Below are 56,709 nucleotides of genomic sequence, written 5' to 3' on the forward strand. Positions count from 1 at the left end.
ACCTCACCACAGAACACCAGCAGCTCGCTGGCCCAAGCGAAAGCATGAAAAAAACGTCACCCTCACACGTAGGCCACTGACCTCTGGACAGACACTTTTGACTCCCAAATATAGACTGAAAAGAAATGTAGGCAAGTCTGCAAATATCATCCATTGTGTCTTGTTTAATGACCCTAAACTGCCTTTGAACTCCATCGGTCCTGTTTCATGCTGATATTTGTCCAAAGCAGTCTTTACACAGCGAGAAATATGATATCAGCTCTCCATCAAACCCATCACATTCGAAGAACTGCACAACTTCCACCATAGTTGTCAAAGTAACAGAGCATTATTAAGTGCAGTAAGTGCAATCTCTCTCTCTTTTTAAAAGATGTTACCAGTTAATGCATCGCTGAGAAAATTGGTAAGTAAAGTGAATTATGTGCATGGAAAGGTTAAGATTTATCCCTTTTCCTTTATGCTGCTGCGACTCCAGTGAATCTAGAGGCAGCACCCTTCCTTTTGGCACGATATCAGCTCACGGCTCTGTTGGTGATTGATGTCTAACAGCCACAGATTATTATGCTAAACAACTTATGCTAAAAAAAACAGCTGTTAGTTTTGTTAAAGCGAGCCTTTTCAGTTGTAATTACTGTTGTTTTGCATTAATTTTATGACTTTTGAAAGACACTAGAAAGTTGAGGAACATGTTAGGCAATTAACTCCTTGGCTTTCTTGCACAGTTAGATAGCAGGACTCTCTTAACTGCTTAGCTTAGCGTACAAATGCATGAAATTGCAGAGGACAACGGCACCTTTTAAAGCTCACTATTTAACCCCTAATAATGTGGCTGTCTGCAGCCATGTTTCCAGTATTTATTTCACCTGGTGGTACAATACATATTCAGTGTACAACACGACAGTGGTAATAATCTTGAGAGTGAGACGGCCTCTCTGTATAGCACCCAATTTACTTTGTGTTTAAGACCAACAGGACTACGTAAGACTTCTCATAGCAATCATAACTCTATTTGCTAAAAACCTCCTCCTCCTCCTCCTCCAGCTTAGATTTTCCAGCCTGTGGTCTGAATCTCATCACCGGCTCCTTTTCAAAACAGGCTCACAAACACCATGATTGATTCAGCCACTATCCTCCAGGATCTCTCAATGCTTGCCCGGGCTGCAGATTAATTTCCTTTTCCTCATCTTAATTTTTACTCATCGCCGCTCCATAAAAAGGCTAAATGTCAAGCATGCCTGACTCCTTCTAGTGACACGTCTATTCCAGCAGATAATTACCATAAGGAAATTGATGCTTTAGTGTGCAGAGGGGAATTTAATTTACTCTGACATCCTCGCAGCATAATGCATTCCTAAAGAAAGAGAGTTTTTCACTTTGCAATTGACTTTTTAGATAAATTGGACTATTTAATGTGATTATCGGTCTTGAACGTCTTTGACTTATTAAGGTGTTGAAACCAATTAAGGGTTACATGCTGCTCATGCTTCCAAATGTGAAACAGTGAATACTGCTTAAAGATCCATGAAATAAGAACCGTCCGCAGCCTATTGTATGTTAGTCAGCCGGCTACATTGCCTGATGATGTTTTGAGGCTTGCTAGATAATGATATTAATTACAACAACATGGCTTGCTTCAGATTGTGGATTAACCTGAGAGAGCAAAGGGTTCTGTGCAGTTTGAGTCACACTCCATGCATGTCGCATGTGTCATTTTCGATGCTACAGAGTTATAATAACCTTATAAAACCTTGAAGTTTGAGAGCATTTCCAAACGACCAGTAAGAATTGAACAAGTCAGGCATTAGAGGGAAGATCTGAATATTGATCCCACTTCTGTTGGTACTTCTCTAAAATTTCGGCTGAAGTGAAGCTGCTTTGTCACTGAACGGGACAGCATCTCTTATCACAGGCGATCACAGCCATGAACCAACATCTTCGAGGTCGCCAGTAGCGCTGAGTCACATTTTCTGTCCCAGCCTTCCCTTTGCGCGACTTCTGGAGTTAACCCATCCTGCAGCGTGTTCACACCTTTGCATGTCATGCGTTAAAACGGACCTTACAGAAGAAAAAAAGCAGCACCGACTGTGAGGCTATGAGGAAGTCAGCGAGCATTGCTGCAATCCATATTATGGCCATGAAGACACAGCAGGCCGCATTGCTCCTGCCCAAAGTTCCTCCTTTTGCAACCAACTGAATGCTGTGTTTCTTAGGAGATAAGGGCAGCCTCCCGCAAAAGGTGACTCAGCAATCCAGCCACACGGCCTCTCCTGAGATAAGAGCCCTCTTTGGGGCTTGTGGGACACTGGGAAAAAACAGCCACAAGGAGAAAGAGAAAATAGTGGAGTATAAACTATCACATATTCTGTAAAATGAAGTGCAAACTTGTCCAACCTAATCCGTTAGGTTCATTTATATATGTAAACACAGCTGATCAAGCAGGGGTTCAAACTGAACTACATTACAAGCTCCACCATGAGATACTAGTGACGGGACATATCTCAAATTGAGTTTTAAAGTCGACGGCGGTGTGCAATTCCTGTTTTATTTGGAATTTTCTTCATTTTCAGTCCAAAATGTATATTTATTTGAACAAATTCAGACTCCATTTGTGGGCAGTCCGCTCAGGAGTCACCTATAGGGCTGCTTTAGAAGCTGCCACACAGGTTAGCAATAAAACAAACTGTAGGCCAGAAAGCCTCTTTGAAGTACAGTGTTGTATAATGGTGTGTGCGGCTGTCACCGGGCAGCAGTTGCGTGTGTGTTATCGCCGTACTGTAAGATGTGATAGCTCGACTTTGAGAGCATGTGAGCTGTCGCCGCGTTGGAACTGAGATGATTGACTTTAATGTGAATGCTGGCAGCAGTGGCAGCATCTGAAACTAACACATCTGATACACTTGGAGCCGGTGGCCCAGTGTTGGTTTGTAGATTCCTGCTCATGAAACCAGAGGGAAAACCACATTTCAGTAAATTAATGCATATCTGAATGATGATCTGCTGCAGGACTGAGAGAGGATGCACTTACTGTACACGTATTTTAAAACAGGAAGTAATAAAGGAGGCTAATGTTAAGAGATGCAACTGTTTGCTCAGGCTCAGACGTAATCCTGATTGTGTACGCTTCATTCGTGCTGTGTTAAGGTACAGGACAGGAGGCTATGACGCTAGAGGTAACACAGAGAGGTGGGGGTGGGGGGATGGGGGAAGCAAACTGGATGAAACATTAAATAGAAGAAGAAGAAAAGCTCATTATATGGGAAACACTTGTGTTATTTTCATGGACTGCTTCAGAGTGCCAGAACAGGTGACAGAAGGGGAGCTGTCCAATATGCAAGTGAGGAGTAACCCCCCCTCCCCCTCTCTCCAGCCCACACTACCCCCACCCCCCCCCCCCTCACCTCCCCCAACCCCAATCAGCTTCTTCGGTGTGAATGAAATAAATAAACAATGAATGGTCCACTCTCCTCGCTCGCCTCATCCCATCTCATGCATGGCTGCCAGTGATGGTCTACTGGGTGTCAGCTTTTATTGGCACGGCACAAAGCAAGTGCCAGGGGTTCGGTGGCCCGACTCCCCACTGCAGACTGTGGATAAAAGCAAGCAAAATGCCTCAGCCGAGCTGAGAGACATAGTCATGTTGGGCTGGAACGAGGAAGTGCAGTGGAGAGGGGAGGGACTCAGGGCGCAGCTCCATGGGGCCGCCGCGGCGCTGCGACCTTCTGCACATGGAGCCGGGGAGAGTTGGAAGAACTTCATACTGCAAACTCAAGGAATAGCAGGTAAAGTGACTTCAACCGCACATTTCAGCTCGGTTCTCACCTCAAAGGCTAGGCCAATACCTCTAAAGTGATTTCGATGGCAGTGAAATGGTTTAGGAGACATTTGCGCCTGACTGGAAAAGACTCTCCTTATAGTTTCGGTGCAGGTGCGCCTCAGCATCAAGGTCCCGTTTGATGCGCGTAATTTTCTACTGCCACAGAGTTTATAACGGATTAAATAACAAGACTGTATTTCAGTAATATATCGGGGAAAATATATTGTTTTTAAAGCGTTGTCTGTGTCTGTAAGCTACGTGCAGCAATTTAAGGGAAGTAGAGGGAAATGTTCCCCATTTTCCTTGCGTCTTTTTTTCTCTCTCTCTCTTTTGGGAAATATGGATAAATTATTTTCCAATTAATTCGACTTCTATAAAAATCCGAATCACATTTTCTTTAAGAATTCATACAGATCGGCTCGGGGCTCGTTATCATTTTAACTCGTTTAACTGTTTTTCCCTCTTCGGCTACGGCACCTGTTGCAACAGATGTGCGCACTCTGTAAACTTTAGGGCCCTTTTTTTTAAAAGTGCCTCAAGTTTATTAAGATATTTAAAATGAACTTTTTTTTCAGGAAATAATTTTCTTTAAATTGTTGAAAGCGCAAAATTGACCGGGGCCTAAACTAATGCGAACATGTTTTTGCTTAAACAGGAAATCAGTACGCACCGACTAAACGCGCTCTCAAGCGGCTCGAGTTTACACACAAATCAGTCGCTCTGAGCATTTCTCGTTCCGTTAATCTTTGTGTCGGCCTGTTCAGAATCGAACCGCAGTCTCGGTTAGCCGGTAAGGCGTCTGTGTGGAGGGAAGAAAACAGGCAGGACTGATGAAAGTTTTCACGCTGCTGACGCTCAAAGGTGAAAAAGTTGCTCATCAACGCCCAGGCAGAAAACTGAAAGATTCACCGCCGAAGAGATGGGGGGGGGGGGGGGAATGATCGGGTTTTTTTTTCTTTTTAAACGCGATAAAAAAACAGAAGTCCAAGAAAGCTGAGTTTCCTCAAATATATATATTTAACCCTTCTCTAAATTATTATTCATTAACTATAATTAACCGTGTGTTTAAAAGTGGCGTTTGTGGGACGTAAAATAAGTTGGCATTAATTAAATTTTTTTAAACTTGGAAAGCATCTTTCTCTGATGTGTCCTATTTTTTTTATTAACACATTTCAAGTTTACGGTCAAGCAGAAAAAAATATATTTCTCCGCAAATGTAAAGCAGTTATCTACTTTAACAATAAATGTAAGATAATAAATAAACTACGCGAAAAGTCAAATAAAATAGCAGAAAACTCATTTTTGATTTCTGAACTTGTAAACGGAGCTCAGTACCTGCGCACATAGGGCTTTTTTCATAGCTCAGTTGGAAAGAGAAGTGCTGAAAGTGCTGCAAATCTGTCTGCGGATACATCATCTTTCTTGTCAGTAGAAACAGAAGTAGGAGGGGGTGTGAAAGGGGGAGGGGGGTGGAGGGGTTAGAGGAAGACAGACAGTTATTAAAATGATTGTACTGTCTGAATAGCAGAGTAGTGAAGTGTGTCAGATGCAAATGAAGGAAACTTCTTCTTCAGCGCACCTTTGCTCTCCCACCACCACCACCACCACCCCCCTCCTCCAATGATAGACTCCCAGAACACATCTGCTAACACTATCTGCCCACTTCCACCCATACATTTCATGAATTACTGATGAGCATCTCTGCGTGCACACACGAACAGAGGTGTCCGCGCGCCACGTTGCTTGGCAGTGTGGGATCATCTCTTTTCCTCGTTATTGATAAGAAGGCGCCCACGGCGGTGTTACTTATTGCAAAACTCACAGGACGGATCGTTATTATTTGAGATGTTTTTCGATAATTGTCACTCAGACTGTTCAGTTAAAAGTGGAAAGTCTGAGTGGAGCGTATGAGTAGGAAATCACTCAAAGTGGGGCTCCTGATGTGAGGCGAAGTGTGATGAAGCTGCATTCACATAGCCGTGTCACAGCACTGCTGTTTATCTGCAGATATAGTTTAATTTATTTAAAATATTTAATTGCTGCCAAAACCTATAAGTATAAACTTGTTTTAAAAATACTGGGCCTTCAGTCATATTTATGATGTTTAATCAGTAGAAAGTTCCAAGTGAAACTCTCAAGAAGTTTTACTTTAAAAAAAAATCCTTCATATTTTCAGTTTGTTTTAACTGTGCATTAATCTAAACACACACAGACACGCCACTGTGTCAGCTTTCTCCAGGGTATCCAGACTTTGCTGGTGTGGTCCTCAGTATCTGTTAACGGTTTCGTGTGTTTCTCATCTCCACCCTGCTCCCTGGTGTAGCTTTGCACCTCGCTACCCCCACCCCCAGCGACACACCGCCACAACCATCCACCAAACACACACACACACACACACGCACGCACGCACACGCACGTGCAAACACACAGGAGGAGGACCGAAAATTCTGTCAACCCACAAGCCTCTTCCTGCCTCTCCTCAGTTGACGTACTCCGACCAAAACTGTTCCAGTCCCCCCTTTGCGCTCTGTGTTAGAAGTCTTTTCTCTGACTCCTATTTCACCGCCTGAAAGATTCCACCTGCCCCCAGTTCGTACACTCATACACTTTGACACTCATACGCCAACGCGCGCACACACACACACACACACACACACACACACACACACACACACACACACACACACACACACAATAATTTCACTCTGATTTGAGAAGGAGAATCATTAATAAATCTGGATAGTTAGATGGAAATGTTTTAGTCGTGCTCCGGCTTTTATCAAAAAGTTCTACTTTCAGTCTGAGTCTTAACTTGATGATCACCAAATGCCAAAAGTATGTTAAAGTAGAAGCACTAAAAGTAAAAACAGAGCTGTCGGTAAACACAAGGAAAAAGTGCCATGAGTGTTCTGAACAAAAAAAAAAAGAATTTCCTGAATATTCTACATGCACTTTACTTTCCACATGCCTACGCAAGTGGGTTGTGGCTGAATGTAGGAACTCTCTCTCCTTTTTCTAAACTTCTGTCAAAGCCCCCCCGCCAACACATCCGTGTTTCCCCTCTCACCATCTGCCCAGAAAAAAAGGGCACATGAGAATACACCTCCCTCTGCCCCCGACCTGCAAACTCCAGATGCTGAGGAACGGCGCTGCCGAGTCGTCGCTCGGCGCAGTAACACGCAACACCACCGTGTTATGCTGAACAAATCATCTGCACCAGTGACCTATGCCCCCCCCCGCGCCACCCTTTCTCCCTCCTCTCGCACTTGCATCCTGAGTGTCTTGCAGGCCTTTGAGCTCCTGACTTGACTCCGCAGAATCTTGTGCGTTGCGACAGAGCGGCCCCGTTGCTTCCCACTATTTGTTCCAAATGTGTGGAGCCATCTGTCAGTAAAACAGGAAGGGCTAGGTTCCCCTTCTCCCCTGGGTTTGTTTCGCTATTTTCGGGAGCTTCACTTCTCCCTGTGTGGCTGCTTGGACTGGGCAGCGGCCCCACCAAGGGCTTCTTGAAGTGGCGGAGCTGGGGCTGAGGCTGTCGGGCCCATCTGCTGCAGGCTTGAGGGCCATCCATTATTAATGGGGCCACGAGCATTGGTGACTCCTCAGATATGCAGCCCTGGCCGGAGGAGCGCTTCTGGACTCGATTGCCTCTTCTTGCTAAAAAAAAAGGTGGGGGGGAGTGTAAAAATAAATAAATAAAGAGAAGTTCTCGGTCCTTCTGCCTGCTTTTCTGTCTCTTTTCTTTTTCTGCACCTTCCTCTGACTTTTTGCCCTTTCACAGACATCTACTTCTCTCCATGCACGTCTCGCAGCCTTTCTCTCATCTCCTTCTTCTTCTCTCTCTTTTCCCTCCCTCTCTTTGTTTCTGATTGTGGCTTGCGTGTGTCTGCACTCAGGCCGCGGGCTCAGCGATGCATGCTCAGTAAATTAGAGAGAACACGAACGCCGATCAGCTGGGCACGGCAAACACCCGCATCCCTGGTGACCTGGGGCCAGTTAATTTTCTGCTTAATTTTGCGGCAGTCAGTTTGCATTTTGGGATGATTATGTGGCAGGAAATTAACAATAAATAACAAATGTGGTCTGAAAGCCTATTCCCGGCAACCCCGCGCTACCGTCAGGGCCCCCATCAGCCGGGGCCCGAGCTGCTCTCCGTGCTCCGTCTTTCTGTCAGACTTGTAATGAAAATGTCTGTAATTCTTTGTAATGTAATGTGAGGGAGAGTGGTGTATCTGCGGCTGTGACAAGAGCGATCTCAGTGAGGTTATGGAGTCACGCCGAGAAGTACACCCTTTTACTCCACTCTAGATTTTTATAACGTTGTTTCCTGCGCCTGCACTTGATTAAACTTACACGCACCTACATCTCTATCTTTCTCCCATTAGAGTACTTGCACCGCATGGAGACAGAGGAGGCCCAGGAAATAGCCCAGATGCCAGGTAAAAGCTCGCCTACTGCATGATTGAGCTGTAGAATGCACAAAGTAGATACAATAGGCCCACAAACAGGCTCTTACAGGACGGAGAGGTAATTTTGCTACCCCTGAATGAGTCATGTCGCGGGGGTTGCGTAGTGAGTGATGGGTGTTTGCTGGTGTGTGTCTCTACCCCAGACAGGGACAGTCCCCCTGCCAATGAAGCGTCCGAGGAGGCAGAAGAGCCCATGGCTGTCCCTGAAGACCTGTCAGCCGGCTCCACCCAGCAGCAGAACAACCGAGGGGACAAAGGTAACTCAAGCGCAGCCTGACCGTCACCGCTGCTTCTGTGAATTAAAATGAAAGTAAAAAAATCAGTGTGTGATAGCAAAATTATGTTGATGTATTGAATATATCCCATGAAGCGGCAATCAAAAACAAGCCTAAACGACTGCAGTGCCCTTCCCAGCAGTAGTCAGACGTATCATTCCCAAAGCATCCAAATCAGAGTAAAGCGATAAGTGAAAGTAATGTAAGGATCAAAAGTGTGACATATATGTTAAAAAAAAGCATAAAATTAATCAAATGAACATCCAGTGGGAGATATTTGCTGTTCCAAATCCCTTGGAAAAATTAATTTAAAGCTGCAAAGAGACACATTTAGGTCATTGGCAGGAAAGGTAAAAAAAAATCCCTTTGATCCATGGCACGTCATTAATAAGCTGAATCTTAAGGAATAGCTAATGTGGCCTTGATTTGAGTTTGCAAACAGCAAGCCAGGGAATCTCATGGTGAAAATCAGGATGGAGAATGCAAGGGGGAATCACATCAGTGACATATGTTTATCTCAAGTCTCCTAACATGGGCGGTTTGTGAAACAGGAAATGTTTACTGGTCATTAAAGGCTGATCGGTTTTATATGACAGCAAGATAACCGGACATAGCATTCACCTTTCATAGGACAAACAGCATAGTTGTTTTGTGTGTATTGTGCCTTTTTAATGTCCAAAACATACTTTCACCTATTGAATGAATCACTTGAAATCTTCACATATCACATATAGGAGTTAGAATGCAAAAAAAAAAAAAAGACAAAATGGAATGGCTCAAAATTGACCATCTTATCAGTATTTTTCCACTTACATCCAGATAACGGCAAAGATTAGCAGCGCACAGTCAAAAATAAGATGTGAGAGGAAACTGAAATAGGATGTGTAAGAGTTTCCTAAGAAGAACTTGCCATCAGGCAGTTTCAACACTCCTGGAGATAAAGAGTTCAGGAACGGGGCCAAGCTCGGAGAGCGCATCACCGCACCACATAGGTCGCACACCTGCTTACTCACAAAGGCTCTCTCTTTCCTACTTTTGAGCTGTCAGGTGCTGAACCCGACACAGGCAGGAATCTGTGAGTCTAAACAATCAACACGTGTTCAGCCGAGTAACGGAGGATGTGTGTGGAACCACGTTTTACATCACACATGCACGTCTTAGTCAACCGAAAAAAATGGGAAATGGTCGTCGTGAGCATTATCTAAATGTTTGACTTTCATTGACAGCCTGTAAAGAAGGGAAAGAAGGTGCAGCTGGGTGTATGACTTTATGTTCTGCGTGCGAGTTTCTTTTCAATCCTTTTGCACGAGTGTGTGTCTATATAAGGGACAGAAAGAAAGAAGGGAAGTGCAAGTATCTGGTACATCTATGCATCACTGCCTCAGTGATAAGAGCCCAAATGAGTTATAATTATCGCCCAGGATCATGTGCTGCTCAGTTCTCTTTAGTGAAAAAAGAGGGGACTATATGTGGGACATGGGACCTCAAAGTATCGAAAGCTTAAAACCTCGAAACCCAGGTTATTTCCTGTTGCAAGTGAGTCTTTATAGCCTGGGAACGTCATTGTTGGCGCACATTCGCTGTGGTACAAGCTACACATGTATGACTACACGCACGAGGGAGGTTAATATGTGACGCCTATTTAACCATTTCGTGAAAGAAACGTTTTTACCGCCTTGTGTTTCTTACACCGAACATAAGCCCAGAGACTCTGTTAAAGTCACAAGACTGTAAGATGACCTTCACAACATCCCAGTGAAATGATTTCGCTTTCATTTTCAGTGATTCAGATAGGTCCTCGGCTATGTCAGAGACATGAGACTGAGAAGGAGACTGAGCGGTTTAGTTCCCGAAAGCATGGAGGCGAGTTGAAAAAAACCCCCAAAAAACGAAAAAAAACAAAAAAACGTGTGAGGGCAAAAAGCAGGCTGTTTTTGGTGTTCCTGCAAGTTGTGTTCAGTGTGTTGCTGGCGTGGTTTAACACTTGTGGTTCCACTACTTTGCACACAGGGTTATTTTCAGGCAGTGAGAGCAGCACAACTCAGTAACAGGAACCTCCAGTGGCTCCTTGTGTTTCCACGCTGCAGAGCACAGTGCTGTGTTGCTTCCTACCCGCTATGCATCCTTGTCAATGCAGCTAGTTTATTTTTTCTTTTTATGCCTTTCTAAAGCTCTAGCATTTTACTTGTTAATTATTTTTCCAGTCACTGCTCCAGGGCGTGCTGTTTCTTTACCTGTAGTGTGAGGAGTAGATCCGTATCAGGTTATAACCATTTTATTGAGACCTGTTTTGTTTGTCTACTGTGATCTGACACTTGCTTCCCAAAATGAGTAAATCAGGATGTGTGATGTTCATGACAAACAAGATGTAAAGCAAAAGCTTTCTTCCTATTCCCAATTTAGTCACAACTTCCCCATATCCATGAGAAGTGGGTGTCAGCCCAGTGTTCATGGTTCCCTTCTGCTCCAGCTAGTTGATAATCTCAAAGCTTCACTGGTGTATTAGATGATAATAGATAAACACATTTTTTTCCACCCGCTCTGTATCAACCATTTCCTGAAATTGTACACCTGCCTCACTGTGAAAAGGCGTTATTCTTGGATCAGTTCTGTATTTTTTGGGGGGGTAGAGAATTCTTTCAAAAGCTAATGTGCACGTAATTTATGTACTTTTTACAATGTCTATCGACATTTAAAAACAGTGTAATTATCCTACGCTGTGGCAGTTGAAGGTTTTGCGGCTAAAACCATAAATTAAATTAGCAGGATTGAAGTGGTATAGCCACTTATGGAGTTTTGCTTTCGAGTTCTGTGATATGCAAATGCAAATTCATAACTCAAAAAAATCCCTACAGCTAAGCTACACTAACACATAGTCATGTAAATGTTTTGTTTCAGTGAGAAAAAAACCCTCAGTGGTTAAAGTGAGAACCTCATAGATGTACACTTTGCAATAAATGAAACGTAAAATCTTCAAAAAAGATGACTATGGCTTCATAGCTTGTGATTTCTGTTTGTATCTGTAAAGACAGTTAGCAACAACATTCCATAAATCGGTGACGAGTTAACTTTACCAGGGGAACTGCTGGATTGCTGCATTTGCATTCATGAAATTCAAACATTTTTCCAGTAGCAGAAGCAGATTATTTTTATTTTTATCTCACTGATTTTTTAAATTTAATTAATTGTATCACATTGTATAACCTAAACATGACTTGCTGAGAGTGTACATAAATTGGAACTGCTACACAGTTAGCTGTCACAGAAAGGTTAGCTTAAAAAGTAACAGAATCATTATTAGGAACGCCATAACCAACAGATAAACCAAAATTTGTGGTAGTGGTTAATTGTTCAATTAGTTACCTAAATGTAATAGATAAATTATAGAACTACATAGTGTTATCCAAAAGTAACAGATAAATGATCAAAAGTGCTAGCTAAAATTAAGGGACAAATGATTATAGTTAAAAGTAGCCAGAAGGAGACCTTAAAGCTAATGCTAAATATAATGGTTAACAGTTTGATGGATAAAAACAAGGGAGAAATGTCTTATATAATTTTGATAAAAACCCACAAATAAATGGTTCTAATAGATCAAGTTTGAGCAGGCTAATGGCTAAATGCCTAGCTAATAGCTAGTGGATAGCAGCAATGTTAAGCTACTTAAACAAGGACAGTTGTTATTTTAACTGATATAATGTGAAACAGCTGATTCTTGAAAACTCAGAAAGATAGCAACAAGTAACAGATAAATGGTTGACATATTTGACTGAAGCTAATTTAAGTCACTGATCAAACTGAGGGTGAAACAGATTTTATAGTTTTTCTTTAATGTCTGTAAATAGTCGTTAAAATAAGTCGTAAACGTCTGTAAAAACAGAGAGCTCCTAACTGAAACTAAACACAATAACAGAACAATCCCCACTTACATGCCATGCTCATCTGTGGTGCATTGTAAGGACATTTTGAATGCTGTGTAGCCCCTAATTCCTACTTGGTTATGTAACATAAATGATGGCCAGTTTAGCATTCTAACCACACTTTTGTTTTTTATAGACAGCAAAACGGTTTCTTTCCTTTCTTTGCATGTTGGTGTGTCTTTTATCTTATCTCCCCAGCAAAATACAAGTCTGTCCAATAAACCCAGCAGTTTAACAGATGAGATTACTTCTCATGTGACATAAAATAAATAAATAAATAAACACATTGTTTTCAAAAGTGTGGGTATGGACTGTCAGATTATGAGAAAAGGGATGATCACCAACATCTCGTGATCCTACTCAGTTCTCATGTTTCACTCTTCCCTCTGTGGAAAATGTACATTAGGGGATTTATGCCCCCTCAGTGACTCTCGGTGAAAACAACACTCCTGCATTAGAAAAAAAAACTGTTTCAGTTACAGGCTGTTTTACAATTCCTTTCCCATGCTTCCCTTTCTGTCACTTCTCCATAATTCTTGGTATTTCAGTTAGACAGGCCCTCTTTGTGAAGCTTCCCCTTTTCCATGGATTCCTATATTTCATGATTTCCACTTCTTCCTCTTCAGTTGTACAAACAGAGGTAGAGGCATGGGGAAATCAGGCTGTCACTGTGACATGCAAACCACAGGTTGGTAGCTGCGGGACTTACATGATCTGTCAGTTCTCTTAAATATTTCTTAAGTCCATTGGTGGGAAAATGAAGCAGCTGAGAGTTAATCGCACAGGGCACTTCTATTTTCCTTGGAACACTGGACATCAAATACACGCTACAGTGTGTATTGGTTTTTTTTAAGCTTTTCTACAGATAAGATAAGAGCAGGCGCTGATCGCTCGGGTATAATTTTCTTTCGGCACTTTAAAAAGCTAGAAATGTACAAAATGACACGAAGACCTTTGCAAATGAATACGAGTGTGAAGAGGCCACATGGCTGTATATCTGTGTTGTTCGCTCGGTTGCTATGATAGATACCGCGCGTGTCCCTAGTTTCGCACTGCTTCCTGTGTCTCTGTTTCCTGTTTATCTTGCTGTCATTTGCTTCACCAAAGTGTGATGGTGTGAGATGATCGGCACGTTTCTTCATCTCCTCACTGACATCCTCAAAGAGTAGACATGCTGTCCACCTGTGTGCCCTTATGAAGAGCTTTGCCTTTTAATGTGAATTCAGAAAAAAAATGTCTGAAATAGGAGGGAAAGTTTCTGAAGGGCTGATGCAGCATCCCTCTTCACAAGAAAACGTGCACTAAAGGAAGTTGCTATTACAAAGCTGTTGGTGCCCTAGTTAGGGCAGTTGCAGTTTCTGTGTTACAGCTTACGGTGCTTATTCCAACAGGAGTAAACACAGAATGTGCAGAGCTCCACTGAAAAAAATATCTCTATATATATGAATAAATTCAAATAAAGCCAGGTATATTTTGTCACAAATTAAAAAATCAGTAAAGTTCAGTTTAATAGCTGGAAATCCCAGTATGAGTTCAGCATCATGGTTTTTTATACAAAAAGCAAAAAAAGTAGGAATATTAAAACACAGTGTTGGGATAAACATCTCTCTAACTTCTCATGCCACAGTATCAATATCACACTGATAAATTGCCCATCTTTAGTATTTAACATCATGCAAGAAACAAAAATGCTCGTATTCTAAACCGTGGCCCCCCCTTGCCCTCTTTTCCAGCCTGTAACATTAAAGTTGAGGCTCGCAGTGATGAGGAGAATGGGCTGGCCTGTGACATGAACGGTGTGGAGGAGGAGGAGTGCGCGGAAGACTTGCGCGTGATCGATGCCTCCGGGGCCAAGGTGAACGGCTCACAGCCGAGCCCCGAAGCCAAGGCCTTCTCCTCGGCCGGCGGTATCCGGCTGCCCAACGGGAAGCTCAAGTGCGATATCTGTGGGATAGTTTGCATTGGCCCCAATGTGTTGATGGTGCACAAGCGAAGCCACACTGGTAAGCCACGCCGTCTGCAACACTTCTTGCCCTTCCTTTGCACCCATGTTCACTGTTAGTATAAAGGAGATGGATATAGGGGTAGAGAGGTGTGCGCTGTGGCTCCTCCGCCTGTTTAGCCAAACATAAATTCTTTTCAGAAACACAAGCAATGTCACCATGCACACATCTGAGAGTAAATTCTTTTGCAGTCCTCCTCACACTCACTTGTAGCATGCTTGCATCTGGCTGTGTGCGTGCAGAGCCTAATATCGTGCATGAAATAGACTTCAAGATGTAGCATTAGCATTCGTGATTGTTTATCTAACAGTCTCTGAATTGCCACGTGACAAGCAACTGATCAGGTTATTGTGTGATAAAGTAGCAGAGACAAACTTGGTCCAAAGAAAACATACCCTCAGTTGAGAAACAGGATATCTGCAGCAATTAAATGGGATCTCTGCAAAGTGACAATTATCTGGCTATTAAAAGTTTTTCAGAATTCAAAATTGATATTCTATTGTAATGGAGCCAAACCAGTGGTGGGGAACATTTGTGAAAAAGGCACTTAACTGTCAGGCTTTAGAAACTAATGAAACTCAAAATGGAAGAAAGGAACAGTAGACTAATGTAAATGCAAAAGAAAGTACAATAAAAGATATAATGAAGTGCCTCCTATTTAAATAGAAAATATTCTGTGGTGAGTCTTTGCTCCTGAAATGCATTTTTAATGAATTTCCTTTTTTATATATTTTTGCTGCTTCACTGGTGACTCTTATTTTACGGGGGGGGGGGGCTTTGAAAAAAAAAGAAAGCCATATTAAAACGTTCTCACAGAATGCCACAACACTCGGAGAGGATGGATATTGGTTTATTCCAGAAGCGCTGATCAGGAAGACTGGCTCTCAACACAAAGTGTTTCCTTCGCTTTATTCAAATGAGGCTGAATTTGCATTGTGATGTGCCGCTCTTATTTTAGAGACGAAGAAGAGGAAAAAATGAGATTTTCAGATCAAATTGACCTAGGCAATGGTGCATTACGGAGCTGGCAGGCTGAGTCTGAAAGGCTCTTGTTCGATCAGAGCGCCAGAAGTCTGTGGGGCAGGGGGAGCATGGAGAGATGGAGTGTCACTCTGCTGTGAAACCCTCCCCACAGGCTGCTGGATCGCTCTCCGCCCCGGAGACGCTGCATCATCCGGCTTGTAGTGCGGCGACCTCCCGCGTCCCCGCAGCTTTTCCATCCGCACAGAAAAGACAAAGACTTTTATTGCTGTCAGTGGAGGGAGGGAACAAACACAGTCAGATTAGTGCACTCAAGGAAAAGCTTAAAAATGAAACAAACTGTCTGATCCGATCCATAAAATCCGAAAATTAGAAGCCAATAAAACATACAAGTTATTCTGTCCCACCCCCCTGCCCTTTCTTTCCTTGTGTTTACATCTTTGCAGTAACGTGTGTCTGCTCTGTCTGTTCTCGTCCTCAGGAGAACGTCCATTCCAGTGCACCCAGTGCGGCGCCTCCTTCACCCAGAAGGGCAACCTGCTGCGTCACATCAAGCTCCACTCAGGGGAGAAGCCCTTCAAGTGTCACCTGTGCAGCTACGCCTGTCGCAGGAGGGACGCCCTCACCGGCCACCTACGCACACACTCGGGTGAGCAAGGTCACCCCCGCTGAAAACTTCTGCACTTTTATGTTGGACGATTTTTACAAAAGGCACAGCAACTTCTGCAGCACATGCAGCATGAGCTCGGGACTATGTAAAGGGAAGTTGACAGGGTGTAGATATGGTGTCACTTTTTTTTTTCAAATGCTTTGCAGAAGTACGTGTTAGTGTAATTTGGGTGTAAACAGAATTCTCCTTCTGAAGGGTTTGTCAGAAAAATGGAGGGATAACAATCACGATTGTGTCATTTTACAACGTAAATGTACCAGCACCTACAAAAAAATAAGTGAGAAAGATTAAAGCATCTGATATATGTTGGTTATTGAGCTGAATTGTAATCATATAAATTCAGCCTGGAGAGCTTTCAAACTGGAGACAACTGGACTTATAATATTAAAGACATAGAATACTGTTATCATAGTAATGTAACTCCTAATATGTAAAAGGAATGTATTTAAATATAAATATATGTTAAAAAAAAAGGCTTATTATTTTCCTTAAAAAACCAAAAACGCTAGTCACTTATTTTTAGCATGCAAAAATAAAAAGTGCATGCATTAAACTAATTTCAGCTGTTTTTATGAGCATTCACAAAACAAGTATGAATGGGTGGATGAGGGTCCTTAGGGACTAGTAAAGCGCTATACAAGTACAGGCCATTTACCATTTACAGGCCATTTGAGTTTGTTTTGTTTGTCTGTCCAGGTATGGGCAGAAAAATCCTCCCCTTCCTCAGATTTTTTCATATTTTGGATTTAATTTTCAGCACTTTTTAATTTAGGTTTATGGCTTTTTTTCTCTGTATTTAAAAATATAGCAAAAATCATCAGTATTTGTCAGCATATATTTTCTTAGTGAAAAATAAAAAATGTTGCTCTCCATCATAAGGTTTCAGTTTGCACTGTGTTCACTCTACACTAAGTTGCTACCTGAGTTACCCATAAATACAGAGGACATGAGCTCAGCACTATCTGCAGCAGCAGAGCTTATGGCATCCTAAGACATAAACTTCTACTTGTGAGTTCTTCCACAGGGCCTCCCAGAAATTGTTTTGGTTTTTGTTTGTCATTTACATTTTTGTAGGTGGTGCTCTTTTCTTCCCCCTTTACCACTGGTTGTGCCAGATCCCTAATCAGCCCTTATCTTGTTCTTAATCTGCTCAAAATGCATTCGTTACATCAATTCCTTCCTGTGTTCTTTCAAGAAGGAACCAAATGGCCATTTAACTTACTTTAGTGTTAATTATTTATAAAAAAAGTTTTGCACTGCTCTGCTTTCACTGATGTAATTTTTTTTTTTGCAGTTGGAAAACCCCACAAGTGTGCTTACTGTGGGCGGAGCTATAAGCAGCGCAGCTCTCTAGAAGAGCACAAAGAGAGGTGTCACAACTACCTCCAGTGTATGGGACTGCAAAACACCATCTACACAGGTTGGTGCCTCACGAGGCGTGCGCTTTAACTTTCACCCAGATCTAATGACCTACTTTATCCTAAGCACGGGATGCAGGAAACTGTGCACAGAACAGCAGCCTATCACAGTCACTGTCTTTGTTGCTAAAAAACAAGACAGGCTACATTTCCATTTTAATATAGGCTCGTGTAGGTATCCGAGCTAATTAAGTCAGTTTCTTTTTCTATATAAATTTAGACACTTCATACTTAGTGTTCTGTACAGCTCTACATTAAAACCTGAAAACAGATCATTATGAGCAAATGTTATATTCGTAAACCAAGTGCTTCACGTGTGTCAGAATAGTCCGCTCTGTGCTCTGTGAGAAAACCACCATCAGGCTTGTGCCAGCAGGACAAACTCCAGTTACTTTGACGCTAAAATCTACTTCTCTGTCTTGCTTTCCAGTAGTAAAGGAAGAAAGCAACCAGAATGAGCAGAGGGAAGACTTGAGCCAGATGGGATCTGACAGAGCCTTGGTGCTAGACAGACTAGCTAATAATGTAGCTAAACGTAAGAGCACTATGCCACAGAAGTTTGTGGGTAAGGGCTGAAATCTGCTTCTTTTGTGTCAATACAATTTCGCTGTTTTTTGCTGAAAGAAAAAAAAAGTGTAACTGTGACTGTTTGTGTTCATTGGGGTTGCATTTTTCTCTGCAAGCCTGGTTCTATGCAGTGCAGCCTAATCACAGACTGCACCTTTTATTTGCTTAATCGTCACTGGAAAAGACTACATTGAAATATTACCTTGATTCTGCATAGACATGTTACATTTAAGCGATTCATATCCACACAAAAAGCAAAAAACAATCAAAAGATTGAGAATAATAGAACATCAAGAGGTAGACTGAAGTGACTCATTTTAAGACTCAGTGGCTCAGTGTCAAGATGGTGAGATGATAGGATGCAGGTGAAAGTGTGTAAGCGTAGTACGAACCTCACCCTGCCCTTCTGTCTCTCCTTCTCTTCAGGTGACAAACGTCTGTCGGACCTCTCTTATGACGGAGGAGCAAGCGAGCTGATCCAGCCCCACGTCATCGACCAGGCCATCAACAGCGCCATCAGCTACCTAGGCGCCGAGTCGCTCCGGCCTCTGGTCCAGACCTCCTCTTCCGATGTGGGCCTCGGCTCCATCTACCCCCTCCACAAGCCGGCGACGGAGGCCCACGCGGGGACGGGCTTGTCAGCCAAAGACAGTGCGGCCGAGAACCTGCTGCTGCTCTCCAACTCCAAGTCTGCCTCCAGCGAGAAGGACGGCTCGCCCAGCCACAGCGGCCAGGATTCCACGGACACCGAGAGCAACAACGAGGATCGCCCGACCGGAGCAGCCCCCGGCCTCATCTACCTGACCAACCACATCACCCAGGGGGTTAGGAACGGCGTGCTTCCCCTGGTGAAGGAGGAACAACAGAGGCAGTTCGACACCATCCGGGCCATGGAGATGGCCTCCGAGGGCTTCAAAGTAGTGACAGCGGACGGGGAGCAGGTGAGGGCGTACAGGTGCGAACACTGCCGCGTCCTCTTCCTGGACCACGTCATGTACACCATTCACATGGGCTGCCACGGCTTCAGAGACCCCTTCGAGTGCAACCTCTGCGGTCACCGGAGTCAAGATCGATACGAGTTCTCCTCTCACATAACACGAGGAGAGCATCGCTACTGAGCCACATCGACCAGAGAACACACATACACACTTTCACAGGATAGAACAGACACACACACAGACAGACAGACACACACACGCACACACACACACACAGGCAAGCACATGCAATAAATTAATATAAATACATCATGTAAAATACATTGTTAATGTCTGTGTGTTTTTTATAAGGTATGCATGTTTGTTGACACACAAATAAATATACAACTATTAAAAACATTGATCTTCATCTCTGATACGAACTATTCTGTTTTTTTAGGGTTTTTTTTTTAAAGAAAACAAAGTAAAGAAGTACTGTTCTTCATTCCTCACAGGAATGAAGAACAGTACTTCATAAATACACATCACCTGTGTATGTAAATATATATATAAAAAAAGGTCTTATTTTTCCTCCTTTTTTTCAAGATTTAAAGTAATAGGATTTACATCCTTTTTGCTTTGACACCTTTCTGTGTTGAATAACAGAAAAAATGTCAATTCCTTCTGCGGCTGTTTCCAGTGCAGGCAAACCCAGTGTAACATAAATACAATCAGTAACGTAACAATCAGTGTAGATAGACCCACAGCTCCCCTGTAAGGTTTTAACCTGCTCTTGTGTTTGTAATAACCTTCACGTTATTTATACATTTACATGCCTGTCTGTTTTTTGTATTTATTACAGTGATCGATGTTTGTTTCTTAGAGTAGTCAAAGCTGCATTTTTTTTTCTTTTTCAGTTCGGCTGTACTAAATGTGTATGATGTTATCTGATCCATGACTGCTGCTGGAAGCTATTTTTAGTGTTATCAGAGGGAAATGTTTTCCTGGACTTTTCTGTTTTATACCTGATGGCTAAGAATTGTTTGACCCGTGAGACGAAAACGAAGTTGACCTCAGTTGAAGGGAGCTTAATGCTTGCAAAAATATCAATAAAGGATATTTTATATATGCAAATAGTGTGGGAAGAGTGTTTCTGTTTTTTTTTCTGTTTTTAAAGATGGCTGTAGAAGTAAGGAGAAAGCAGACCTCCTGGATATCCGTGTGCCAAAGGAAATGTGAAAATCTACAAATTGGGGTCGGGCTCGGCAAAATTAACTCGGGAGTTAACGGAAAGTTTCCCTCAGATTCGTTCCCACATTTCGCTCTCTTCACACGCTCCTCAAAGTCTGTGAAATAATTACGTTTACATGTCATTCATGCTGCCAGCTCTAGCTGTCAAAGAAAAGGGTAGCAAACAGTGAATGACTGGCATTTGTGCAAAGAAACAAACACAAAAAAAGCAGACGGTGAGAAAATTAAGAGGGAGTGAAGAGTAAACAAACACAACCACACTGTAGACTTGTTTTTCAGGGGAAAAAGGCAAATACTAACTCAATTAAAATTTAATTTTGCCACATTAGATAATAAATCACCAAAGGGACAATATGAGACTGAAATATTGGAAGGTACATACTCCACACACACACATACAAAAGCATGTCGACGTGTGCCGTGCGTCCAAGACCTGAAGAGTCTGGATGGTCCTCTGAGCGGCAGAGAGCTGGGACAGGGAGGATCAGCCACCGGAGCAGAAGGCAGGGGCCAGGGCTCTGAGGGCCAGGTCTGTCTGGAGATGCTCATTCGGGCCGGCAGAGGAGCTCAGCAGCGCCGCGCACTGAGACAGCCTTGTCCAGATGGCTGCTGTGTGATTTAGCTGAAACGGGAAGCAGCTGTGGCCAGCGCTGAGCCCCCCTACGCTTGACTAGGACCCAACAGGGGAGGGAGGGCATTTGCATGAGAGGGATAATCTGGCCAACCAACTCTGGCCCTGCCAGAATCCCAGATCTCACTTCCCCTTTCAGCCCTGGACAGAAATACTCCTTCAAGAAGCAGACTAAACCAGAGTGGTGGCTTTAACATGTTCCAACAAGAAGTTTGAAATTACTATTTTTCACACTTTTGCCGGGCTGCGGTTCATTAGTGGAAGACCATAATAGAACATTTACTGCAAACTTCGCAAATGGGAGCGCTGTGTTTACCGGTGTTTCTCAACATGTGCAGATTACATTTGATTGCCTGTCTTGGCATTTCGTCACATGGATTTCACTACTTAGGAATGCAGTTTGATCATGTAAAGATATGTCTCACTAAATGAGCAACGGGGACATTAAGTGCATGTTTGCATGTTCTGCAGAAAGAGAATACTCAGCAGCAGAAATTAACTCATATTATAAAACATATTATGTTCTTTTACTCTCACATGTATCTACCTTTCAGACTGAGAATTTTATATTGAATTGTTACAATGTAAACAGTGCTGCAAGCTGGACAATAAGCAAAAAAAGTGTGGTTAGAGAAATCATCATAATTAAACAGACAGATTCATATATAGCTAATTAGTGCTAACTAACAGACTACTAAAATTCTACCGTTTCACTCAGCACAAACTTGTTAGATAGTCTGTCTCACACAGCACGCCATAGTATTACTCAGATAACCTATTAAAATACTGTAAAAGGCCCAGCAGACCCAGATCATCTCTGGTTGCTTGCATCAATACACCTGTCAATGAATATGACCTCAACCGAAGTCAGACAATCCAGGTGAATTAATTATTTTTTTAAAAGTTCACCCAGCTCACTGTTACGAGCAGTAAAACTACCCATAGAGGCCAGACTGCTTTATTAGCAGGCTGTAAATATGTTATTTAACATTGTAAAGTTGGACATTATAACACGGGAGTCTTTGTGAACTGATGCTTTTGGAGCCAGCCTCAAGTGGCCATTAGTGGAACTGCAGTTTTTGCGGGACTCGATTTTTCCACTCTGGAGACTGCACTGTGGTAAAACAGAGTAAAGAAACCCCCTTTTTCAGTAATAGCCAGCAAACACAGTCTAATTTCATGGTTGGTGGCACAGAATGTTTTTCTTTAAATAAAATATTTGTGACATACAACAGCATGATGTACTCTTTCCTATTAGCCAATCTGAAGGCAGTATGGAATTACCGGACCCTGCATCAAACAATGCAGACGGTAACTGCACAATATGGATACATTGCAGAAAGAAATGTTGACTAAAACCATTGTATGCTTTCACAAGAACTCTAAATAAATATAGTAATAAATTTACCTGTAATGTTTCTATATTACAAATGACATGAGATTTGATTTTAAATACTGGAATTTTATTCCTATAACTTATTACATTTAAACTTCTACTTGAGCACAGCTTGTGTAGTTCTTCCACAACTGCATATACGTGAACACAGGGAAAAAAGCAATCCAAGTGCTTATACTTATTTCTACCTCAGCTTGAATCTGTATTAAGGATAAAATGATTCAGTAAAATGACCTTATTTTCTTCTCTGTAAATGTACTGTGTGATGTGTTTGTTTGTGATCACACTGCCCCAGATGTGACCACTTGCTTCACAGCCACAGTCAAATTGAGCTACAAGCTTACACCATATGGCACAGTTTTCAGTCCATACTCAATGGGCTCTATAGATCCCGTCAGCACCAGAGGAATTCTGCGCATCTGTCCTGGTCCAGCTGTGAGGAGTCCCCGCGATCGGAGAAGCCCACCCGTTGGGGGGGAAGGGTGCGTGTGTGACTACTTTCACTGCTGGCTAATTCAACAAAGTTTCTATACAGTGGCCAACAACAAGTGTGAAATATTTATCAGGGACCTGACAAAAAAGATGAAAAATAAATGAAAGCCCCGTTTTCATGGTCTTCCAGATTCTCAAAGATTTCTTGATGAAATTTACATGAGATTTTGTTTCATGTGTGCACAATCTCTAATGGCCCCCTTCAGTGGTAGTGCATGTGTGACCAGTGAGGCATTCAACTTGAAAAACATAATGTTAAAAATCCTCACACCGCTTGCGTGAGGGATGTCTTCACTGAGAAAGCAGTTGCAAACACTTTGACCGGGCACAAACTCCATGGATCAGAACTAACACAGAGGCCCTGCAAAAGGGATGTATTGCAGTAACACTGCTGTCTTAATCACTAACAGGAAGACAGGCAAAGTTTTTCTTTTTTTTCTCTTTTTAAACACAAGACCCAGGATACTCTCCGTGTTGCCCAACTTCCGCGGATATGATTAATACATCCAGCCTCAGGAACATTTCAGGACAGTGAGACTTCAGGCAAACCGTGGTTGTGGTGCTCAAACGTGATCACACTGCCCTCTGTGGATCGCATGGGATCGGATATGTCACTGCAGCCTAGAGATAAACTTATTGCTTACTGTCACACTCTGAGACAAAAACTTGTGGAGATGTGTGTGTGTGATATATACATTTATTAGGGACAAAAACAATTTCGATGCAGTTAACTGAAAAAGACCAAACAGATGACAAGCATTAAGTCATAATTCGACTGTGAATGTGTATCCTTGATGTGAAATACTAGAATTTAAATGGAAAACAGGGCTTCAACTGGAAAATGGTTTGTGTATAATACACACTACCTAACACTGGATCACAAAGCAACAGAACAAAATCAGCCTGACCGGCACAAACACCTGAAAATGACCAAAAAGCTGAACGCAGATGGCAAATTCTCTCAGTACAAAGTGGGAACGAGGTAAGGTTTTCTTCATTTTTTCTTCATGTTACGACACCCTGACCTTTACAAGTAGTGTTGAAAAACCTCAAAACAACAGACCACTAGCACAGAGACTAACACTTACACCCATAAAAGAGGCACCTGTTCACCTGTGCAATCCAATATGACTGAACTAAGCTGATACAGAGGGTTAAAATAACTATTTAACTGGTAGCCAATAAAAAGGTCCTTTTCTCTTCTTTAATTCTGTTTTCCTTGTCATTTATGGAAGCCCTGTTTTTCGTAGGCAAACAAATACAACTGAATTCAGCTCTTCATCACACAGATAAGGCCAACTTCCCATCATAGGGATATTTGGCAATATATGGGGAAAAAACAGAAAGACTGCATTAAAGAGACCCGTCTTATAGTTTTCAGACTGTCATTCTTTGTTTTTAGTCCTGGGTCCTCCCACTTTGTCGGGTTTGTGCAGAACAAAGAAAGCATTTAACGTCTTTACATTTTCCATTTCTTTCAACACCCAGAACCTGAACGGAGACAAAGAAAAGTTTAACGCCCACATCCAAAGGTTTTATTCCACTCTTCATACAGCTCCAAGTCCTTTGATGACACACTGGGACGTACAGTCTTCAGGGCGTCGTGGAAGTCACTGTAGATGATGGGTCGCACCTGATCCGCGGTGATGGTGGCGATGTCACTGAGCTGGATGCTGCGTATGGGCCCCAGTGCTGCCTCTCGACACAGCTGAGTCATATCGGCTCCGGAGAAGCCCTCCGTGGCTGTCACCACCCTCTCCACCTCGCTTTCTCCCAGCTGGTTTTTCTCCTGAGCCATGAGGTTTGTCACTATCTGGCGTCGGGCAGTCGCTTCGGGCAGGGGGATGTATAACCGCTTTGCCAGGCGTCGTCGTGCTGCCTCGTCGATCTCCTGGGGCCGGTTGGTGGCACCCACCACCAGGATTCGGTCCTCTGCTGCAGTGGCCGCTCCATCTAGCTGGACCAGAAACTCTGTTTTTATCCTGCGCGAGGAGTCGTGCTCACCGTCCGTCCGCTGGGACAGCAGGGAGTCGATTTCATCGATGAAAATAACAGCAGGCTGGTGGCAGCGGGCAATGGCAAACAGAGCTCGCACCATTTTCTCTCCTTCACCCACCCACTTGGATGTGAGTGATGAGGCGCTGATGCTAAAGAAAGTGGCACCTGATTGACAGGCAATACATTTACCTATCAGAGTTTTTCCAGTTCCTGGCGGTCCAAACAGCAGGATGCCTTTGGGTGGGCCACGGAGGCCAGTAAAGATGTCAGGTCGCAGCATGGGCCAAACCACAATTTCCTTTATGGTAGTCTTGGCGAACTCCAGACCTGCTATGTCGTCCCAGCCCACCGGAGGCCCGTGGTCCATGATCTCACTCATGATCAGCTCGATTATCTTTGGCTCAAAGTTTTTCAGACGCTCGTCCAGGATTTGAGGTTCCTGATTGGAATTACGGCTCGCCACACTTCCCTCCTCTTCCTGTCGTGGAATGGGAGACACAAATTTTGAAAATGCACCTCGAGGCCTGTTGGCGCCCAGAGATTTCTTCACAGTTGCCGCCATCCCAGGGGCCTGACCTCTCTGAGGCTGATGGGAGTGCTTTCGCTGCTGGTCAACAACAAACTGCTCACGAGCTGTTTTGAAGGTGGTAACAGCCCGTGGGTCTGATGACACCTGACTGCCATTTTGCTCCCTGCCAACATCACCTCCGTCTGTGTTGTAAAAATTTTTCCGCTTCGATGTGTTGGAGGTGGGAAAGAAGGAGGACTGATAGTGCTGCGTGACCCCTGCGGGGCCAGGGTTTACATGTGGGAGAGCTGGAGAAGGGCAACTAAACACAGACTGTGGCTGAGCTGGAGGTCGGGAGAATGAGGGTGGATTGACTGAAATCCCTTCGTGACTGCTGGGCCTTTCCACAGAAACATTAGCAGGGATACTGGCTGCGATTTTAACCTCTGATTTAAGCTGCGGTGGTTGCACAGTTTTAAAGGGAGGAGTGAGAGAGCTACCTTTACCCTCTTGCCCCACAGTTATGTTAATGTCAGCTGGTGCCACCACAAAGCTCTCACCTCCTGTCTTTGCCTGAATTGTTTTCTGAACACTGGGCAACTCCAGCACGCTCTCTGCAGTGAGGGATGACTCCCATTTGTCGCTGTAGTTCTTCTGACTGCGGGCCAGATGGAGCGCGCTTTCTGCATAGTTGTTGAGCCCTGTGCGCGGGTCGTCCGAGTCCAACACTGCAGCGTAGCGCTCCGAGTAGGTCCTGAGCAGGCTGGCCATGCCGGCCTGAGAGAGCTGGGAGCTTGCCCATGCATACTGAATGGAGAGGATGTGGGCCCGGTAGGCATCGGCCGTCTGTTCAGGTGTACAGCTGCCAGATGAAATGTCAAAGGACCTCTTCTGCCATTCGTCCAGGTGTGCGCCACTCATGCCTGGCCTGCTCCAGCCTGGTGAAGACGAAGGGACAAGAGTTATTAAAAATACATGACCCCAGTAAATGCCAAGGCACAAATCTCCCCAAAACCCATACAGAGAAAAAGCTGCCACTTAATTACGTTACATAAATAACCATGTATGCAGTAACACTGAGTTATAGTGATTTTGATATAAATGAAAGGAATTAAAAAACAAATAAACACGTGATTTGAATCCAGCTTTAAAAATGGTAGGCCACACTCATTAGCATTGAAACTGAACAGCCTTCATCCTTCGCCCATGTCTTTAATACTCCACATGTCCCAGCTGAGATAAACTCTAAATACAACATTTCGTTTTCTCAGACTTAAATAAAACTCCTTCATCCCCACATAAAGCAACATACAACTGCCTCCCTGAGCATTATCTCCAACGATGAATAGTCAGTGACAAGGCTAAAAGTAATCTGAATCTCTGTATATGTAGCTGAACCACGGAGAGCTGCAGTAAAAACAGGTTATCAGTCTCGATGCACCCAACTTGTCTGAACTGTTATCTGAAAATGCGCCACAACAAACAACAGTATTCATAATGGACGTCACTTACTATTACTGATATCTTGTCAAAAAATTATAAAAAATATATGAATACACTCGTAACAACTTTTGTAATGCACTTTAACTCGATGTTTACAGTAGCGGTAATTCCCGCCTCTAGTTTGTTCTCCCTCCCGAAACTAGGACTTCCTGTCTCGTTCCAATTCGCTCTCAAAAAATCTACAACTGTGGCCGTCGCATAACTTTTCACCTAATACAGGGAACCAGCACAAAGAAGCAACGATCTTAGTTTTTGAATACATAAAACATCGAATAATGATGACGAGACTGGGACATTAAAGTAAACGAAATGAAGCAACTAAGTTTTTTACATGTTGGAACGAGACCCATAAGTTGTCACAAGTAGGGAGTGCTCCATTTATCCTCCAGTTCCGCCCAGTCCAGGCTACAAAAGCTAATACACCTCGTTATCAAATTTCACGAAAAGTTTCGTGATTGATGTTAGTTATTTTAAGAATTAAGAGGAACTTAATATAAAACGTGGAGCGATTTTTCTTCAGTTTCAAGACTTTTTTCTGCGGACTATGTTGCCAACAGTACACAGGTCTGCTAATTTTAGTGAGGTCTACGACGCCATCTCCTGGCTACAATACGCATATGGCATTGCCGCTTTAGAGTCTTTCATTCTGGGAAATGTAGTTCTCTTGTCATTGAACTTCATCCAGACCTTGAATTAAATCAAAATCGAGTTAAAGTGAAGTAGATTTTTTTTATACATATCGAATTCATTTTGTGTTAAATTGCTTTAAAAATATAAAATAAACATTTAAACAGATATTATCCTGGACATCACTCAGTTAATAAACTACACTAACCACAACGGTTGCGCGGTGGTGTTTATGCTGTCGACGGTGGATGACAGGGTTTGCTGCTGATTTTCAGAGAATAAAGCGCACGCCGGCGGTGGGAGAATAGCCCGTGTTTGTGATATTGTGCAGCAAACTATCCACTTAGTTAATGTTTCCGCTCCTTGTGACTTTTTCCTTTGCATTTGAGGACAAATACCGGAAGTGTCTCGTAGATAACTGTTAGCAATTGTCGCAGACCGTTAGCTATAACGTTAGCTAATCCGGAGACGGGATGTAAATTTATCCAGACGGGACCAGCCCCAGTAGCCGGTACCAGCAGTCAGTCACTCCCTTGTGTGGGGCTTCTGAAATAACCCTGTGCCGACTTATGTGAAATTGCTTTACGTGGCATGGTGTTTTATATATAATACATATTAGCCACGGAGTGCTGAAATTAATCTTCCGAGCACCAGTTTGAGTTAACTGGGAAGTGTGGAGGGGATATGACTGACTCATCATCATGGCACGGACAGAGGAGATAACCCCAACCGTTCTGTCTGCTGCAGTGCCAACCCGGCAGCCGCACAACTAGCCAGACAGCTAAGTTACTCACACACTAAACCGTTTTGATTAAACCTCTGACCCCCTATCGCAGCGGCATTATGAACGCCCCTATGTACACCTTTGTTTCCCGTGACGACAACAGTACTGTTTATGCTGAAGTTTCCAAAATCCTCCTCTCAACCGGGCAATGGAAGAGGCTGAAAAGAGACAATCCCAGATTCAACTTGATGCTGGGTGAGCGGAACAGATTACCCTTTGGGCGTTTAGGTAAGTCAGACTTTCTTTCTTGTTTCTTAAGAATTGTTTTCGGGCTATTTTTGGTGTCCACCCTTTCTGGATGAGAAAGCAGCTGTGACTGTGCAGGGCTGCATCCTGTGGAAAGATTGTCTCTCTTATTGAGAGTTTTTGTGCACTGTGCATGCGGATTTATGAACAAGACGGTAAAGCATCTTCACTGTGACCTTACAGGCCATGAACCCGGACTGATGCAGCTGGTGAATTACTACAGGGGGGCAGACAAGCTTTGCAGAAAGGCATCCTTGGTCAAGTGTGTGCAAATCTGTCATTCCTGCCATCATTCATGTTACTGACACTGCAGTTTATTACATGACCACTTTCCTTCTGACCCCTTTCTTAAACACTAGGCTAATAAAGACCAGCCCAGAGCTGTCTGACTCCAGTAACTGGTTTCCAGAGTCCTACATCATCTATCCCACTAACCTCAACACACCTGTTGCTCCTGCTATGAATGGCATCAGCCATCTGAAGAGCAATCCGAAGACAGATGAGCGGGAAGTTTTCTTGGCCTCCTATAACGCTAAGAAAGAAAGAGCAGAGGGTACAGTGTGGATAGCCAAGTCCTCTGCTGGAGCTAAAGGTGATATCTATATTTAGTATTTAATTGGTTAAAAACAAGACACTAGTTGGAAGCTTCATATATATATATATATATCTGTAAATGTGTGTGTGTGTTTCTTCTTGTTTTCTATTACTACAGGTGCTGGTATTTTGATATCCCACGATGCTAATGAGTTGCTGGACTATATTGACAATCAGGGACAGGTTCATGTTATTCAGAAGTACTTGGAGAAGCCTCTGCTTCTTGAGCCGGGACATCGGAAATTTGACATCAGGCAGGTTTTTTTTTTTCTTTTTCTTTTTTTTGCCAAACTTAAAGCCACAGAGAAAGCACTGCTATGTCCCAACTTAACAGCTTAGCTTTATGTTTATGCTATTGCTAGGAGCTGGGTGCTAGTGGACCATCAGTATAACATCTACTTATACCGCGAGGGCGTGCTGCGGACCTCCTCGGAGCCCTACAACAGCTCAGACCTGCAGGACATGACCAGCCACCTGACTAACCACTGCATCCAGAAAGAGCACTCCCAGAACTACGGCCGATACGAGGAGGGGAACGAGATGTTCTTCGACGAGTTCAGGCTGTACCTGCTGAACACTCACAACGTCACGCTGGAGACCACCATATTACCTCAGATAAAGCAGACCATAAAGTAGGCAACTATTTTGCTATTGTTTTTATTATTAGTTCTTAGATAAAAAGCTGAGCTTAGCTTTTTTTATGCCACACTAAAAGGCAAAATATTATTATTTTTTTTAAAATTAGAAATCAGACATAATGCCTCTCCGTGAATCGCTACCTTATCGTGGTGAAGGGGTTTGTGTGTCCCAGGGATCCCAGGGGCTATGTTGTCTGGGGGCTTTTGCCCCCTGGTAGGGTCTCCCATGGCAAATTGGTCCTGGGTGAGGGACCAGACAAAGAGCGATTCAGAAGACCCTTATGAAGAAAACATCGAGGGAACAGTTTACACTGCCCGGGATAGGGTTACCGGGGCCCCGCCCTGGAGCCAGGCCCGGGGAGGGTGCCCGAGGGAAATTGGGTTAAGGCTGCCAGCCGTGCCAGCGCCATCTTACCCTTCCGACCATACATACATATTCCCGTTTTCCTCCTGAATCCTGCTGGTTTTTACCTCTTTAACACATAAAACTTCCAAAACATCACCTGACCAAGCTACAATTTAAGTTAAAGCACACTCTATCAGCTCGGTAATATGATGATTGAGTCCATGTGAGAGTAATTGTCCAGAGAATTCATAGAGAGGGTGGGTATCATGTGTCCTACCTCTTTAGTGCTCCAGTCTGAGAGCTCTCTTGTCCAAACTGCACAGAGTATTCCTAGCTGAGAACATGTCTGATGTGGACTTTCGCTTGTTGTGCTACAACATGCAAAATAGGAACTTTGAACAATTCCTGGACCTGATCCTCCCAACATTATAATAGGGGTTCATGTTTTCACTCTCGCTTATCTACTCCTTGCTTGTTTGTAGTTACCCTTCTTGCGTCCTGTGTGAATAAAAACACAGCTTTAAACCTATGCTGTGGTTTTGTACAGGAAAAGGAAGATTGTGGTTTTTAGCAGAACCTCTTTTTGTAACTGTTTTTTAACAGATATATGAGTGGTTTTACACCACTTTGCATATAATTATTGGTGATTATTAATTTGTGAATCTCTTCCAAAGCATGTCTTTGTTCTTTCTTCATCCACTCGCCCCCAACCGGTTGCAGCAGATGGCCGCCCCTCCCCGAGCCTGGTTCTGCTGGAGGTTTCTTCCTGTTAAAAGGGAGTTTTTCCTTCCCACTTTTGCCACGTGCTTGCTCATAGGGGGTCATCTGATTGGTCGGGTTTTCTTTGTATTATTGAAAGGCCATATAGCGCCCAATCACAACTCCTAAAAACTGTCGGTGTGCGATTAAACCTCATATACTGGTGTTAATAACAGCAGTATACAACCATTACTGTTGTGAAAACGTGACTGATGTTTGGCAAATGCTGGTTGCTCTCATCACTCAAAGAGACTTTGTTATAAAAGGATGATCGGTGAAGATTTTGGATGTCTGGTTTCACAGGAGCTGTCTGACATGCATCGAGTCCGCAATCAGCACCAAGCACCTGTCCTACCAGAGCTTCCAGCTTTTTGGATTTGATTTCATGGTGGACGAGAACTTCAAAGTGTGGCTCATTGAAATCAACGGCGCTCCAGCCTGTGCACAGTCAGTACCTTCCATGTTACGTGTCCTTTAGCAATGTTTTTCCATCTAAAATATAACAAATTTCACATCTGTTTAAAATTTGAAATGTTTATTATTATTTTTATTATTGTTATTATTTATCCTTTCCTAATGCAGGAAACTATATCCAGAGTTATGTCAAGGCATTGTGGACGTGGCCATTTCCAGTGTCTTCACCCTAAATAGCGGCGACTCCTCATCTGCGTCCTCTTCTCCTTACTCGTCCTCCCCATCTTCCTCCTCCCTGTTCACCACCAACTCCTGTTCCTCTCCCAAACTGAGAGCACCTCTCCACGTGGGTCCTTTCACTCGCCTGTAAGCACAAATATGCCCCCTCCCTTTTTCTTCTGTGCTAGAAGCTTCTTCCATCTCCCCCATCCTCATTGGTCGCACGTGCCGCCTCTCTGCACCCTGAGATGCTGCACATGCGAGCAAGCTGCCGAGCCGCTCCTTCGTACTTTTGCACACGTTGGCCCAAGGGAGACTTTCTCTTTAGGGACTTCTCTGAACTGCAGGAAAGATCCGTGCGCTCCTGATTATGCATATTTTGAATGCGAGGATGGCAATGAACTGGTCAGTAAATGTTCTCAGAGTTTCTGAACGATGACGGGCATCCCCAAGCAGATTGGTCGAAGTGGTGAAAGTCGCAGAGACGCTCCAACTGAGACTGTAGTGCCTTACATTTCCAACCACTCTCCCTTAAAAAAAACCTGCCAGTTAGCTTGCTCTGTTACAGTAACCTGTACTCGTTCTTTAAGCTTTTGCACTGTTGCTCACTGAAGTCATGTTAAGTCCACAAGAAAATAGCATAAAACAAGGCATTTGACATTTTAGTGAGCTTATGGAGGTTTGAGTGCTGTTTAATCATCAGACACTTCTTGTTTTTCTGTTTTTGTTTTTAATCACTTTTTATAACTGACTTACAAACAAGTTTGTTTGAAAAATATTAGACATGATCAAGAAGCTCTAGAGACTGAAGGATGAAGGCTCTGGTGTGTTACGCTAACACTACTTGTCTGATTGAGCTAAAGGATGGCCTTGAAACTGAACATTCCTCCTGACTTGACCATGTGGACACTACATCAGGGCAGCTGGGTGGCATAAGTGAGCAGGGAGACTGTGCTTCGGCTGTAAACCCGGGAGCGAGTCTGCTACAGGGACCTCTCAGTGGCGAAAAGGGAAAAATCCTCGTCAGTTATTCTGTAATCAATTTGTTTTATGTGATCTGAAGAGAGCATGTTTGTGTGAAAGCATGTAGCATACAAGCCCTAACCCACAGCTCTGTTTGCTGTAAAGAACTCTGTGTTTTCTCTCTGATAGACTGTTATTGTAAAGTGTAAAGTAGGTCTTTGTTACTGAGCTGGTGAAGTGAGCGTAGAGTAGCTTGTACAGAGTGTCTTACTGCTTCTTAAACATGTTTAACGACCCCATTAAAGGACACTTGGAAAAGATAGCAAAGCTGATAAAATGCTTGTTTCCCGGTGTGTTGAAAAACACACTGTGGTGAGCATTACCACATCGTCATTACCAAAGAAAAGTCAGCGGTGTTAAGGAAGTCCCAATACAGTGGTTAATTTCATAATAACTTGGACTTGTTTCGCTTTGTGGGGTCTTTAAATATTTGACCTTTTCATTCGAACGAAATCTTTGTGAGTAGACAAGATTTTAGAGGTGTTCCCGTCCAAGACGACTTGTGTCAAATCTGTTTTGTGTTACTGCTCGTTAGAAATGATTGTCAGATTGTTCAGTTGTTGTCTTTTATTAGATTGAAATAGTTGACAGTTGCACATTCATGTGTTTCTAGGGGCTCGTTTGATTCCCTTAAAAAAAGGAAAAGAAACAAAAACACCCTTTTGTTGAAATATGTGAGGTTTTGTGTCCCAATAATTAAGGTGAATCATCAAAACATTTCATTCTTTCTTTCTTTTTTTTTACTCTGTGTTTACAAGAAGACTCGAGAATGAAGGATGTGTAAGAGACTGAAGTTAATACGAAGAGAAAACAAAATCTTAGTATTGTTTTTAAATCTGTAGGGACATTTCCATCAAAGGGAAGGGTTCCTTAGAGGGAACTGTATATTGTTTTTTTTTGTAGTTGTTTTTTTAAAAGGCGTTTAAATGCACCTTTATTTTTTTTTTGTACCGGGGTAAATTTGCCTCTTTCATTAGAAAACCTCATTGATGTCATTTCCTCTTACTTAGAGTGTTTTTGTACATGTGACTCATTTTCTCATGTTTTTCCTTGTGTGTTTTATATCTCTACTTTCTCATCTTTACCAAAGATTATCCTGCTGCATTTTCAGTGTTACACCTTTTGTAGTGAACAGATTGTCACAGACCTGACTCGAAAGCAAGCATCATGATCAGAGGAATGTGTGCTGTTTTTTTTGTTTTCTTGTTTTTTGTTGTTGTTGTTGTTGGGTTATGATTTATTGGAAATCTGCATGAACGTTTGTCTTTATCAGAGACAATATTATTAGAATAAAACATGTTACTGCTTCTGTCATGCAAACATTTCTGCACATCCACGTGTTGGGCTGCATTTCTGATGTGCATTTCAGGCTTCTGAGCAACACTGAAGAAGATGAGGGAAGCAGAGTGGTCTGTGAACGCAGCTCGCAGACGAGCTACAGAACGTTCAGAAATGACCCAGACCTTTGGTAGGTGGATGGTGAAATAATACGACACTAATAAAAGTTCAGTTTTTGTTTCTAAATTTTGCCTCTCTGCTGTGAGACTGGTTATTAACTAATGTTTTTTTGATTTGTCTTTGAACGCCTCGCAGATTAGTTAAAAAGAGAAAATGTGTCTAATCCATTTGTTAGGTGTGACTTCTTTTATCATGGGAAAAGTCCACATGAGTAGGTTATCATGCAGATGAACCACACACCCGCACATAGTTATCTTATATTTCTTCCTTCTTTTATTACTCATGGTTTTCTTCTGAAATTTGGCTTCTCTCTGACATAAGTTGACCTCATTTGCCCCCAGGAGGTGTACCCACATGATCTTAAACAGGGACATTCAACCAGCTTTGCGTGAAGAAATTCCTTTTAAACTAGTTAACCAGGAAATGAAACAAATTATTAAAATTTTATCTAATAATCTTAGCCAAGATAGCAGTGAAAGAACTGATGTGTGGCACAGCTGCATCATCTGTCCGTTGTTTTGTTCTAACCCACTGAGATATATGTAGGGTCATGTGATCTTAGATGCTATATAAACATACAATACATACATACAAACACAAACTTATGTGGGGTTGCTTTTACTAAAAAATCACTATCCACGATGTGAAAAAACACGAGGGAAATAATTATTTGATCCCCTGATTGAATTTGCAAGATTGCTTACTTCTTTGGAAGTGAGCAATCTTTTAGACTAGTTTCATTTTGATGGAGAGAGACAGAATATCAACCAAACTTCCAAGGAAAGAGATGACATGAATGTTATAAATTGGTCTGCATGTCACAGAACATGACTTGGTGGCGAAATCTTTGTTGGCAACTACCAACAGCGCCAAGCAGTAAGACATTTCTTGTAGTTGGTCACCAGGTTTGGCCACATCAGGAGGGATTTTGGGCCACTCTTCTTCAGAGAAACTCAGAATCATTTTGGTTTCTTGGCTGCTGCTTCGCAACTCAAAGCTTCAGCTCCCTCCACAAATTCTCTCTAGGACTGAGGTCTGAAGACAACTCCATGATCAGAGAGAAAGGAGGAGCTCTGCACACCTTTACTTGTATGTGTTGATATTTGTGTATTTTTATGATTTAACATAAAACCACTGAAACATCCTGTAGTCTGTTGCACATCTGTAGTCACAGAAATCACAGCCTCAGTATTTACACTCTGTTTCGACCACAAACCTTGGTCCAAACCTTCTCCTGGACATCCAGCTGAGGTGAAATTGGAGCCCACATTAATTCCTTTTATGTGAACATTTCTGAGATCCTGCATTCACCATCCCACGAGCTTCCTTCCAAGGATGTTGAATGTGAAAAATGCTAACAGTTCACTTAATTATCCAAATTTCACACAAACTAGCACTTTAACTGCTCTTAAAAAACAAGTCAATGTCCTTGTCCAGTTTAGAGCTGGGGCTTTGTAACAAACAGAAAGAGTGGGACAGACTGGATTGTCCCATGACTGAGACATCAGCCAGCAAAGACGGGCATGGAGAAGACACCTAGAAACAGAGCTGCAATCACTCATTTTATGGTGTGTTCTTAATGCATAGGTGGGCTTTGGACTCACAGATGGGTCAGCCTATTATTCACGTTTCAACTGAAGGAGGAAGAAGGACACCAAACCAGGGAGTTTCCAGATGTTGTGATGGCCTTTTCTTTCGTTTCTGCAGTACAGAAAGGTAACTTACAGGCCAGTCAGGCAAGCAGGCCATCGCATTGCCACATGTTCTCAAGTTGTAACTTGAGATCTCTCTGAAGGAATTTTCCCTCTTTTTTTTTTTTAAATCTTGTACGTATATCAAAGTTTATTACATGGGAAGGCAATGAAGTCACTGCCTGTATCAGATATACAAAAAAGACTTGTCACATAAGTAATGTCGTCAGAGCGAGGTGTGGAGAGGATTACTTGTATGGATTGTGTATGTAAAAGGAAAAGAGTAACATCAGAATCACAATGACATCATTGCGTGTGTTTTGAATCTCTACCTGTTTCATCTGGGTCTTCTTCCTGCACAGTCATCTCAACAAAATTACACAAAAACCCCCAAATGTGCACTCTGCCACAGGCTCCCAGATGACTGATTAATTCCCCTATTAAAAGCAATATTAAAACATCACATATTTATGTGTGTGATCTTTTACCGTTATTAAAAAAATGGTATTGCTTACCGAACCAGCAGTAACACTAGAGACAGCTTTGACCACGAAGCACTGTATGTGACTCATAAGCTGCTTTTCAGCAGTTTCCAATAAAAAAAAAAAAAACTTTCCATAATTACAGGTTTATTCTTCAGTAACTGAATGACGTTGTGAGGGGGAACACAAACTCCACAACAAAACACTTTATTTAGTGTTAAACGTGTTAACCTGTGGCGTTTTTACTGTCACTAATGTCAGGTCATTATTGCTGAAAGATAATGTTGTTAACGGCTTTCTAAACTGGTTCCAGATGACGTCACGTGTGTACTTAATGCTTAATGCTCATAAAGTTCCCCCATGTATATATTCACTTTATGTATATAATGTTCTTCTCTCCCCTTTTGCAGTTGAAGAGCGTGTCAGGATACATTTCACTGCGTGTTGTACTTGTATAACTATGCATGTGACGAATAAAGAATCTTGAATCCTGAATCGTGAATCTTCAGTATAATAAACATCACAGTGTTACATTGAAAAGCAGCTGAATTTGTCAGATGACCTATTATAGTGTCTAAGAATAATTTGGAGTGAATAATCATAGATTTTAATATAATCCACCTGTTTTAAAGTGAAGACTTTGGTCATCAAACCAGAGGCAAAGGCTCAGTCATTAAAGAACCCCCAAAAGTTGATTCTGTTCATCTGGACGTAGAGTTTTGTGGGAGAAATGTTTCGTCACTCATCCAAGGGACTTCTTCAGTCTCAGCTGACTGCAGGTTTCCCCAATCTTATAAACAGTACATTTGCATAATGACTGAAACCAGCCCACTGAAGGAACAATGGGCTAAGAGATCAGTTCCTTCATCATAATTATGCAAATTCTCATGACCAATGACCAAAACCCACTGATCAAAGACCACTGATCAATGGCCATGAGTACCATTCACAGAGAGTTGGGGAATGGCTGCAATCACAGCATTGTAAGATGGCGAAAGATGTACCCTTAGACCCCTCCTCGATTCAGAGATGGTCTTTCCCTTTTCACGTAAATGGCCTCCTTGACTCCGCACTCAAACCAGCGTTCCTCCCTGTCCAGGATGTGTACATCCTCATCATTGAAAGAGTGTCCACTGGCCTGTAGGTGTAAATAGACTGCAGAGTCCTGGCCTGACGAGGTAGCTCTTCTGTGTTTTGCCATCCGCTTCGCCAGAGGTTGTTTGGTTTCCCAAATGTATGAATCATAACAACCCTCCTGGCACTTAGCAGCGTACACTATGTTACTCTGCTTCTGTCGGGGGTCCAGCGTGCTTTGGGGTTTAAAAGCAGATGAGACGTGGTGATCACATAGAGGCAGTCCACCAAATCATCAAGCACTTAAAGCAGCATCATTCAGTACAGACACTGGATAATCAAACTGCCACTCCCTGTACCCGAAGCAAACTGGTAATAGAGTTGTTTTATATGAAAGTTTCTGCATTCATACAAACCCTCCTGTCATTAAGCAGACTCAGCACAGAGCAGTTTTATTAACAACTCCTCAGCTCAAGGAGACTGTTGTTGTTTTTATTTACTAAATGTTGTAGTGTAAAATGATTGCTGCAAGCAAAGTGTAATAAGTGGAGTTGTGGATTATGTGTCAAGATAACCAGTACTGAATGATTTTAGAAACTGGAGCTGACAAAGGTCAGGAAGACAAAGAATTGGAGGAGAAATGTTTTTCAGTTTGATCTGTGGATGTGTCCTATTAAGATTTAGCCTTGAAAAATAAAATGGTTGAAGTTGGTGTGACTTTGAATCGTGTTTTCAATGCACTTTTATTACATTACAATATGCCATTTTCTTGTAATCTTCTATTATTGTAGCATCTTTACCTTACAATATGAAGCGCCTTGAGACAGTGTTGGGTTGTTACAGTGTGGCGCTATATAATGAAATTAAATTGACTATGTAATGTGAAACATTAAGATTTAATCTTTACCTTTAGCTTTTTTTTTTATTTCTGGAATAATAATAATGTTATTTTAAATGAGCAGGTGCCGCGAGGGCAGAGCCTCCCTCTCGGATGACGTCACGTGTAGACACCTTAAAGCCTGCATGAACGAGAGCACTTCTCGCCGGGTGCGGTGGCGCGCGCCTGTAATCCAAGCTACCGGGAGGCTGAGGCTGGCGGATCGTTTGAACTCAGGAGCTCTGAGCTGCAGCGGACTATGCCGATCGGGTGTCCGCACTAAGTTCGGTATCGATATGGTGCTCCTGGGGGAGCTCGGGACCACCAGGTCGCCTAAGGAGGGGTGCACCGGCCCAGGTCGGTAACGGAGCAGGTCAAAGCCCCCGTGCCGCTCAGTAGTGGGATCGCGCCTGTGAATAGACGCTGTAGTGCAGCCTGAGTAATACAGCGGGACCCAGTCTTTTTACGCTCTTTCTCCTCTCCACAGAAATATACACACAGCACACACACTCACACATCACGTTTTTACAGCTTATAACACCGTCAACACAGCTTCTCTCTCCTTTCTTTCCATTGAAAAAGACTGCTGTTTGTTGGTCCCACAGCGCCTCCAACTTGAGGAAGAAGAAATTACCAACACATTGCAACTTCACTAATAATAATTTTTTAATAATAATTCATAATAACTGTAAAAATTATACAAATAACCATTTTTCTTTCTTCGGTGACTGTATTCAATGAACACAAAAATAAACAAAAGCAGCCTAAAGCAAAGCTCTACTTTCTCTTTTTTAAATAAATGAAGCATGACTACTTTCAGCTATTATGTCATCCAGAGCTTCAATGTGTAATCTTTTGCTTGGCAGTTGTAATATCCACAGTCTCCCTGTGGTTTACAGTTTAATGCTACAGTGCATCAGGAGTATAAGAGAACCTGTAATGCCTGTTGCAGGCAAACTGATGTCTGAAGATTTGAAAGATATTAATTTACTAAATAAAATCAAAATGCTGGACTGTAAACAGCACAGAACAACAGCTTGAATTTATGTTGTGTTTTTTTCTGCTCATAGAAAAAAATATTTGAAATGCACTTCAAATAGGTAAGCACTCACCGCAAGTAATAGGTAATGCAATTAAATATGAGAAACTACAACTGTGATAGGCTACAACTTTAGCTGGCTAAGAGAAATGGATGGATGTGGATGGATTTTTCCACATTTGTCCAAAATAATGGAATGGGAGTTTGTTCCTCTTTGAACTAATTTTTTTTTTTAAAAAACTGGAAAAATCCTCAGCACTCTATATAAAGACGTGTGGACGTATCCTATAAAGATTTAGCCTTGAAAAGTAAAATAGTTGAACTTGGTGTGACTTTGAATCTTATTTTCAATCCACTTTTATTACATTACAATAATTTTGTCTGCTATTTAAGATGTAGCAGGGCTTTATGGGCTATCAAACAGAAATCTCTTAAAAGTGAGGAAACATTAGCCAAATAGAATGAATATGGCACATTCCTCTACATGACTAGAAATGAAGATCAGAAGCAGGGGCCACTCTGGGTTCAAACCTTTAGGGGGGCTCAGCTGTTAAATCATAGTGTCATGCATACAGTGCCTTGTAATTAATATTAATGGAATATGCTGTTTAAAAGTGTAATTTAAACTTTTAAAATTTGCAAACCTCAATTCAGTATATTAAACATCACAATGTTACATTGAAAAGCAGCCTAATTGGATGATCTATTATTGTGTCTAAGAATATTTTGGAGTGAATAATCATAGATTTTAATATAATCCACCCATTTTAGTCATCAAACCTGAGGCAAAGGCTCAGTCGTTAAAGATGTTTTAAGGAATCATTTGTTGCCAAGCAGATAAGATGAGAAACATGCACAACATTATTTCAGTCTCTTAATCACATAGAGGCAGTCCACCAAATCATCAAGCACTTAAAGCAGCATCATTCAGTACAGACACTGGATAATCAAACTGCCACTCCCTGTACCCGAAGCAAACTGGTAATAGAGTTGTTTTATATGAAAGTTTCTGCATTCATACAAACCCTCCTGTCATTAAGCAGACTCAGCACAGAGCAGTTTTATTAACAACTCCTCAGCTCAAGGAGACTGTTGTTGTTTTTATTTACTAAATGTTGTAGTGTAAAATGATTGCTGCAAGCAAAGTGTAATAAGTGGAGTTGTGGATTATGTGTCAAGATAACCAGTACTGAATGATTTTAGAAACTGGAGCTGACAAAGGTCAGGAAGACAAAGAATTGGAGGAGAAATGTTTTTCAGTTTGATCTGTGGATGTGTCCTATTAAGATTTAGCCTTGAAAAATAAAATGGTTGAAGTTGGTGTGACTTTGAATCGTGTTTTCAATGCACTTTTATTACATTACAATATGCCATTTTCTTGTAATCTTCTATTATTGTAGCATCTTTACCTTACAATATGAAGCGCCTTGAGACAGTGTTGGGTTGTTACAGTGTGGCGCTATATAATGAAATTAAACTGACTATGTAATGTGAAACATTAAGATTTAATCTTTACCTTTAGCTTTTTTTTTTTTATTTCTGGAATAATAATAATGTTATTTTAAATGAGCAGGTGCCGCGAGGGCAGAGCCTCCCTCTCGGATGACGTCACGTGTAGGCACCTTAAAGCCTGCATGAACGAGAGCACTTCTCGCCGGGTGCGGTGGCGCGCGCCTGTAATCCAAGCTACCGGGAGGCTGAGGCTGGCGGATCGTTTGAGCTCAGGAGCTCTGAGCTGCAGCGGACTATGCCGATCGGGTGTCCGCACTAAGTTCGGTATCGATATGGTGCTCCTGGGGGAGCTCGGGACCACCAGGTCGCCTAAGGAGGGGTGCACCGGCCCAGGTCGGAAACGGAGCAGGTCAAAGCCCCCGTGCCGCTCAGTAGTGGGATCGCGCCTGTGAATAGACGCTGTAGTGCACCCTGAGTAATACAGCGGGACCCAGTCTTTTTATACTCTTTCCCCTCTCCACAGAAATATACACACAGCACACACACTTAAATATCATGTTTTTACAGTTTATAAAAGCGTCAACGCAGTTTCTCTCTCCTCTTTTTCCATTGAAAACCACCGCTGTTTGTCGGTTGCACAGCGCCTCCAACTGGAGGAGCGGCGCAATGACCACCACTCGCGTCATTTTAGCTAAACGAAATTTTATGCATAACTACGCCCACAAGATGGCGCTAAGCTAGCAGTGTGCGAGTCTAGTTACACCCAAAAAACTTAAGCGAAGAAGAAAACGCTTCTCTTCCTGTGTAGGGCATGTGCTTCCTGTGTCAACCATGCACATGTGGTAAACAAGCGCAAGCATGGATTTTTCAAGTAAGTGGAGTGATCTTCCCAAAGGTCCGAGTCTGAAAAATCTGACAGATGGAAGCTTTGGCCACATGAAGGACACCCAGCATGCTGCCATTCAGGATCTGACCAAAGCTCACATCGAGTCGTTTGACCAGGCAGTCACAGACGGACTCAACCGCGTTGTGCAGGTCAGCAAATGTTTCTTCAAAGTTCTCAACAATGTGATGAATCACTTCATTAAGACCAGCGATTAACCCCAACTAGTTAAAACTACGATTAATAGCGTACACTGTGTGACTCGGAGTTGTGTAAGCTTGTCTTGAGCACGCAGTGCAGTGATATGCAGTGAGTTACTGTAGGCCAGTGAAAGCCACCATAACAACGATGAAATGAGTGAGTGAAGAATTTGGTTTCCTGCTGGTCGACTAGCTGCTGGTATCATTTCCAGCAGTATTTTCTCTGAAAGCTGCTCAACCTGCTGTGAACATCCCTCTTGCAGTTGCTTCCCATAATCTTTGCCTTTCTTACGTTTCTCACTTTTCCGTCACCTTTCCCAGTCCATCCCCCCCTTAGAGTTCATGTTCAAAAATGAACGGATCAGCCTTGGTTTCGTTGAAGCTGCCATCCAAAACCCAGTGGTTGCCAAAGGAAACATCTGCAAGGAAATGAAGGTGTTCCCAGCAGAGTGCCGGGGAAGAAGATGCTCGTACAAAGGGAAAATAGTGGTAAGCCTGAGTCGTGTTTATATTCCCACAGCAACGTTTTAAAATAATCCATGTTGACTGGGTGAGTGTTGACTCATTTCAGGCAGACGTCAGCTGGTCGATCAATGGAGTTCCCAAAGGCATCATCAAGCAGTCTCTGGGTCATGTGCCCATCATGGTGAAGTCCAAGCTGTGTAACCTGCATGGCATGTCCCCCAAAGAGCTTGTAGAGCATCACGAAGAAGCCGAGGTAGGATATGGCAACTGTACTTTTAAACTGAGCCAGGATGGGTTTAAATATTGTCCTATAATACCAGCATCAACTTTGACAGGAAATGGGAGGTTATTTCATTGTGAATGGAATTGAGAAGGTTATCCGCATGCTGATAATGCCAAGGAGGAACTATCCTATCGCCATGTCAAGACCCAAGTGGAAGAACAGGGGTCAGGGTTACACTCAGTACGGTAAGTATTACTTCTAAAGAAAACAGTGCAGCAATGAGTCCACGCCTGCATGTTTTCACCGGCTTTTTCTTCACTCAGGTATTTCTATGCGTTGCGTGAGGGAGGAGCACACAGCCATCAACATGAACCTGCATTATCTGGAAAATGGAACTGTGATGCTGAACTTCATCTACCAGAAAGAGCTCTTCTTCCTCCCACTAGGCTTTGCATTAAAGGTGAGCAAGCCTGCAGCTTTCATTACAGAACAGTTAATGATAAAAATCCTTTAGGCTCATTGTGTGCTCATTTGCTCTCATGTTCCTCAGGCTCTGGTGGACTTCACAGACTTCCAGATCTACCAGGAGCTGATCAAAGGCCGCGAGGACAATTCTTTCTACAAGACCTGTGTGTCCGAGATGCTGCGCATCGTCATGGAGGAGAACTGCACCACCCGCAGCAAGGTGCTCAATTACCTCGGAGAGCGCTTCAGGGTTAAGATGAACCTCCCTGAGTGGTACACAAATGAACAGTGTGCCAACTTCCTGTTAAAGTAAGTTCTGGGGATGGATACGGTTGACACCCGTTCTGCTTTATGTTTGGTGGTATGTTTATTTAAAAAAAGGGGCTTACTCTGTTTTGATCAGTGAGTGTATCTGCATCCACCTGAAGTCAGACGTGGAGAAGTTCTACTTGCTCTGTCTGATGACGAGGAAGCTCTTCACTTTTGCCAAGCAGGAGTGCATGGAAGAAAACCCCGACAGTATCGTGTGCCAGGAAGTGCTCACTCCTGGTCAGCTCTACCTCATGTTTCTGAAGGCAAGAATCTTCAATATTTTTCTTAGTTTTTTTTGTCTTTGTCCTTTCTCCTTTGCTGAGCAGGACTGTAGTAGCATTTCAGCTGCTCCTCTTAGGCAGATCATTTGCCTCCATCTCACCCGATTGCTAACATCTTTCACAGCAGCCCTCTGCATGTCCTCCTTCACTACATTCATGTTTCTTTTCTGTGGACTACTTCTTGTCTTTTTACCTGACTGCTCCATGTCCACAGTCAGTGTTGGGTAGTAATGGAATACATGTACAGTGGTCCCTCGCTGTAACCTTTCACGTCCTCGCTGTTTCGCGGATTTTTTTGGTGCAATTTTTCATGTTTTTTTTGTTTTGTTTTTCCAGCACATTGTGTTCTGCATCCTGATTGGCTGTAGACCATTGTCAGTCAATCTCGTGCCGTGTCTCCTTTACAGTACAGAATGCGTTCAGCTTGTTAAATTTACGTAAATCTTCGATCGCTAGCAGTGTGCTGTACTGTATGTTTGTAACTTTTCTCCCCAACAAACACAATGTCGACGAGACGTTTTGCACCGTCAAAGGCAACCGCGGGTGCCTTTGCCTTCATTTTGTAATACTGGACTTATTTTTCTACGAAGGTTTGAACTTTGAGAGCGTTTAAGAGAGAAAAGTGTTGTGCCTGTCTGCGAAAAGTGTATAAAGTGTGTAGTAAGGGGTTTTACAGCCTTAAAACATCTATAGTAATTGTAAAAAATAAAGTTGGCTACTTTGCGGATTTCACCTATCGCGGGTTATTTTTGGGACATAACTCCCGCAGTAAACGAGGGACCACTGTACCGGCATTATGTATTTAAAATAACTGTATTCTATTACAGTTACCGTTTAAAAAGGTGGTATTCAGAATACAGTTACTTTGTTGAAATAAATGGATTACACGGCGGTCTTTTCCTGATTCATATGTTAGACTGTGCTCTCTTTTGGTATTTCCACGCCGGTGGAAAGCCATTATGGCGAGTAGCCTTCAGTAATAGTAATAAATCACACAGCAGTAGTACATTCATGTAGTTGTAAAAAGCATGATAATATATTAACTAATCCAAAGTATTTGGAATACGTTACTGTCATTGAGTAACGTAACGGAATACCTTACAAAATACATTTTGGGGCATGTATTCTGTAATCTGTAGTGGAATACATTTTAAAAGTAACCTTCCCAACACTTTCCACAGTGCTCACACAAAGTGTCTTCTTCCACTTAAGCCTTCAGTTGTGTGATTTAACCACTCAAACGTTTTCGCAGGAGAGACTGACTGCATGGCTGGTGTCTGTGAAGCTGTCCTTTGACAAGAGAGGCAGCAAAGTGACCGGAGGATGGAGCTCTGAAATGATGATAAAGATGCTCAACATGGGAACTGACTTGACCAGACCATTTGAATATCTGCTGGCCACTGGAAACCTCCAGTCTAAGACAGGTCCTGTCCAAGACTAATACATGGCCAGCTTTGAAAATTCACTAAAACATTCATTCATTCATCTAAAAATGTGCTCCCTCCTCCCACAGGTCTGGGCATGCTGCAGAACACCGGGCTGTGCGTTGTAGCTGACAAGCTCAACTTCATTCGCTACCTGTCTCACTTCCGCTGCGTGCACAGAGGAGCAGCGTTCGCTAAGATGAGGACCACCTCTGTGCGTAAGCTGCTGCCCGAGTCCTGGGGCTTCCTGTGTCCTGTCCACACTCCAGACGGCGAGCCTTGCGGACTCATGAACCACATGACAGCCAGCTGTGAAATTGTGGCATTGACCTTGTCCACCACGTCACTGCCTGCTCTGCTCTGTTCGCTTGGTGAGGACTGACTTCAGGCAGTTGTTGTACAATCTTACCCAGGACCAAAAGCTAGTCCATTGTCTACCACAGAACTAGACTCTATAGATTTGTGACAATTAGGGAGGAGAGGTCGGCGCGTGTGCTTGCAAATGAGAGACATAGCAATACTTTCATGAATCAATTGTTAAATAATACTTTTTGTAAGGTATTCCAATAACAGTGACCTGCCTGTGGGGAAACGTCATTAAAGTAATGCTGAAATAAAAGATTAACTCAGGCAGTCATTGATATACTTCGTAGGCCTGGCCAGGTAAAGTCTCTGCACGTGGCACTGGGTTGAAATGCGTTTGCTGTATCTGCTCGTTTAGGTGTCACTCCTGTGGATGGAACTCCTGGTCGGGCCTTTGCAGACTGCTACCCTGTGGTCCTGGACGGTGCTGTTGTTGGCTGGGTGGAGGCTGACTTGGCTCCAGTTGTGGTTGAATCACTGCGCAGGTTCAAGGTATTGTCTTCTGTTAGCTGCTCCCTTTAGCTGCACCACAGTGGATCATCTGCCTCCATCCCTAGCATCCTCCCCTGTCACATCGGCCCTCTGCATGTCCATCCATGAATCTTTTCTTGCTCTTTTTCTCCTGCCTGGCAGCTTTATCTTCAACATCCTTTGTCCGGTATATCCACTGTCCCTCCTCTGCACATCCAAACCATCTCAGCTTTGCCTCTCTTCGTTTATATTAATTTCTTATTGCCTCCATCCTGGTCTCTCCCAATGAAAAGCTATGATAACATAAGCTCCACCTCTTTTTGTCAGTTCATCAGAGCAGGTCTTGCTACCTACTTAAATCCCTTTTGCTCTTGTTGCTATCACCTCTGACACTGGTCTCCATCCACTCTACCCTGCCTACACTCTCTTCTTCACTTCACTTGTGCACTGTCTGTTGCAGGTAGGGCTGCCACAAACGATTATTTTGATAGTCGACTAGTCACCGATTATTTTTGCGATTAGTCGACTAATCAGATCATCATCCATTGGACGTACAGCGTACAGCTTATTGCACCAGCAGCATCTGGTCTTATATAACTATCATTAGCTTACAGCTTGAAGTGTTTGTGCTAACTAAAAATAAAGACAAGATGGTAGTTTATTAATTTTTAATGAAATTTGCAGATTGTTTCGGTGAAGTTTAATAAACTCCTTGCTTTCTAAAATATAACAGGACACCGGAGTATATTATCCAGCGTCTCACACTTCTGATGATCAGCTGTCTGCTTGAAGTTTATTTAGCTGTGCAAAAACTATAACTTTAATCTTAGCCAAACCGATTTACTCAGGAACAAATAAAATACTAAAGAAAGCCAAACAATAACATTTTAAGTTATCTAAGTGACTTATATATCATGTTTAACCTGAGTAGCGAAAGACAGTGGTGGGTTTGAAAACGATTTGCCGGGAGTCCGGTGTTCTCACGGCTCTAGTTAGCCTTGCCCCCGCCTAGCTAACGAGCTAGTGGGTAACAGACGTCTCCGAAAACGTCGGAGAGCTTTTGAAAATATGCGGTGTCTTGATAAACTGAGCAGATATTTGAGGTTTACACAGCTACATTCTCGCCTGAAAATATGTTAAACGTTTATTTTGTGACCCAGAAAGAATAATAAGAGTAAAGTTAAAACTAACTAGCTGCCGCCATTGTTGACAGCTGCGCTATGAATTCTGGGACACAGCTTCTTCTTCTTCGGGGTTTAACGGCAGCTGGCATCCTTGTACATGCAGTGCTGCCATCTTCTGTTTCAGTCCGTTATTACACCCTTAAATCCTACTACTCATTCCTGCGTCCTTTGTGATCTTACAAAGCTTCAAACGATGCGTCGACTATTAAATTAGTCGTCGACGATTTTAATAGTCGACATAATCGTGACTAGTCGACTAATCGTGGCAGCCCTAGTTGCAGGTTCACGGTATACTAACTCCTGCTTGGTGTCACCTGTGTATACTGTGCAGAAAACTGATCTTTAAAACTTATACCTCCAGGTGTTAAGAGAGAAGAAGATTCCTCCCTGGACAGAGATTGTCCTGGTTCCCAAAACAGGCAAGGCCAGCTTATATCCAGGCCTGTTCCTCTTCACAACACCTTGTCGCATGGTGCGGCCTGTACAGAACTTGGCTTTTGGCAAGCAAGAGTTGATTGGCACCTTTGAACAGGTAATGTGTTAAAAGTGGAGGGTTTTTTTGTAGCTGTAAGAGCACCGTTTTAGTCCGAGCACCTTTTCTCCTTTGCCTGCAGCTTTACATCAATGTCGGAATCTTGGAGAATGAGATTGAACCAAGAGTAACCACACACCAGGAGCTCTTCCCTCACAGTATGCTCAGTGTGGTGGCAAACTTCATCCCATACTCTGACCACAACCAGAGTCCCAGGAACATGTACCAGTGTCAGATGGGTAGGTTATTTGAATCTTTTCTTTGACAGTTTTGAGCAAACCTACATTTTCCATGAACCACTGTGCTCATTCCCCTTATTTCAGGTAAGCAGACTATGGGCTTCCCGCTACACTCTTTCATGGATCGCTCTGATAACAAGCTGTACCGGCTCCAGACCCCACAGAGCCCACTAGTCAGGCCTTATATGTACGACCACTACGGCCTCGACAACTACCCCAGCGGCACCAACGCCATCGTGGCCGTCATATCCTACACAGGCTACGACATGGAAGATGCCATGGTGAGTTAAATGAAACTGTTCTCTATTTTTAATCGGGATAGGGTTGAACTCTTGACACATGTTGTTTTCATCAGATTGTGAACAAGTCGTCATGGGAGAGAGGCTTTGCCCATGGAAGTATCTACAAGACGGAGCTGGTGGACCTGGCAGAGAAGGTGAAGGGAGAAGACGGCGTGGTGTTTGGAACCAAGCCAGGCGACCCCAAAGTGAAAGAAAAACTAGACGCTGATGGACTGCCCTTCATCGGATCGGTGCTTCAGTATGGAGACCCTTTCTACAGCTACATCAACCTCAACACTGGGCAGACCTTTATCTCCTACTACAAGTACGCGATAACATTTTTGTAGCAGTGTGATCATTTTTCATCAGCTCAGTTGTAAAATACCTCTGTTATTCACATTTTATGGTTTCTCTTCTCTGTTTGCAGGAGTCAGGAGGCCTGTATTGTTGACAACATAAAGGTCTGCAGTAATGACGGCGGCTCAGGCCGCTTCAAGCGCGTGTGCATCACTGTACGAATGCCCCGAAATCCCACCATCGGTGACAAGTTTGCCAGCCGCCACGGACAGAAGGGCATCCTGAGCCGCCTGTGGCCGACGGAGGACATGCCCTTCACCGAGAGCGGCATGACTCCGGATATCCTGTTCAACCCCCACGGCTTCCCCTCCCGTATGACAATTGGGATGCTCATCGAGAGCATGGCCGGCAAGTCGGGCGCCCTGCACGGCCTCGGCCACGACGCCACACCCTTCACCTTTTCCGAGGAGAACTCGGCGCTCGATTACTTTGGCGAGCTGCTTCGGGCGGGCGGCTACAACTACTACGGTACGGAGCGGCTGTACAGCGGACTGAGCGGTCAGGAGCTAGAGGCAGACATCTTCATCGGCGTGGTCTACTACCAGCGGCTACGTCACATGGTCTCCGACAAGTTCCAAGTTAGGACGACAGGAGCACGAGACAAAGTGACCAACCAGCCCGTAGGAGGAAGGAACGTGCAGGGAGGCATCCGTTTCGGGGAGATGGAGCGAGACGCCCTGCTGGCTCACGGCTCTTCATTCTTACTTCACGATCGCCTCTTCAACTGCTCAGACCGCTCAGTGGCTCAGGTGTGCGTTGACTGTGGCAGCCTTCTCTCCCCTTTGTTGGAGAAACCGCCGCCCTACTGGTCATCCATGCGCCACCGTAAGACTGTCTGCACCCTGTGTGGCAAAAGTGACTCTGTTGACTCGGTGTCTGTTCCTTATGTCTTCCGCTACTTTGTAGCTGAGCTTGCTGCAATGAACATCAAAGTCAAATTAGAAGTCAAGTGAATTTTATAGGATGTAAAGATTCATGCCTTAAAGCGCCAACCCTGCACACTTTGTTCAGACGGGTCTCAATAAAGCTGCTCAAATCATGCGTGCCAACAGAAGACGATAAACGCATAACATGATGTCCATGAAAAGTTTTATTAGCCCCAAAAACATGACCAAGTATCAGTGTATGATGGGATGCACGGGTTGACAATCTTCTGCGATGAATAAAAATGTTCAGTATCAGGTTAATTTGTCATTGCTACAGTAGAAGTCAAGACTACTCAGATCCATTAAGAGAAATTATGAAATATTAAAAGTGCCACATTGGACTAAAATTTCACACATGACCACAAAATGCACTGGAAATATAAAGTGTCCTGAAAATGTCCCCTTGGGGAAAGTGTGTGCTTAATACTTTACTGAGGTGCTACTAACAGTAAATTAGTGTAAAAGTGATCAGGATGAAGTAAAGGCACTGAGCCCGTTTCCCACAAAATCGTATTTTCTTCAAACAAAACTGTTTCAAGCTTGATTAAATAAGAATAAATTAAAACTGTCTAAAACTATTTCATCACAACAATGGAAAAGAGGGAGGGGTGAGCAGCTCTGGGTGAAAGGTGAGTTGCCTACAGTGCTGGGATCATTACTTTTTTTTTTTTTAATTAATGCGTTACATTACTCACTGGAGAAAGTAATTTGTTATACCACTCATGATATTAAATACATTAGCAGCCTCTTATATAAACCTTACCGGGATTTATGCTTCAGTGAGAATGCTGTGACCACTGGTGTAACCTGTAAATACACGTTGGCTCAAAGTAGTCGACAAACACTGTCGACCAGTTCAGTACGTCATTTCCTCTTGTGCATTTCCAGCTACTGCTTTGTTGAGGTTTTTGGATTTATTAGTAAGAGAATAATCGTCTCAGTATTATGGATAAATAATAATAGCGTCAATATAAGGACTAGCAAATGTCAGGAAATTCCTGGAGGGAGATTACTCAAACTATTGGAATCACCACAATGAAGACCTGGATGCAGGAGGAAAAGAAGGCCCAGTGTCTTGACTGATACAGCATGTAAAACATAACCACATGGTAATTAACACATACTGCGCCGGCACAAGTATAAACGCTAGCAATGAAGACAGCCGCTTGCGTAGTTTATGTCGTAGGCTCTACAAAGCAGAAGTCTAAATCAAGCCTTAGGCTGCACTCCCACAAATCCCAGCCTATTGAGGACATAAATATTCTCTTATTTTAGTTTTAAGTGTGACTGCAGAGCAAAGTTTAAACAAGACTTTGAATGGGTCAGCACTGTGATTCTACTGTAGAAATGGAGGATACAATGCTGACTGCTCATTACTGCCTTTGTTACCTACTAAAGAGCAGGCTTTGGCTGCTCAGCTTTAACATCTGCTTGGCTTCCTGAATGCTAGTTTGTGTGGGCGTGCTGTATGTGCTGATGCTTGCAATGAGACGATGTTGTCTTAGCAGTATGATGCAGTTGTTTCTGTCCTGGACACAGTTTGCACTTTACCTGTACACTCTTGTACTTTTGTGCAATAAAACAAAAATAATGTCCATATTCTCCAATTTTCAAAAGTCTAAAGAGCAGGTAACCTAGTAATAGGACGGCTGGTGATTCAGTCCCCATCTGCTCCAGTCTGCACGCCTTGGGCAAGATACTAACCCCAAGTTGCCAATCCATCGGTGTATGACACTGTGAATGTTAGATAGAAAGCACTTACATAGGTAAGGCATAGAAAAACAGTGCTCGTATGAATGGGTGAATGAGGCAAGTTTTATAAAAGCACTTTAGTTCAGTCCATTTAACTCCTCCCAGCACACAAGCTGAAATTAGCTGATTATATACACGTGTTTTTATTTCATCATGCAGGTAACTTTGTGTAACTGAAGAATAAATTATAACTAATGTGATTACTGAATTGAATACAGAAATGCATGTGCTATGGAAAAATTTAACGTGATTACAATAGGGCATCAGTCTGAAATGCCTTGAACCCAACAGTGCCAATGTCAAAAACATGCTTAATAATCTCGTACAAGTATCTTAACTGTACTCGAGTTTTTAACTAAATGCAATTACTTTGACTGCCTCATGTGTATAATAGTGAAGCTTCAACACACATTTTCTTACAGACTCTATGTTCAAAATTACGGTGTCTAAAATCCCAACCAGAAACCTCAAATTAAAATGCACCTCGTTGAACACTGGAAAACTAATAGGAGTAGTACCGTAATTGTCGGGCTATAAGCCGCTACTTTTTGCACAAGCTTTGAACCCTGCGGCTTTTAGTCAGGTGCGGCTTTTCTATGGATTTTCCATGATTTTTGTGATATCGTAAGACGATTTGTTTTGTTTGTTCCGCTGTTGTACGGCACTACGTTGCCTGGCGGAAGGATCGGGGTTCAAGAGTGGTATGTTAGTCACATGTCCGTCCGCCAGGCAACGTAGTGCCGTACGAAGTAGCGCGAAAAACAAACTTCAAAGTAGCGGTACGCGTTCAGCGGGAGGCGTGGATGACGAGCGGCGATAAACTTGCGAAAAGCAAGTTATGCTCAACTCCACCGGTGGATTCTGACAGCGTGGAAAAGTGCGAAAACATCCACGATCACTAACGGATTTTGAAGGGCTGGACTGCTGCATGATGGAGAGGAGGACACCGCCACGGCCCTTCTGAGGGTGTTCGACTCTGACACTGACAACGAGGATTTCTTTGGTTTTGAAAGTGACAACGAAGGAGAGAAGCGGAGAGTGGATGACGAAGCCATCCTGAGCCTGTTCGTTTCCGACATTGGAGAAGAGGACTTTGGTGGTTTTAGTGCGCAGGAAGACGAGAAAGATGGTGAATGACTGACTTTTCTTCTTGTTAAAGCCGTGTCACTGCACCTGAGCCTAAAAGGTAGTCCGAATCTATTTTTCTGGTGTGCTGTAGGCTACTGTTATGTACTACATGTGCAAATATGTACCCATAACTTGTTTTTCAAAATATTAATAAAAGTGGTGTCTCCAAACAGCCATCTCTTTCCTGACAATTCCCTTTGTGCATATTCTCTTACATATGATAAGTCAACATTGAAACACCTGCGGCTTTTAGTCAGGTGCGGCTAATGTATGTACAAAACAGGATTTTCCCCTGATTTTAGCTTGTGCGGCTAATATTCAGGTGCGCTTTGTAGTCCGGGAAATACGGTAGTCATATCTAAATCAATTATATCAATAGGTAAAAATTCCCACAACATCTCAAGTAAAACTCATTCACTCTTCACCAGTTGTTCTTATTGCAGCTGTGCCAGAATATCTGGTAATTCCAGAACAGTAGTGATAGTGTAGTCTGGCTTCTCTGACGCGCCCCCCCCTGCACTATTAATCCAAACTGTGGCCCGAACTCCGGCATTCAAGCCCCCCTGAATGTCTGTGTCCAGAGAATCTCCCACCATCACACAGTCCAGAGCCTCTACCTCCAGCATGCTGAAACACAACCTGAAGATGGAGGGGAATGGTTTCTGCTCTTTGTGTTCTCCTGCAATCACAATGGCATCGAAGAACTCCTCACATCCAGCCGTCGCCACTTTCTCTCTCTGGGTCTGGGCTACGCCGTTGGTCAGCAGCAGCAGCTTGTATCTGCTGCGCAGCTGTTTCAGGAGGTTGCATACTTGAGGAGAAAGAGTGAGAAGCTCCAGACGACTGCTTTTCCACATGTTATAACACTGAGCTGGCAAAGAAGGCGTAGAGCAATTCCCTACAGTCTCCTTGATGCTTTCCTCCCAGTGATGCGCACGGACATCATCTATGGTTTGACCAGCTGAGCAGTCAAAATTCTCATGGAACAGCTTCTGCTTGAACTTGTCACAAATGGTGCAGACGGTGCTGTCATCAAGGCCCAGCGTGGTCTTCAAAAATTCACTGGTCTGTATGAAATTCAGAAATTCACCACAAGATGTTAGCCTCCAAAATCCTTTTTTCATTTTATGCAAATGCAAAAAATAAAAATAAAAATAGTCATCTGTGGCTGAAGAACAACCAAAGATACAAAGAAGGGCATTTATTTAGGTGGTTGTAGGGGCTTTAGTATTCTCGTACTCTAAACAAGCAATTTTGAGGTGCGACAGGATTTTAGTTCCTCACATGTATTATGTGCTTTTTTTTTCCTGATTTTTCCATGCTTTAGTGGCATTTGGAATTGTTGTAGCAAAAAAGATATATATAAAACAACTTTTTTTTTTCTAATCTCCCTTTCTTTATTCTCTTGTACAGTGTGAGTGTCGGGGATGGTCATCTCAGACGCACTGCTCTGTCTGTGAGCACACCCATCCACTAGCTGTTCAAAACTTTGGTTTGCAAGGATTAGCCAATCCGAAAGTTTTAGAAAGAAGGACAAACGGAGCCCCTGCCTGTTTAGTGATTAGCTGAATAGTGGCCCCTTCCGGACTCCGTATGCGGTCCTGCCAATCGGACAATAAAAGTGAAAACTAGGCAGCAACAGCAGCGCAAACGTCCATAACAGCCACTCAGTTAGTTAAAATAGACAATAAAGAGCCCCGAACTGAAGACAGTAAAATAAATGTATCATTGGGTTGACTGAAAGACGTCACTAGTCTACGCACTTCCATGTAAAACTTACAAAAACCGACTGTAATTAGCTGACGGAAATAACTTAAATTCTAGGCGAATAATTTCTTTATTTTATTACCTTTTTTAGCGCCACTTCACCTGCTCGACTCGTTTCAATGAGCGTGTTGTCCAAATCAAACAAAATCGCTTTCACAGCCATGTCGTCAGCGGTAGAGGAGTGCTCTATCATTCTACGCCAAAACGCTGGTCGTTTGCGGAAGTGCTGCCGAGTGAAACGATTCATGGGAGTTGTAGTTCTAATTAACATCAATCCATTGCTATGTAGCTGTTGGATGGAGAGAGACTTCACATACTTAATTCAACTTCTGCTTCTCCTGAATTTGAATATTTGAATGAAATGCAAATGAATGAAGTTTTATTATTATTATTATTATTATTATTATTATTATTATTATTATTATTGTTATTATTATTATTATTATTATTATTATTATTATTATTATTATTATTATTATTATTATTATTATTATTATATTCCTCCCTAGTTATTCCCTCTTATGTATCCCCGGTATTAATTGTTAACAATTTTTTGAGAAAACTAAAAAGAACATGATCGTCACGTGAATCGAATAGCCTTCAGATAGTTCCCGGAAGTGCTTAGCGGGTAATTACAATATATAAATACAGAACTTCAAAATTGCCTTTCCTACTGTAGTTTGTATTATACAAAAAGTGTAGTTAAATCTGTGGATAGTTTAACTTGCAAGCCTTACCCTCATATATTTTAAACTTGGTCTTTTTTTTCTTTTTTCTTTTTTTTAAAGAATGCTAAATAACCACAGTCAAATAATAATATAATTACTATATTTTCTTGGAACAAAATAAACATTTTTAAGTTAATCATTTTCTGACAGTTGTTCTTCCTTGTTCTTTCAGTCATGTCGTGATAACTCTGACCGCTAATCTCTGACTAAGACTTTCGGGAAACGACATAATGGGACTGTAAGGTGACTATAAATGATGATTAAGTGCACTAGCATGAGGATAAGTGCTCTTTCTTATTAAATACAATGCACACTTAGTATTTCGAATGACTTACTCAAAGAGCTCTGGGCATTGTGATGTTTTTCCTCGCGATGGCGCCATTAAAACGAGGTATTGCATTCTTGCGTCCAGCATTATGTTGCAGATGAGATTCCTCGCTTTTTGTAATGACAATAATTTTAGTTCTTGTTTCCCCGATTAATAGTTACTAATACCTTTGATTATAACTTTATTCACAATTTGTCAAAATATAAATACAAATATTTGCAAGCAGTACAATAGTACAAGTGATATTTACTTGAAATGAAATACATCAAATCAATCAAGAATCTGATCACAGTGACTCAACAAAACACAAAACATTTACACAGTTTTTGGAACTCAGCATCTATAGTGCATTGGTCTTCATGATTTAAACAACTTGATGAGATGTATTCTATAGTTCATGACATAAATTCTCATTTATATTTTTTAAACTGGAGTTTTTATTTTAATCCTTTAACTATTAAAAAATAATAAATTAAATGTTACTGTCCATATATAGGTTTTAATTTGTAAGATTTTTTTTTGCTATATCGTGCAATGTATTGGTTTAAAAAGTCACTGTAAAATTTGTTCAGGTTTCTCAGAAAAAGAAAAAAAATCACACTGAAAGGTCCCAAAAACTCATGTATCAAATATAATAGTTTTGGCTTTACAGCTTTAATTTATATTTCTAAAGCCCAAATATAGCAGCTTTCCTAAACGTATCCATTGCCTCATTGTGATTTAGACTCTGTGCACTATTTTCCACAGCCCTAGTTCCCTTTTAATGCGTGCACTTTGTCTGTGTCCTGCTTATCTTAACCACCAGAAGGTGATGATAGAGCAGGAAACCATCAGTGTCATCGCTTGTCTACATAAATTGCCTACGTGACTCTTGACCAGGCATATTTCTAATTTAAACCATATTCCGTGACACACACTCTTTCAAAATAAAAACATACCTCAGTTCTTATGCAACCTGTCCTTAACGCTGTCTCATCTGGCAGTGAGCCAGAGGTTCACACGCAACAGTGTGCAAGCCTGTTGTACTCTCGTACCAAACCTGATCAGAAATCACAACAATCCTTTCTCACGTTACTTCAGAGGACTCTGTCTGCAGCTCGAGCGATTGTGCCTTTTTACAGAAACTGGGGCAAAAATAGTGTGGGAGGCTTAACCTGTTTTTATCTGCCAGACCAAACAGCACTTGATGCTTGCATGCGAAGGATACGCTTATTCAAATTACAGACGTGCATTAAATGAATCCAAAACCTCTTTTTTTTTTACTCCTAAACTTAAAAGGGGAAACGAAACATAAACAGTGAATGAGTGAAGAGCACACTTACAAGTGTAAAGATGGAATTTCCCCTCTCATGTGAGGGGGGTGGGGGGTACAAATAACTTCCCTAATACTTGTCACTCTTTCCAAGAAAGTGCAGGCATCTGAATGACCGATGAGACCTGGTGTCTTTGTGTGCACGACAGCCATCCTCCTTTATCTGTATGGGTAACCGTGGCTGCACAGTCACACGCTATCTCTCAGCTGGTCACGAATCTCCTGCAAAAGACGGTTATTAAGGGTGCAATTCCTCTTTGTAACCTTTTCATAACAGGAATATGATATCAGGGTATTTTTGATCTATTTTTCCCCCTCCACTAGTTTAAAGATATTATCATCACCTGTTTTTCTTGTGACCCTCACTCGGCTCTTTAGATCCGAGGTGCTCATCTGTGTTTCTGATCTCTTTATGTGTGTGTGCGTTTGTGCTTTTGGCGTGTCTTCTGCTCTCTCTGGACTAATTCTGGGTCAGGCCTACAAGTCATTGGGACAGGTGAGTGTAGGATATCAAAAGAAGGTGGTGATCATTTGTTATTAAATGGATTTTGC

The 56,709-nt window shown here is 42.6% G+C and overlaps 5 protein-coding genes and 2 non-coding genes across 11 annotated transcripts; 5 read left to right on the top strand and 2 right to left on the bottom strand.

Moving 5' to 3' along the window:
* Window positions 1–3,436: 3,436 nt before the first annotated feature.
* On the top strand, window positions 3,437–20,144 carry ikzf1 (IKAROS family zinc finger 1 (Ikaros)). 5 transcript variants are annotated; one of them, XM_085428767.1, is made up of 8 exons: window positions 3,437–3,779; window positions 8,200–8,253; window positions 8,427–8,540; window positions 14,212–14,481; window positions 15,944–16,111; window positions 17,427–17,552; window positions 17,981–18,115; window positions 18,544–20,144. In XM_085428767.1, exons 1-8 carry the CDS (start codon window positions 3,452–3,454, stop codon window positions 19,233–19,235), a joined length of 1,887 nt encoding a protein of 628 aa, XP_085284893.1. In that variant the 5' UTR covers window positions 3,437–3,451; the 3' UTR covers window positions 19,236–20,144. The 5 variants fall into 5 exon arrangements, with proteins under 5 accessions (XP_085284893.1, XP_085284894.1, XP_085284895.1 ...); XM_085428768.1 differs by having other exon boundaries at window positions 17,984–18,115; XM_085428769.1 differs by lacking the exon at window positions 17,981–18,115.
* A 3,320-nt stretch (window positions 20,145–23,464) lies between these two features.
* On the bottom strand, window positions 23,465–26,979 carry fignl1 (fidgetin-like 1). Its single transcript, XM_085428773.1, has 2 exons — window positions 26,823–26,979; window positions 23,465–26,248 (listed from the first exon to the last, which is right to left on the bottom strand). Exon 2 carries the CDS (start codon window positions 26,229–26,231, stop codon window positions 24,318–24,320), a length of 1,914 nt encoding a protein of 637 aa, XP_085284899.1. The 5' UTR covers window positions 26,232–26,248; window positions 26,823–26,979; the 3' UTR covers window positions 23,465–24,317.
* A 704-nt stretch (window positions 26,980–27,683) lies between these two features.
* Window positions 27,684–33,987, top strand: ttl (tubulin tyrosine ligase). The gene is made up of 7 exons (XM_085428774.1): window positions 27,684–28,452; window positions 28,654–28,732; window positions 28,830–29,062; window positions 29,183–29,318; window positions 29,427–29,696; window positions 31,111–31,254; window positions 31,390–33,987. The coding sequence occupies exons 1-7, from the start codon at window positions 28,284–28,286 to the stop codon at window positions 31,589–31,591; spliced, it is 1,233 nt and encodes a 410-aa protein (XP_085284900.1). The 5' UTR covers window positions 27,684–28,283; the 3' UTR covers window positions 31,592–33,987.
* A 4,223-nt stretch (window positions 33,988–38,210) lies between these two features.
* LOC146655996 (signal recognition particle RNA) lies at window positions 38,211–38,509 on the top strand. The gene has a single exon (XR_014914491.1).
* A 2,228-nt stretch (window positions 38,510–40,737) lies between these two features.
* On the top strand, window positions 40,738–41,036 carry LOC146655997 (signal recognition particle RNA). Its single transcript, XR_014914492.1, has one exon.
* A 285-nt stretch (window positions 41,037–41,321) lies between these two features.
* On the top strand, window positions 41,322–49,403 carry polr1b (RNA polymerase I subunit B). The gene is made up of 15 exons (XM_085428775.1): window positions 41,322–41,571; window positions 41,941–42,108; window positions 42,191–42,337; window positions 42,420–42,552; window positions 42,631–42,767; window positions 42,858–43,081; window positions 43,176–43,347; window positions 44,618–44,789; window positions 44,879–45,160; window positions 45,511–45,644; window positions 47,169–47,339; window positions 47,422–47,578; window positions 47,663–47,859; window positions 47,934–48,184; window positions 48,287–49,403. The coding sequence occupies exons 1-15, from the start codon at window positions 41,395–41,397 to the stop codon at window positions 49,167–49,169; spliced, it is 3,405 nt and encodes a 1,134-aa protein (XP_085284901.1). The 5' UTR covers window positions 41,322–41,394; the 3' UTR covers window positions 49,170–49,403.
* A 145-nt stretch (window positions 49,404–49,548) lies between these two features.
* On the bottom strand, window positions 49,549–54,005 carry nanp (N-acetylneuraminic acid phosphatase). Its single transcript, XM_085428776.1, has 2 exons — window positions 53,872–54,005; window positions 49,549–53,089 (listed from the first exon to the last, which is right to left on the bottom strand). The coding sequence occupies exons 1-2, from the start codon at window positions 53,980–53,982 to the stop codon at window positions 52,457–52,459; spliced, it is 744 nt and encodes a 247-aa protein (XP_085284902.1). The 5' UTR covers window positions 53,983–54,005; the 3' UTR covers window positions 49,549–52,456.
* Between the last annotated feature and the right edge of the window lie 2,704 nt (window positions 54,006–56,709).

Source organism: Rhamphochromis longiceps, linkage group LG13, assembly GCF_057381845.1.
Source record: "Rhamphochromis longiceps isolate RC_006_pf linkage group LG13, R_longiceps_female_GT1.1, whole genome shotgun sequence".
Lineage (NCBI taxonomy): Eukaryota > Metazoa > Chordata > Actinopteri > Cichliformes > Cichlidae > Rhamphochromis > Rhamphochromis longiceps.

Bases quoted from the DNA above. Each gene is read 5' to 3' on its own strand.
- fignl1 (XM_085428773.1), bottom strand. From the start codon at position 26,231: ATGAGTGGCGCACACCTGGACGAATGGCAGAAGAGGTCCTTTGACATT.
- polr1b (XM_085428775.1), top strand. From the start codon at position 41,395: ATGGATTTTTCAAGTAAGTGGAGTGATCTTCCCAAAGGTCCGAGTCTG. The intron at 43,348-44,617 runs GCAAGAATCTTC...ACGTTTTCGCAG, and splicing joins TCTACCTCATGTTTCTGAAG to GAGAGACTGACTGCATGGCT. The intron at 44,790-44,878 runs GTCCTGTCCAAG...CTCCTCCCACAG, and splicing joins AAACCTCCAGTCTAAGACAG to GTCTGGGCATGCTGCAGAAC.
- ikzf1 (XM_085428767.1), top strand. From the start codon at position 3,452: ATGGTCCACTCTCCTCGCTCGCCTCATCCCATCTCATGCATGGCTGCC. The intron at 8,254-8,426 runs GTAAAAGCTCGC...TCTCTACCCCAG, and splicing joins GGAAATAGCCCAGATGCCAG to ACAGGGACAGTCCCCCTGCC. The intron at 18,116-18,543 runs GTAAGGGCTGAA...CCTTCTCTTCAG, and splicing joins TATGCCACAGAAGTTTGTGG to GTGACAAACGTCTGTCGGAC.
- nanp (XM_085428776.1), bottom strand. From the start codon at position 53,982: ATGATAGAGCACTCCTCTACCGCTGACGACATGGCTGTGAAAGCGATT. The intron at 53,090-53,871 runs GTAATAAAATAA...AATTTCATACAG, and splicing joins GTGAAGTGGCGCTAAAAAAG to ACCAGTGAATTTTTGAAGAC.
- ttl (XM_085428774.1), top strand. From the start codon at position 28,284: ATGAACGCCCCTATGTACACCTTTGTTTCCCGTGACGACAACAGTACT. The intron at 28,733-28,829 runs GTGTGTGCAAAT...CTTAAACACTAG, and splicing joins AGAAAGGCATCCTTGGTCAA to GCTAATAAAGACCAGCCCAG. The intron at 31,255-31,389 runs GTCAGTACCTTC...TTCCTAATGCAG, and splicing joins GGCGCTCCAGCCTGTGCACA to GAAACTATATCCAGAGTTAT.